This window comes from Rissa tridactyla, chromosome 3, assembly GCF_028500815.1.
Source record: "Rissa tridactyla isolate bRisTri1 chromosome 3, bRisTri1.patW.cur.20221130, whole genome shotgun sequence".
NCBI lineage: Eukaryota > Metazoa > Chordata > Aves > Charadriiformes > Laridae > Rissa > Rissa tridactyla.
In genome coordinates this window covers 120120580-120192668 of record NC_071468.1, presented here as the reverse complement: position 1 = coordinate 120192668, position 72089 = coordinate 120120580, and the positions used below count along the sequence as shown (strand labels likewise).

The 72089-nt window shown below is 42.0% G+C and overlaps 1 protein-coding gene across 1 annotated transcript; it reads left to right on the top strand.

Annotated features, from left to right (window-relative positions):
• Positions 1-40077: 40077 nt before the first annotated feature.
• Positions 40078-61050, top strand: OPN5 (opsin 5). Its single transcript, XM_054196366.1, is given in 7 exon segments — positions 40078-40210; positions 40213-40389; positions 47834-47953; positions 52175-52345; positions 56133-56467; positions 59451-59695; positions 60987-61050. Coding segments are annotated over 7 exon segments (1245 nt in total).
• The last annotated feature ends 11039 nt before the right edge of the window (positions 61051-72089 follow it).

Genomic DNA, 72089 nt, shown 5'->3' with positions numbered 1-72089 from the left:
AATCCTGACTGCTTGTGGTACGCGAGAGCAGAACTCGACTTGGGGTACCAGTCGCCTGTTTAAATCGCGTCAGATCCATCACACTGCGGTGCATCTCTCTGAGAGAGTTCTCTGCAGTAAAAGATTCACTGTTTATGGGTAATGACACTTACTCATGCAATCCTTTTTTTTTTTTTTTTTTTTGTGTCGTGCTGTAGCTGAAAATCTCCCACATTGCTTAGATGGTTGGCTCGGGAGCTGTGGGGCGACCTGGATTTCTTGCTTAGCTTCTGCATTATTGTAAATAGTTATCTTAATCTCTGTGCGCTGCGGAGCCCACGGTATTCATCTAGCCAGCTGGAGAGGCACGGCAGAAATCCTCTCGTTATCTCCTGGACTGCGAGCATAGGCATTGCTGGGCATAGCAAGAATAGAGCAGTAGAATAGAGGATTTTGACCTTTTTATCAATAAGCTGTAAAGCTACTCTAGAGCATAACGTGTGCCAGGATCTGCCAAAAGATCTACTGAAGACAAGACTTGAAGGGTGACTTTGAAACGTGCCGTTTAGTAGTAAAATTCCCACTGGCTCTAAAATGAACTCCCAAGAAACAAGTGTCTTGAAAATGTCTGCTTTTGGGAAAAAGTTCATTGATATTAATTTTTTAAGCTTTTCTTTTTTAGGCCAAAAGAAACTGTTGAGATTAACTAGAGCCTTCTGCTGTCAGATGCGATCAAACCACCTTTCATCCTTATTTTGGGCAAGCAAGATGGATTGACCTGTCTTTTTCCTTTCAGAAGAGGAGTTGTAGTATTGAATTTGTATTGATTTCCATTTTTGCTAGCTGACAGAAGAATTAATTTAGTACACAAAGGCATCCTTCGGGTCACAAGCTGGGTTAAACTAATAGGAATTTGGGTCTTCTTCCTGTAATGCACGTGTGTGAAAACCTGCAAGAAAAAAGGAGAGTCAAGACAAATTTTTTGGTTGCTGAGAAATTCATAAAACTGAGTGGTTGACATCTGAAACAGATACAAGACAACTCATTTCCAATGTTGTCAAAGAAAAAAAAGCTGCAAATCTTTAGGTTTTCTGACTAGCTCATGAGGGGCTTTGGCGTTCAGCAACTAGCCCTTGAAACCCCATTTGGGACCTGCTGTGACAGCCAGACTGCAGCTGGATGAAGGCATTTGGCCATCAGGCTGCTTCAAGAAAATATGCCCAGAAATCCAACCACATCCTGGGCTGCATCAAAAGCAGCGTGGCCAGCAGGGTGAGGAAGGGGATTCTGCCCCCCTGTTCCGCTCTGGTGAGACCCCACCTGAAGTACTGCATCCAGCTCTGGAGCCCTCAGCACAGGAAGGACATGGACCTGTTGGAGAGGGTCTAGAGGAGGGCCACGAAGATGATCCGAGGGCTGGAGCACCTCTGCTGTGAGGACAGGCTGAGAGAGTTGGGGTTTTTCAGCCTGGAGAAGAGAAGGCTCCGAGGAGACCTTATAGCGGCCTTCCAGTACCTGAAGGGGGCCTACAGGACAGATGGGGAGGGACTCTATCAGGGAGTGTAACTATAGGACGGAGGGGGTGACGGTTTTAAACTGAAAGAAGGTAGATTTAGATTAGATATCAGGAAGAAAATCTTTACGGTAAGGGTGGTGAGACACTGGAACGGGTTGCCCAGGGAAGTTGTGGCTGCCCTGTCCCTGGAAGTGTTCAAGGCCAGGCTGGATGGGGCTTTGAGCAGCCTGGTCTGGTGGGAGGTGTCCCTGCCCAGGGCAGGGGGGTTGGAACTGGATGATCTTTAGGGTCCCTTCCAACCCAAACCATTCTATGATTTAGGAGCAGCAGAAGGCAGCCTCTATGTAGGACGCTTTACTATGGAGAGTTTACAAGGAACGAGCATGCAAAATGGGATGCTCCTGATGAATGCGTGGCTGCTTCCTTCTAAAGGAATCCTTCCCTTTTGGCTGGTCACAATGCTAAATTACTTGAATTATAGAGCTGTATAATAGCTGGCACGTTGTTCCTCATCACTTGTGCTACTACAAGATTCTTAAAAATAAATGTGCTTTATGGAACTTAGAGCCAGAGGGGAGAAAGGACATGGGTGGAGTGAGAATCGCTGTGGTTGCTTCCAGCTTTTCTACGAACACTAGTTTGCAGAGAGCTGAAAAAACGTGAAGGAAAGCTGCATCAGTCAAATGAGCATGACTTTCAGCTGAAATATGCCTAAAATATAATTGTTCTGGTGATGGAATAGCTCCCTCTCTCCGGAGATTACCTGAACGGCTGTCACTCAGTCCCAATTTCTCCCAGCGTGTAAATTCTCTTGAGGAACCTCAAGAAGTGAATCCTCCTTTTCTAACATCAGTATGGATAATTGTATCCCAGAATAGCTGTAAGGCTGGCATCCTCCGTGGAGGAGATGTGTGGGGATAGTTTAACACTGGACATGTGGACATGGGCACCAACGTTGAAGCAGAAATGGTCACAGGTAGAGCTGCTGAAAACTCCATGTTTGCTCTTTGGAGAGGAAAAAAAACCCAGAAGTTTGCCATGGGGAAGATCCGATAATGGTTTGCAAGCCCAGTCCTGCTGTGTAGCTCCCTGGTCAGGATACAGTTGTTTAGAAAAGGAAAAATGTTTTACTGATTTTTGTGGTTGGACACATCAGGCTGACTGTAATTAGGACTGGGACAATCCACAGCTTGTACTAAACCCATCCAGAATCTCAATGCTTTAATCTGGCCTGTATCAGGAACAGCGTGGCCAGCAGGAGCAGGGAAGTGATGGTGCCTCTGTACTCGGCACTGGTGAGGCCTCACCTCGAGTGCTGTGTTCAGTTCTGGGCCCCTCTGTACAAGAGGGACATTGAAGTGCTGGAGCGTGTCCAGAGGAGAGCTACCAGGCTGGTGAGGGGTCTGGAGACCAGGGCATATGAGGAGAGGCTGAGGGAGCTGGGCATGTTTAGCTTGGAGAAGAGGAGGCTGAGGGGAGACCTCATTGCCCTCTACAACTCCCTGAAAGGAGGGTGGAGAGAGGTGGGTGTTGGCCTCTTCTCCCAGGTGAATAATGACAGGACCAGAGGAAATGGTCTGAAGCTGCAGCAGGGGAGGTTTAGGTTAGATATGAGGAAGAATGACTTTACTGCAAGAGTGGTCAGGCACTGGAACAGCCTGCCCAGGGAGGGGGTTGAGTCACCATCCCTGGAGGTGTTTAAGAAACGTCTAGATGTGGCACTTCAGGGCATGCTCTAGTGGCAGAGATTGTAGGTTGTTTGGTTGGACTCGATGATCTTAAGGGTCCTTTCCAACCATGAAGATTCTGTAATTAATACTTCCTGTAGCAAGGCATTAATACTTTCAAATGTAAGTCATAGAATGTGTTGGGTTGGAAGGGACCTTTAAAGGTCTTCAACTAGATCAGGTTGCTCAGAGCCTCATCAAGCCTGGCCTTGAATGTCTCCAGGGATGGGGCCTCCACCACCTCTCTGGGCAACCTGGGCCAGTGTCTCACCACCCTCAGTGTAAAGAACTTCTTCCTAATGTCCAATCTAAACCCGCTCTACTCTAGTTTAAAACCATTGTCCCTCGTCCTATCACTAAATGCCCTAGACGGATCTACCTAATGTTTTTTTACAGGAACTTACATATGAATGTATTTTTTAACCCTCCTTGTTTATTTTTTAACCCTGTTTATTTATTTATAACCCTGGAGTTTATTTCTTGAAGGTCTCCACACCGGAATCTGTTTTCTCTGACCTTGGTTAACTTCTCCCCTGGTAAAATGGGGTAACACAGATCTGAGCTGAGTACCAAATATGACTATTGAGGACATGACCTATTCTTCTGTGCTATTGTTGCACAGACCTCCTCCTGCTGGCATCCTGGACCACGGATCAAGATCCTACATGATGCCACAGCACAAGATAATAATAATAATAATAATAATAATAATAGTAATAATAATGAATAATAGTAATGCTAGTGACTCTGAAGGCTTCCTCTTGAATATTTTTCATTATGAATGTATTTCTGAAATTCCACTCTGAAAGGTGTTGGTAACAGGTAAAAGAAATATTTGCAAATACGCCCCTGCTAAACAAAAGTCATTGCCCTTAATTGTTAATTTTGCTGATACAAGGGGAAAAGGGTATTCTACAGATATTATGTCTGGAGTCATGTGTTTTTATGAAAGAAACTCTGTTAAAAATTATATTCTTTTCAACTGTTGAACCCTGGGCTTGAACTCTAGTTAGCTTGATGTGATTTGACATAGCTAAATCATTGTTTCCAGGAAATAAAAACAAGTCGTGTGGCTCAGAGACAGATCTTATGACAACATAAATAAAAGTATATAGTGTTGAATAAATTCTTGGATTATTTCTTCAGGGTAAACTCATGAGTTCCACAATGCTTTATTGCTGGTTTCAGACCAAAGTTATTTTATTGGTGCAGTAAAGATAAACCATGCAAAGAAGAAAAACAGAAAACTGATGTAATTCTTGTTCTCTTGTATAACAGTGCAATCATCTTCATAAGTACATAAAAACAGAAGGTTTGAAGGAGCAACTGGGGAAGTTGTTGAAAATTTTCTTTGCTCTGATGTAAAGAAGTCTGAAACTTGGGTTGTCTTGCTGTCAACAGACTCACTGAGCGCTGCTCTAAGTTTTTTCCCCCCAAAGAGTAACCCTAAATATGAAACTCTTAATGTTGGTTCAGGTTGCTGGTTCAGTAGCATCTTTCAGATGAAGTTTATGATTTTAGTTTCTCAAGTAACACAATTCTCAGTGCATTAACTTTTAAATTCTTTACTAAGATGCTCTAAATATAGGAAGTGGTAGATTTATTTGTGGATGAAAGATATTTCTATGGCTTTATCACCAGACTTAAAAGTGTGTGTATGCGTGTGCATGTATCAAAATACAGTCCATAACCTCTCAGTGTGCAGGAAAAAATAAATCTGTCTACTCGATATCAATAGAGGCTGTGCATGGAATAAATTCTTTTGTTTGTTAACACTTTATAGGGCTTTGGATATGTAGAGCTATTAAAAATAAACCACTAAATGACGTGAAATATCTCTGATAGGATTAAAATTTACCAATTTGTGTCCAGCAGCAAAGATGTGATATCTGTTAGAGCATCCATGGCTGGGGCTGCAGAGTAATGCGATTGTTTGTTGCCTGCACTCATCTAAGAGAAAGATGAGGAAAAACATAAATTAATTTCGTTGTTCTAATTTTTTTTATCATCAAAGATACAAACAGTAGCTTCTTGGAGAGGCCGAGGTGAAGACAAGAATTTTCCCCTGCCGGTTGACGGAAGGATTTTAAAAATGGAAACCATGTGGAAGAATGAAAATATGGAAACAGTATGGAAACAAAAACTCAAACAATTTGCTTACGAAATTCATAACTTTCGGTTAACAAACTGAATGGTTTAGAGCTTTGCTGTTTTATTAACAACAAAAGACCCAGTTTTCTGGGGGAGCAGAAGGCTCCTCCACCCGCTCTGAAATGGTTCAAGAAAAGAATTGAAAGCAACTTCATTCTGATAAAAAGTGAAAACAATTTCTATGTGTCCTTTGACAGTGTTGAATTTGGGATGAAAATCTGACTTTGAATCCTCATTCAATGTTGCCTGTGTCTGTAGTGTGAACCCAATAATGGCTTTTTTTACCCTTCTGCTTGCTGCTTTTGCTGCCTCAGGAGCTTTCTGATCGACTTTCAGATGGGCAGTGGTTTTAGTTTTTCTCAGTTCTCAGCTTGTTTACGCATGTGTGCTCGATACAGCCCTAACAACCATCTCTGAAACACCTTTTTCCTGACAGGTTGTGAGCCGAGCGCCTTTGGAAATGGCCGGTCTGTCTCTCCATCGCATTGAGAGCACGTTGCTAACGCCGTGTAAAGCCAGAGATGAGCCAAGGGCAGGGTGAGCATCCCCGTAGTGGAGGAATGCTGCCCAATTAAAAGTTTAGGCTGCTTGCGTGACCTTGATAAAAGCAGTTTTTAAAAGTCAAAGTCATCTTGCTCAGCACATTCACACTTTCTTTTTCCTGACCAGACAGCCACTGAAGGTGCAAATATAATGGAATCTGTCATTTTAATGTCAGAGATTTTCCCCCTCTTTCATCGGCGTTAGCACAGACCCGCGGGGAATTTGCAGTGTGAGCTCTGAGCTCTCCATCCTGTGAAGCACCTAATTTATCAGCCGGAGTCATCTGCACAAAGGAAATGCAAAAAAGTAATTTTTCTAAACCACAAAACCACATTTTTAAGGTATAATACCCATGAACACCCAAACTTGCCCTCTTTATTGACCAGCTCCTAAATCAAAATGCCAGGATTTCATCCCTGGGACCGAAGCATAACCATAACTCTTTTCTCCAGATATTAGCAGTTCTGGAGGTATTAGAGGTATTAGAGATCGACATAATCTCAGATCTTATCCAGGTTATTCCCATCAGTCATATAACCATGTAAGTCTGTAAGAAAAATACAGGTAATGTAAGTAAAACAATTCTCCATCTTGATAAACCCAACTCTTCGCAGAGAGAGTGTAGTGGAGCATGTGTGAGATTATTAAATATAGCCCATTTTCAATAATTTATTCTCATTATCTTGTCTGCCTGCATGCAGGCTAATCATCCGTGCTCACTGCTAGGCATCTCCTACGCTACCTGAATATACCAGGAATAACACTAACAAGCACCGTCCCCTTGCTCGGGACTTGTAGAGATGATTTAATGGCATCTTCAGCCCTTCTTGCCTTTACCATTGGGCAGAAAAAACTTCCCTTGGTGAGCCAAAAGGTGCAACCTGTCAACGTTAAGCTGCTTACCTTAAAATGGTCCGTTTATTTCACAGTATTTATCAAAGAGCTTGCATTGTACAAAAAGGCAACAAAGCCCAGCTGAGCTGGGGAGTTTGCAGGGTTTACAGACTCGACATCTTAAAATTGAATGATGGACCTTACATAAATATCAGTTCGGGTGATCATTTTTTATTTCATATACAGCATGGTACTGCTGGTATGAAATGCGTTGTAAATTTAGCTGTGTTTTACTAGGAACTCTCAGAAAACTCTGATATCTGCAATTGGCTTTTTATTTTTTGTAAATATTGACCTAATTGTTTAGAGAAAGAATGATGAGGTGAAGACTCCAAGACACATCTAGCTGAGGAAAATAACTTCACCTGGCCTCCAGCCTGCACTTTGCCATCCTCTTCCCTGGGACTCACGCATATCGCTTACTGCCTTTTCCCGAAGGGAAATTTGGAGTAAATTGAGAAAATTGAGAAACTTGCAAACGGAGGAATTTGCAGTTGAGTGCTTTCCTCTGCTTTTGTCAGGGGTCCTTCTGTCCCTTTCTCAGCTCTATGACTGATTGTGCAGCATTATAGGAGCAAAATGCGATTGCCTTGGGAAAAATACATGTCTGCCTGGTCCTGCTGCGGGGATGAGCCTGGTAATGCTCCAGGGCGTAATTGCATTTTTCTCTCATGGGCAGTCGTGTGCGCTATGTGTATCTGCTGGTACCGTGGGTGTGGGCCAGCTGATGGACAGGGAGAGGGAAGAGGAAGGAAAGTCCTGGATCATTGGCAGAAGAAGATATGTGACCAGTACATCTGGATTGGTTAATTATTTGGTGTGGATGTTGTCCAGTATGAGTCATGAGTCGTCTTTCTGTATCCTGACTGATGATTAAAATTTCAAAAAACGACAGAACGACGAGTTTGAATAAAACTGGAGCTCTATTCTGGATTTCACGTCACTGATCTTTTGTGTGAAAAGTTGGGGCTCTTTTCAATTCGTGAACATTTTTATGAAGGCTTATGAAAACAGTAAGTCTGTGGTCTCCCTGTGAAAGCATTTCTTTTCCAATTTACTCGATACCAAAACTGAACTTTCATACCTATGTTCTGCTGGCTCCTCGCTGATGTCAGTCAAGCTTCTCCCGATAAATGCCTGGAGACAATTTGGTAAATTTAGCAGTCCAGTTTTACCACAGGTTGTAATGTATCATAAATAAGCAACATCATCTCCAGTTCTGCTTCCTACATTCATTTCATGATGTTAATTATGAGCAGATGTTTTAGATGGCCGATTACTTGTCTCTTGCTCCATATTTTTCCTTGACATCTCCCCACATGGAGTCATTGATACCAATTTGGTACCTGTCTGACTGAAGGTTTAACTCAAATTTAGTCAAAGTGTGTCGAATGTGAAAAAAAGAAAATGCCCAACACACTTTCTAATTAATCTACAACCTTCCTCCCCTCCACGCTTGACACATTCTTCTCTTTTTCTTAATATCAAGGTATGATTTTTTGATTTGCCTCTGGCACTAAATATTCTCTCACAAAATCACCTTGTCTTAATTATTTTCCTAGATTTTCTGTGCTAGTTGGGATTTTATGAAATCCTCTTTCATTGAGGCTATCTGTTGTGGTATAAGATGTAATCACGTATTAGGGGGAAAAAAACGTTTAAAGAAATTCCTCAGGGAGAATAATGGCAACGTGTTTTTGTCTTGGCAAGTTAATGCATGATTTCACTTTTACATGTGTAAAATGGCTGCATAAAGTGAAACATCTTACGCTGTTGGTATTGCACAGCCATGTCACTTGTACCGAGGTATATTCAAAATGGTTTATTTCTTTTCATTAGAAATAGGAGGTGATGTGACTTTTCCCTATTATTATCTGATTTTTCTTTAGGGGAAAATGTCAGTGTGACTTGATTAAATTAACATTCTTGAGGCAGTATTTCTGACTGTGAACTTTCCTCAGAAAAATCACCCGTATGTGCTGATCATCTCGAGCTTTAGCATAAATTTGGCACGCGCTAATTTTTCTGGCAAATTGTTAATTAAGCAAACCTTAATCATGTTTAGCAAAGCCATGAAAAGCCAGTCACAAAGGTACAGGTAAGTAGCTCTCTCCTGAGTATTCTCTGTGATGACTTGGGAACGGTAATCTTGGAAACTTAGAAATCTTGTATTTCAGGGCTCCAAAAATCTCAGGGAGAGTGAATGGGAAGGAGGCACCTTGTAATTAAGTGGATGGTATAAAAGATATAGAAAATTATTAATTAAATAATTTAAAAATTAATTTGGGGTGTAAGGAGAAAGCGTTTATGTGCAATGTCTGTGAGCCTTTAATCAAATAGCACAGTTGTGTGAGAACAAGGAAGAAAAACTTACGTCTTTTCTGCTCTAGAGAGTTTAAGGGTCGTCTCTTCAGGTTTTCAATCTAAGGTAAGAAACAAGCCTTATAGTGTCCTAATAAGTGATTCAAAAGCAAACGAGACTGCACATCTCAAGCACATGTATCTGCCATCCTATAGATTTTAGCCAGAAGACCTTTCCGAGCTTAAACAACACTCATTTTACTGGTACTTTAGAGGACTGTAATGTGGTAATGGATCAAAATAAAATTATTATAAGGAATCTTTTCCATTGTGCATGAGAAGGCAGACGGACACGATTCCAGTGATGCGTTAGAGGCTGCGGCTTTCAGTGTGGGCAAATAACTGCCAGGGGGTGAGTTAAATGGTCTGCCCTGGTCGGGGTGGTTTAATGGCTGGACTGTATTTGTTTGTGACGGTGCGAAAGTAAATCCATTTTCTTTTCATGGCATAGAAGGACTAGGGACCCCATCAAAGCACAGATAAGAACAGTTCAGTGAAATACCTATAAATATTCATTGTTGCGTGAGTGCCTGCCTCCTAGATAATGAGTTTGTGACGCAGAAATTGCATTTGTGTGACAAGAGCAAAATATTGCCATATTTTGAATGGTTTGAATTCATTGCAAGTTTGTCCAAAAGTCCCCTCTGTAATAATACCTTATTTATGAACTTAAGGTTCTTGGGAGAAGCCCTCTCCATGGGGTATCTCTGTGTACTTCCATGCTGAGGTGGGATTGAACCTTGGTTTGGAGATATCTGTGTGTCACCCTTGTCTATGGAGCTTATGGACTACCCTGGACTGGATGCCTAATCTTAGACTGGACATTAGGAAAAAATTCTTCACAGAAAGAGTGGTGAGACACTGGAATAGGCTGCCCAGGGAGGTGGTGGAGTCGCCATCCCTGAATGTTTAAGAGTTGTTTAGATGTGGTGTTAGGGGATATGATGTAGGGGAGAACTTTGTAGAGTGGGGTTGATGGTTGGACTCTATGATCCCAAGGGTCTTTTCCAACCTAAATGATTCTATGACTTCTGGAGCACTAGATTTAAGGGAAAGGGATCCCACTGCCTTGCCCTTCACATGTTTTTGTGTACTATGGCACATGCTAATACACAGAGAGGGTGACGGAGGTCCCTCCCCATGAATTGCGTTTGCTTTTGCACGAGGCTGGACACCGCATTGTGCCAGGGAATTTTGTTGGCTATTCCCAAGCTGGCAGCTGAGGACCAAAGGGACATGTAGAGGTGTTGCGTGAAACGGGGCCAAGCGGTTTTGGCAGAAGATAAACCCCCTTGCGTTCTATCACTCCTCACCAAGGTGGGAGGCCAGGTGCGGCTAGGTTTAAATTCTGAGTGATGCCTAATTCGGCACTATCAGTCCAATCACGTTTAATATGTATTAAACTACTACGATTTGGATACACTAATAGTGGACTGCACCTTCAGTCTAGTCGTGCTCCTGAACTAGCACGGCCTCTCTCAAGTTTTGGTCGCGTTCAGTGAGAAAGCGAAACGACCAGCTACTTAAACAGTGCAGTTTATTTAAACAACAGCTATACAGGTTCTTTAGGATTGCCGGTGATAAATACACTGTATGCAAAGCACCTGCAAATAAAGATATTGCTAAGTATACAAACGCGCGACAAAATTATAAACGATAGAGCCTGGCTATAAATGTAGGGTAGAGATTCTCTAGAGAAATTTCTAAGTCCCAGAGAAAGCGCTCGGTGTAATCGAAGTCTTACCCAAAGGCGTCCCTATGGGGGGGAAGAGAGGCTCAGCCCGTCGACTGATCCCGGAAATCAGCGGTGGAATTCTTCGCGATGGTGTCTTCCCTGACATCCCCTCTCTCTTGGGCTATTTTTATATTATTTTTTTATCTTCAAAGTGGAGTTTGAGTGACTTTAGTCATACGTACTTTTATTATGATTAATGTATTCAAGGAGGAGTGTTCACACCTCGGGGGCGGATAGCCTCCGGGATGGAGGTGTGTTTTGGTACATTGTGGTGAGCAAAGTTCGCACAAAGGACAGTATTTCATCAACATTTGACGAAATGTTGGCTCGGGTAGCGTGTAGGCCGCCTATCAGTTCCGTAGTACCATCTCGTCCCCATATCTGCTATTCGTCACAAGGGAAGGCCACGGAACAAGCGCGTTCCGTTCCATCCCTCTTGTAGTTTCGCAAACAACCTTGTACAGGGAATCACAGATGTTGCATTCTTCGTGTGCTAGCTGCGGCTGTATTCTACCTCAGAAGCCTCTTGATTTTATGACTTTCCTTAATGTGTGAACAATGCTGTATTTTTGTATTCTTGGCCAATTTAGTAATTATTCCACAAGAGGAAATTATAATCTTTCTTAAAATGCAATGGCCATTTCTTCTGTTTTCCAAAATATGGCAGCTAATTCCCCCAAGAGCTAACAAGCATTAATGATTGCACTGAATTGAAGATATGGAAGACCCTGGCTCTCCCAGACAGCATCTGAATATCTCTTTCCCCTCCCTCGCAGCAGTATGGCATGAACACTCAATCCTGCTGTATACGTTTTGTGTGGGACCCTCATGCTGCTTAGCTTTCTCCTTGGCCACACTGCTTTGCATCCCTCCTCTGAACTGCAAAGTTGTGTTCATATTCTCCATCTCTATTCCTCAGGAGTGAAAGAAAATACTCTGCCTCCTGAATCCTAGAATTGCCTAGGTTGGATGGGACCTTTAATATCATCGGGTCCAACCATCAACCCAACACTGCCAAAACCACCACTAAACCACGTCCCTCAGCACCACATCTACCCATCTTTTAAATACCTCCAGGGATGGGGACTCCACCACTTCCCCGGGCAGCCTGTTCCAATGCTTGATGACCCTTTTGGTGAAGAAATTTTTCCTACTATCCAATCTAAACCTCCTCTGGCGCAACTTGAGGCCGTTTCCTCTTGTCTTGTCGCTTCACTTACACCTGTATTTGTGCCTCTCTTTACACAGTGGTTCTATGCTTCACTTCTGGTATAAGCACTTGGTAAAATTCTTGCTGGGTAGAACTGGAAAATCTTTCTGTTCTTGTTACTGAAAGAAATTGCCAATGTACCATTCTAGTCAGTTTGATCTGCATTTCCTGGTTTTGGTGGGTTTTATATAACAGAGGGAATTTATTCATGGTGTCTTTCTTTTTCACTCCAAACGAACATGAATGGCAAAACACTTTTTCTTAGAGAAGAGCTCGGTGACCTTGGAAATATGCACCACACCAGCTCCTACCAGCATATTTGCATGCAGATGTGCAGCGTATGTATGATTTATGTTGATGTGCTTGAAATAATTTAAGCAAATTCAGCAGTGGCTGGTTAGTATGTGATTCCCTGTCATGATATTCCTGAGTCTTTTTTTTTAAATCTCTTTACTTCAATAGGAAGATGTTAGCCATTTACCAGTTCTCAAGGGGTTGCTCTCAAAGTTGTGAAAACTCCAGCTAGCATTCCAGTAATTAACTTTTTTCCTTCTGTGTTTTCCAGAGAGCATTATGTTGAAATGTGCTGGAGCACCTCTGCTGTGAGGACAGGCTGAGAGAGTTGGGGTTGTTCAGCCTGGAGAGGAGAAGGCTCCAGGGAGACCTTAGAGCCCCTTCCAGTCCCTGAAGGGGGGACACAGGAAGGATTGGGAGGGACTCTTTATCAGGGAGTGTTATGATAGGACACGGGGTAATGGCCTCAAACTAAAAGAGATTTAGATTAGTTATCAGGAAGAAATTCTTTACTGTGGGGGTGGTGAGGCACTGGAACAGGTTGCCCAGAGAAGCTGTGGCTGCCCCATCCCTGGAGGGGTTCAAGGCCAGGCTGGATGGGGCTTTGAGCAGCCTGGTCTGGTGGGAGGTGTCCCTGCCCAGGGCAGGGGGGTGGAACTAGACGATCCTTAGGGCCCTTCCAACCCAAACCATTCTGTGATTCTGTGAAATGATGTGTTTACAATTACAGAGAACTTATTTGTTAAAGCATTTTCTGCTTCTTGGATAGATTTTATTTTCAAGTTCCAGTTAATATTATAAGGTCCAGCCCTCTGAGTGGGAGCTCCCAGTATCCCAGCAGAGATCGTAACATGCGTGTGTCACCATTTAGAGAGAGAGACTGTGAACAGCAGGGGATTTAAAATAAATAAATAGATCTCTTCTCCACACTTGGAATGGTTAAGGTGTAGGCTTACCCAACATCATGGCTTTGCCTGTTTTCAAATCTTTTATTCCTTTAGGAAGAAAGTGTTTTTAGAGGATAACACTTCAGGTTACACGTTTTTACTGGAACTTTACTCAGTTGCTATTAGGCTCCCACAGTGTGAAAACTGTAAAATTAACCCACTGAGTGCAGAGCTCGCTCATACTTACGCAGAAGTTTTCTCCATCCCTCTGGTAGTATGATTTATACTGCAGTAAGAATCTTATAAAAGAAGGGCTTACAAAAAAGAAAACTGGGTGTGTTTCTCATTGACTTTTGTGAGACTGAACCAGGGTTATGTGCTCACCATGGCCCTGAGTTCAGGTTATATCTTCACCTCTCCATGCTGCGGCCAGTCCGTGCCCTGCCTCTTCTTCGGTCTGTGTCTCTTAGTGAATATAATCTATTATGACTGTCTTAAATAGCTGCAATGCTTCATTCGATTTTATTCACCCTCTGATTTTGACTCTGTTCACTTTATCATTTCCCAGTTAATCTACTTTGGCGTCAGAACTTCAATCGTCTCGTTAAAAACGTGTGTATTATAGTAAGAGAATTTAAAAGCACATTGAACTTTCTTATGTTAGATATATGCTTATTATCTTACATATATTACAACATCAGAAAATAGATTCTCTGCTTCTATGCACCTTGAAGTAATTAAATCCCCACCATGAGCCATAGTTTGATTTATATAAAAGCTATTTCGATTTAATGATAGCTCACAGTTTGAGGACAATGATGGCATTATCTTTGCAATACTTGCTATAGTATGAAAAAAAGAATTAGTCATTAAAAGGAAATCCTTTTGTTTGTGGAGAAAAGGTACAATTAATACAGTGGCTGTTTCAAGAATCAGGCTACATTTTTTTTTGCTGTGGTTACCAGGACATACAGAATCATAGAATAATACACCTCACCTAGCGTGTAGTGTCTCACATAAAGATGGATAAACTAAAGCAGATCCTGAGAAGTGACTAACTCTGGTCTGAGAAAAGGGGAATCTCTCTTCATGAGGAAACTGGAGGTACTTTGTTTATTTGGATGGAAAAATGAAGGCTGAAATGATATTGGCTACTGTTGGACACTGGGGGAATAAATGCTGGAACAGGGAAACAGTTATCAGAGCTACAGGAGAGTTTCAACATAACAACAAATAGGTGTATGTTCAGGCTGGACATGAGAGAAAGGTCTCTAACCATCACTGAACGAAGGTTAGGAATAGGCCTACGGTAAAACCAAAAGGAACAAATAGCCAAGCGGAAGGGAAGGAAGGGAAGGGAAGGATCAGCATCAGCTTGCACAGGGGTTGTCTGCAGTGTTGGGTGATGAGATTTCATAGCTGCAAACATTCTTCCTAATGCTGTGTTCCCACTTTGCCTAGATATTTATATAGCTCTGTAAATCGCATATTAACTGCACTGAAAATAATCTCTGAATATGATCTCTATATATGTACTCATATATCTTTACATGTACGCTATATATATTTATATATGAGTTTAGAAAGAAGATATATTGTTCCAGCAGGGACTGGCAAGACCACAATGGAAAAATTGTCTTTGGGAGGTGCTGGTGTGTCCGTAGAAAGGGCTCGATGACCAGACACTTGAATTCTAGGTGAAGAGCCGCAGGTCAGACAAACTCTTCCATGGACAACTCATTTGTCCTTTTTTCAGACTTTTAAGATCACTGAGTCCAACTGTTAACCTAGCACTGCCAAGGCCGCCACTAAATGATGTCCCTCAGCACCACGTCTATGTGTCTTTTAAATACCTCCAGGGATGGTGATTCCACCACTGCCCTGGGCAGCCTGTTCCGATGCTTGACAACCCTTTTAGTGAAAGGAAGTTGTAGAAAGCGAGAAGGTCTCCCCTCAGCCTCCTCTTCTCCAGGCTGAACACCCCCACCTCCCTCAGCCGCTCCTCACAAGACCTGTGCTCCAGACCCCTCACCAGCTCCATTGCCCTTCTCTGGACCCCACTCCAGCACCTCAGTGTGTTTCTTGTGGTGAGGGGCCCAAAACTGGACACAATATTGAGTGCCAAGTATGGGGGGGCAATCACTGCCCTAGTCCTACTCACCACACTGTTCCTGATACAAGCCAGGATGCTATTGAATGTCTTACTGAATGCATTAGCAGGGGAAAATGATTAATTTATGTTCTTCAGCTGGTTTAGGACAGTAGCACTCTTTTTGTGGTAAACAAAAATATAGGTGAAATGGCAGGAAAACCCTCTGAAAGTCTTTGTTGCTATTTTCTGCTAGGTGGTTTTGCTGTGGTTGACACATGGGTGCAGAAACGCCATTGCCAGGATGGACCTCTGTTTCGTGCTTGTTACTGGTGATGGCCATCACCAGCTCTCGGACAGCCATCTAGCAAAGCTGACAATGTTGTCTTCGCGTTTTTCTCTCCTTCAGTGGCATGCCTAGACACAGCAGATGCTGTCAGGAGTTTGGGACAACATGCTTGTCTATAGGGCTGACTCCCATTTTATACAGATTTGACACCACTTTTGTAGCTGCAGAAGCAGTCAGACAGTCCTGGCACTCTGGAGACAGTCACCAGAACAGAGATGTCATCGAAGAAGCATCACCTCAGTGAGCCACTATGGCCATTGCATGTCGCACATTTTGCAAAGGTGTAAAACAGTAAGAGGTGGGTTTATTTTTGAGATGATAGGTATTTCCAGCCTGCTGTCTGTGCTGGGCCGCATACATGGAGAGACCTCTAACATCCATCCCTATGTATAAACACACGGTGCTTTGGATTTACGTTTAACAACCCCCAAGAAAGTCACAAAATTTGTCAGTGTACAAGAAAACAGAAGCTGATGCTGTAGCCCCATTAAAAGAAGATTTGTGCTCATCTTCCAAACCCGTGTGACGCAGACAGCTGCCTTTCGGTCTCAGAAATTAGCGATAGGATGATGGGGCGATAGGACGAGGGGCAATGGTTTTAAGCTAGAGCAACGTAGGTTTAGATTAGACATTAGGAAGAAGTTCTTTACACTGAGGGTGGTGAAACACTGGCACAGGTTGCCCAGAGAGGTGGTGGAGGCCCCATCCCTGGAGACAGAATCACAGAATCTTAGTGGTTGGAAGGGACCTCTGAGATCATCGAGTCCAACCACAAAAAAAAAAAAAAAAAAAAAAAACCAACCAAAAAAAACCCCCAAAAACCAACACCCACCTACTAAACTCCACACCCACAACCCCACATATAACACCCCACCACAAATAATAATCTCTGTCACTAGAGCATGCCCTGAAGAGCCATGTCTACACGTTTCTTAAATACCTCCAGGGATGGTGACTCCACCACCTCCCTGGGCAGGCTGTTCCAGTGCCTGACCACTCTTTCAGTAAAGTAATTCTTCCTAATATCTAATCTAAATCTCCCTTGCCGCAGCTTCAGACCATTTCCCCTGGTCCTGTCGTTATTCCCTTGGGAGAAGAGGCCAACCCCTGCCTCTCTACAGTTTCCTTTCAGGGAGTTGTAGAGGGCAATGAGGTCTCCCCTCAGCCTCCTCTTCTCCAAACTAAACATGCCCAGCTCCCTCAGCCTCTCCTCATAGGACTTGTTCTCCAGACCCCTCACCAGCTTGGTGGCTCTCCTCTGGACATGCTCCAGCACTTCAATGTCTTTCCTGTAGTGAGGGGCCCAAAACTGAACACAGTACTCAAGGTGAGGCCTCACCAGTGCCGAGTACAGAGGCACGATGACTTCCCTACTCCTGCTGGCCACGCTATTCCTGATACAAGCCGGGATGCCATTGGCCCTCTTGGCCACCTGGGCACACTGCTGGCTCATGTTAAGCCGGCTGTCCACTAACACTCCCAGGTCCTTTTCTGCCGGGCAGCTTTCCAGCCACTCTGCCCCAAGCCTGTAGCGTTGCTTGGGGTTGTTGTGACCAAAATGCAGGACCCGGCACTTGGCCTTATTAAACCTCATCCCATTGGCCTTGGCCCATTGATCCAACCTGTCCAGGTCCCTCTGTAGAGCCTTCCTACCCTCAAGCAGATCAACACTCCCACCTAGTTTGGTGTCATCCACAAACATTCAAGGCCAGGCTTGATGAGTTATGTCAAACTCAAACTTTGTTGGCTTTTGCTCTCAACTGTTTGCAAGTGTTATTTGCCCTTTTCTCTTCTCCTGTGGTCCTCACTTTAGTCATTGTTAAGTCCAATTTTCTGTATAAGTGCCCGATCCTCGAGGTATTTCCAAGGTGTCTTCTCCCCGCTGGGAAGGTTTTCCTGTTCTGTGTTGTTTTGTTTTGTTTATGTCTTGTCTCAAGTGATGCAAAATGGGTGAGTACTGGTATATTGATAAAAAAATAACTGGTTGAAGTTTTGGATGCCTGTTTAAAATATAAAGTGTGATTTGTCCATCTGTATTTGAAGTTTGTGAAAAGGCCACGAAAGATTTGATGTTAAACCTGCATCTACCACAAACACATTCAAATGGACAAAATGGAGCACTTCCTCTGTACTATTTTTCCACAAAAAAATCATTAATTTGCTCAAGTAAGTCTTGTGCTGTGACTCTTTTTTTTATTTAATTTTTAATTAATTCACCAGAAATGAATCAATGACAAAAGCTCCCCAAGCTAATATTTCACATCTCCAAACACTATTTCTGTTATTTTACCACCTTCTGGGTTACTTGGGAAATTTATCATTTTTCTGACTGCCACCTCCTGTTGCATTGAAGGTAACGCTATTTAAGGGTGGGGTTTTGGTAGTATAAAAGTGTTAATTTGATGGTAGAGCCTGCTTACCACTCTGATGCATGCAGAGACTTTCCTGCTGCCGTGCCTGCTCTTACACAGCTGGTACAATCCATGTTGGCAAGGCACAATGAACATAATCCAGACCAGGAGCAGCAGTTTCCAAAACACCTCATGGCTACTTGTTTTTCTTTCTCTGGAAGTAAATAGAGCATAGAAAATAGACTCCAGCCTGACACTTGTGGGACTGGGATGATGCGGAGACTGTGGTCCAAGGACTAAAATGTGTGACATGCACAGGGAGGCAACGGTGCCTGGGAAGGGAGTGGGAAGAGGGGAAAAAAAGGCAAGTGGTAAACAAGGCTGAGCAGGGGGCTGAGGGGGATCATCACACGGGGAGGTGAAAAGGGAGGATATCCCTACCCTGAAACATTAAAGGGGATGTTGGGGTTGGCCGAACCATAGATGATGTAGGTTAAATGAATGACAACTTATTTTCAGAAACTCTTCCACTTTCTTTTTTTCCTTTGAGCCTTTTTAATCTTCTGACCCATTGTCCTTCAAGACTTTTCTCTTTTGCTTTTTACTGTTTTGAATACCCTTCTTTTTTTTGCCCACCTGCTACTGCTGTTTCTGCCCATTCTTCTTTTCTTATCCTTTTCCTCTCTTTGCATCCACTCTTTCTGTTGTTTTCAAGAGATTCTACTTTATAGGACACAGTTTGTGTTTTTGCTTCTTTTCTGTGCCCAAAGAACACCCAGAGAAAAGAAAGACTTGAAAATATCATTTATGCATATAGTTGCCATTGGACAATTCAGCTGGTGGCGTCAGCTGGGTCGTGTTTGCATCAAACTGGCTGATCTGATGGTTACGGTTCCTTGATCACTGCACGTTGTTGGAGATCATGCACGTTACACAATCAAGATCCTTCCACTGTGGTGAATAAACCAATGACTCCAGTGAAGACTTGTGTGTGATCCTGGGGTTGAAGTTCATAACAAATAGTCCCCTTTCTCTGTGGCTGCACAAAACTTTGCTTTTGCATGAACCCTTGTGTCAGGATACAGCTGTGGGTACCTTTTTTTTGTGGCAATGGTAAGTTTGATGAATACTTATTCTTGCTCTGTGTCACACAACTGCTCGTAGGGCTGTGTGATAGGGGATAAATCAACTGAAGTGGATAAAAAATATTCCCCCTGTCCCTTTCTCCTCTTTCTCCCAGGAGCGTGGACTTGAGGAAAGCCTGGACCTGTGAGTGAAGACACAACAGCGTTGCTTCAAAGTATATGGGGCTCCATCAATAACTTCAACTTATCAATCCTTCTCTAGCTATTGACTCAACAGGAGGTAGTCATACGTGTAGGCAAACATAGACCAACCAGCAGGCTGCCAGGGTGTTCAAAAACTAACCAAACAACAGCCGAAATTAGAACCACAAAGTTAAAGTGTTATTGTCTCTAACGGATGGTGTTAGAGCGGTGGTAACCGCACAAGCGGAGACTTATTTCTCTGATACGTTGTGTGACATCTTATCAAAACCACTCACTAAAACCACCAGTGTAAGTTAATTAGTTCAACAAGACTTATACAGGGAAGTTTGTAGCTGAAGTAATGGCAGGTACGAACCCAAGTACACATCTCCAGCTAAAGAAACACAGGAAAGTGATTTGCTGTCACAGAAGGATGCTGCTCCAAACTGGAAATTTGGAGATTCCCTTTGCAGGGGAGACACTGAGTGTTTTGGAGAGAAGGCAGGGAGAGGATTTTTGTGACGCAAGGTGGTAAAAAGCTTGGGAACTGAGAATAAGGACCTTTTTTTTTTTAATCCTGTTTTATTCTGTGTGTGTAGGAAGTAAGATTCATGTTCCTTGTGTTTAAAACTTTGTTCAAGACACACCTGACTATCAACTTCTCTTTGCTGTGGAGCACTGCTCTTGGGAAAGGAGGCCAAGCGGTTGCTGTTGGTCATTTTGTAGCGGATTGATCAGGCTGTGTAGCTTTCAGAGCACAGTAATTGTCTGTTTTGTTAGTGTCTGTTTCTCCTTTTATTTTTTTTAGAATCACAGAATTGCCGAGGTTGGGAGGGACCTTTCAGATCATCTAGTCCAACCATCAGCCTAACTCCGACAAAAACCATCACTAAACCATATCTCTGAGCACTATGTCTACCCGTCTTTTAAATACCTCCAGGGATGGTGCCTCAGCCACTTCCTTGGGCAGCCTGTTCCAATGCTTGATAACCCTTTCAGTGTAAAAATTTGTCCTGATATCCAATCTAAACCTCCCCTGATTAATTAGCAGCTCCGTGCCCTGTTATGAGCCATGCGAAGTCACACATTCGTGAAGGACCTTGGAGCAGGGAAGTGTGAGCGTGTGTGTGTGCGCGCACAAGCAAACAAGAAGAATCTTTTTGGGTTTAACATGATTGTGAACTGATCAGGGTTGGATCAGCTGAGCTATTCTAAAATGGATCAAAAAAACCTACTGAGACAATACATCCGCAACACAATGGCAGCAAAATATAAAAATTCTCTATGGGGAAAAATCACTTTTGGTCTTTAGTCCTGGTTTCAGCTCTCCATGGAAGAGATTCTGTTTCTTTTCCACAAATGCCAAAGTGATCCATAACCCTGCATAAGCCAAAGCATCCTTATCTCTATCAGCCATTAAGCTATATTATTACCCTTAGAAAGACTCTGACCATCTCAATCAGATATTAGTTCTTCTAATGCTATTCTAAAAATCAGTACCTCAGCTTAGGGTTAATTGTCTTAACTAAATAGTGTTACCTCAGTATTGCCTGAGCTGCTTCAATAATAAAATAAATATGGAGTGTTTTAAACATTATTAAGTTTTATCGTCTCCTTTAAATGGAGAGAAACAGACAGAAATTGAGAAGCCGAAGCTTGTCTACCATACCGGAAAATTAAAAAAATAGTGTCCTGTGTCCTTTTTTCATTTGCAATGAAGACAGCGAGAGTCTGTGTGAGGAAATGATGGATCCGGAGTGACTTGTGATTTCCCCCTTCCTCAGACTGCCACCAGTGTGTTTAATGGTTAGATGGAGGCAGCATTAGGTGCTTGGACTGCATTTTTTTATATCTAGGGAAATGAAATATAGTGAAAAGTTGCTACACTTTCTAGCAATGAAAAGGCAAAATCATTGCTGAGGTTGCTGGAGGGTCCTTGGTTTCAAATTCAGAAGAAAACCTTCCATCAAAGGAAATATTTAAAGGGGAGATTTTATTACAATTTTTTGCAAAGTGGAGAGTCCAAATGAAGTGTGAACTATCAAAGCAGTCGAGGTTCAAACAGGCAGTTCCTTATTTCAAACCCAGGGAGAATTGCCTTTGGGTCTAACGTCATTAGTGTACAACCCCACAAGGTTAATCTCTATCAACAAATGTGTGTGATTTCTTTGTTGAACCGACAGTGTGAAGTAGAGAAATGTACGATGCAAATAGAAACAGATCAATCAAATACTGTTTCATACTCAAACTTCATTATTTAATGCATTTCAGTACCTGTTACCTCATTTTGATATGTAAAATCGTTTTTTTTTGTGCTGGTTTCATCAATATTTACTTGGCATGTGGATATTTTCATAAATGGTATAGTTACATTATATAGACTCAAAACAAGAGGAATGGGGAATCTGAGAAGTTGTTTAGTCCTTCTCTCTTCCCCTAACTTTTCGGGAACCATTTCTGCTAGATGACAGTCCAAGCTTTTTGGGTTTTTTTTGCAATGTCTAGTGTGAATCCCTTTTGTTGAAATGTTAGTCCCGTCCCCATCTTGGCCTTTCTAACATAGGTAGGAAGCAAATTTATTCACTCTTCTAAACATTTTTACACTGTTAAGGGGTCTCTCTTGAATAGTTTCCATTTCAGATTAAATGATTTTTTTTGTAATATATATATCTTTTATTGTGGGTTTTTTCCTTCTTTTTTTTTATTTCTGCAGTTTTGATTATTCTGTTGCCTTTTTTTTCAAGGATAAAGAAATTAAAAATGATTATTTAGGAAGTATTTAACTTCAGAAATTTTAGTTTAAAATTTTTAAGAGAACTGCATTTTCCCGTTTTTCTTTATTTCCTCTTTTGAATGATCGATGAAAATGTTGTTTTCTGTTCATTTCTCATGCTTAAAGATAAAAGGCATATAGATATTAAAATTTTGATAACGTCAGCTAATGTTAGGTGAGATGAATCTTAGCCTGCATGTATAATTATATTCATAGCTCATGGAATTAAATCTAGAAGCCTGCTCACCTGTACATGATGGGCTGTTGCGCTTTATTTGGCTGCCTCTTTGCTTTATACCTTTCATGTTCCTCCTCTTGGGAGACTGAGAGGCCAAAACCAGAAGATCCCAAGGTGTCGTCATTGCCTGAGACAGGACTGTTTTGAAGTGAGACATACCCAGATGGCCTGAGTGAACTGTCAGCAGGTGGCCTAATTTAAGCTTGTCTTTGGCAAGTTCTGCAGACCCAGGGGACAGAATTAGTGGCTTGATTGATCTTATGCCTTAGTAAGAGAAAAAAATATTCCTACATGCATGCATGTTAAAGGAGATATTGCTTACGTTTGCAGTGAAGGTTGGTACAAGTTGTTTTGGAGGGTGTGTATAGGACAAGTTAGAATTAGGACTAATTTTAGACCTAGTTCTCTAGTCCTAGAAAACCTGTTTTTTTTAGAGAGAAATTCACTTTACTACTCTCGGCTATGCTTTTTATAGCGAGGTGAAATGGCCTCTGGCGATAGCGAGACCCAAACTATCTGTTTCTCTGCAGTAACTGATATGAGCCTAATGCAGAAGGATCCCATCCCATGGCATCTCAATGTGACTGAGGGATTTTTGGACAAGACATCTGAGAAATGTTGTGTAAGTACAAGGAAGAAAGAAATTAGGAGTCAAGAAATCAGGAAGGGCTTAGAGCAAGAGAAAAGGTTGAGGAGGGTTATCTGTAACAGGATAAGGACAAAGACAGGCAGAATACAGAAGAGAGGGGCCTTGAGGAATTCTCCATAGCTAGATATGGTGGAACATGTGGCTCTGAAGGTCCAGTTACTGGTGGAGCGGTGGAGATAGATAGTCACTTTGCACAAGGTATGAGAAACTCATATATCCATACAGGGATTTCTTTTCAAGTAGAATCATCGAATGTGTTGGGTTGGAAGGGACCTTTAAAGGTCATCTAGTGCAACCCCCCTGCAGTAAGCAGGGACATTTTCAACTAGATCAGGTTGCTCAGAGCCTCATCAAGCCTGGCCTTGAATGTCTCCAGGGATGGGGCCTCCACCACCTCTCTGGGCAACCTGGGCCAGTGTCTCACCACCCTCATTGTAAAGAACTTCTTCCTAATGTCTAATCTAAACCCACCCTGCTCTAGTTTAAAACCATTGCCCCTCGTCCTATCACTACATGCCCTTGCAAACAGCCCCTCCCCATCCTTCCTGTAGGTCCCCTTCAGGGACTGGAAGGCTGCTATAAGGTCTCCCCGGAGCCTTCTCTTCTCCAGGCTGAACAACCCCAACTCTCTCAGCCTGTCCTCACAGCAGAAGTGCTCCAGCCCTCTGATCATCATGGCCCTCTGCTGGACAGGCTCCAACAGGTCCATGTCCTTCTTGTGCTGAGGGTTCCAGAGCTGGACACAGTACTCCAGGTGGGGAAAATATTGTGTTTCTCTTGAGGATTACATGCTAAGAAGAATGAGGTTTTTTTCTTGAGGGGGAAGAAGGAAAGGGAAATATTTTACTTTCCTACCCAGCTCAGGTTATCTGTCCAAAAGGAATGGTACTGCAAGCAGCTACCGACAATGTGTAGAGAGAGAAAGCTGTGTTTTGATGAACAAAACACACTGGAGTTTTCATGCTTCCAGTTGCCTTGTTACTTCTCCAGAACTTACAGGTAACCAATTCATAACATGCCAACAGGAAAGGCCTGGGCATGTGCACAATGGCTCCACTTGGCAAATCCTGTGCAAACATTAATGTTTAAAATATCATCCCAATGGTGCTAGTAGATTTAGGATAGTCAATGACTCCGTTAACATGTTTTGGCAGCTAGAAGATGAGGCCACAAGAGGGGTTGGCACCCACCACCACTGAGCTCTTCTGCGCCTTAAGCTTCACACTGGCATTGTATTAATTTGCTCTGTCACATGTCGTGGTGTATGTCTTGGAGTTTCACACAGCCTTTCCCTCTAATAAGCCCTGACATCTATTTCTTAATGAGAGAGTGCGAGTGCCATAGGAGTAATTTGGGTGGACACATCCTGATGTGTCTTGTGATCTTGCACTCGAATTTCCCTCTTTCAAGGGAAAGACATTTGAATGTGTAGCCAGGCTGAAACTGCATAAGCAGAGCAGAGGGTTACTTAAGTTTTATCTCATCTGATCAGTGTGACATTAAGCATCAAGCCGTGAATTTTTTTTTATAACCATGTGAATGAACATGCTGAACATTTCAGACAACCTGCGGTTAGCCCGTGACCACGTTTGCTTTGGACGGATGTTCTACCTGCTGCACCGAGAATACTGCACAGTGGTGTAAATGATGCAGGTAATATGGGGCTTCCCTGTGCTTCATGTTGTTTGTCAAAAAGATATGTTACAGTGCTGTCGTGTACCAGTAACTGAAGTACAGTCATTCTGATCATCGTCGTCTTTTTTTTTTTTTTTGGCTTTTGTATTAAATAAATAATTTGTTATAAGGCTGCTTTAGAAATAGAAAAAAATCTATGAATGAACTGGTAGGATGAAGGGTTTTTTCCCCCCTCTACTATTTTTTTATCCTAAAAAACCACCCCAATTAAATATTCCTTTTTGTGTTCTTGCAAGCATGTTCACTGTTGGCTTTCATTTCTCTATTTATGACGCTCTTGGCATGGAAGGTACTTACCACCTGAATTCTTCCAAGCTTGTGAAGAGCAGCAGCTTCTTGGTTCTCTTCAGCCACTGGAACTATCTGATTCCTCATTTTCCAAGCTATGGGAATTTTTTTCCCCTAGGTTCCTGAATATATGTTCCACAACTTGAATCTTTTTAGTCTCACATCTTCACTAAGCCCCACGTGCCTGAACTATTTCATCAAACAGTTCACAGCATTTGCATTGGTACCACATTCTAAGCCTGACCTGGTGCAGTCCTAATCTTGTACACACATACAAGAATTGGTTGCTAGCCAAGTTAAAATAAGGCAAAAGCTGCTACTGGTCCAATTAAAATGACACCCATGCATCAATAATTCAAATAAAAGGTGTGACATTACTAATGTAATTAATAGCAATATCCTGGCTACGCTGGTCTCTTGCTGTCCCTCTTCTCCAAGCTACTTTCCCACCCTTGAGGTTGCCCGTGATCTCCTGTGGGTGCTGGCCAAGGGCTGTCACGGCAACATGTCAGTGCCCCAAGCTGTCAGCGTTGCTGTTGATGGCAATAGTTTCTTCTTCTGGCACTCTTCAGTTTTGTGGTTTGCTTGGGGGTATTTTTATACTGTTGTTTGTTAGTGAGCTTCTTTCCCAATGATCCATGGTCCTACACTATGCTAGGATTTTCACTCACATGTGGTTCTGTGCTGGGCTTTTGCCATATTTGACATGACTAAACCTTACTAAATATGAACCAGTCCAAGTTTTAAAGCTACTGAACAAGGACTGTAGTTAAAAAAATAACCATCTGACCATTTCCTTTTACTATTAAGGGTTTAGTCACCTGACTACTTTGCTGCTAGAGCAAGCAAATCAAGTCAAGACTAGTTAAGATGAGAGCTAAGAGGAGGACTTGAGGTTAGTGGTCTGTTACTAACAATGACAGCATGACATCACCAACACCACCTGCAATAAACTGAGGAATAAACTCAATTTTCTTCCACTGCTGCCTTTCATGAGTTGTTTTCCATGATTTCTGCAACTAGGGAAAGCAAACTCTTTGCTGAAAATAAGTGACATGCCCCAGAAGGACTTCAATTTATACTTTACATCTACTGGTGTTTGACTCCATAGCAAATATCAAAATCTTCTTTAAAAAATTATGTTATAGGTCAGAAGTATCGGTGAGAGCCCCGAAAGTCCAGTGCTTTGGAAGAGAACCATTGTCCTGTTGTCTCCTACAGCCAAAGGCTCTCGATGATGTTACAAATTACACTCATCTTTCCCTTTTCCTCCACTTCATCCATTCTCCTTTGGCCTTTCCAAGTCCTGACCCTCTTATGTTATACCACACTCTTTAATCCTCAATAGAAGCGGTTGTTTACCGCTGTTCTCCATGTTGATGTGAAAAAAGTGGAGGTGAGGAGGGACACCATGTAGCATCTGTTTTCAGGAGCCGCCACTTGCCTTCCCATGAAAGCAGGGCAGAGGCAATTTTGGAGGGGCTGGAGCTTCTGGATCTTCGCATCTCAAGAGCTTTCCTGATGTCTACAACTGTTTTGGCACACACTGACAGTTTGGAAGACTGACAATCTTACCTAGAGTGAATTTTTTCCGTTTGGAAAACCGTGTGCTTTTCATCTTTCTCTGCCCTGATTCCTCACCCTGTAAATAAAACATGGCGTTAACGATGAGCATTTTTTGCAAAGCCGCTTCAAGTCAATTGAGCATAAAGCACCGTTTTCCTGTTAATTCTGTAGTGAACTGTCCTGAAGTCACTTGCCACGCAAGGTTTTTGATGGTGTAGCCTGGATTTTGGGTCAGTTAGAAAGTTGCTCTCTCGTGAGTTGCATGATTCCTCCCTCCGTATGCTGTGCTTACGGCTGAAGGGTCTGCCCGTGCGCCAAGGAGGGCAGCAGCCTAGGTGAACTAACTGGGGCCAGCCTGTAACCGAAAACTGGGCTATTCCCAATCTCTTCATTAGGAAAAGAATACACGTTGGTTTTTTATTTTTTATGTAACCGACAGAGAGTGATATCCAGCCTTACTGTAAGACTCTGCCTTGGCTCAGAAGAATCTCCATCATTCTGGAAATCATTTGCTTCCTCTTATCTTCTTTTACCATTGTAGGATACAATCCTTTTTTCTCTTTCACTTGTCAGATACAATCCTTTCACCTCTCGGCAAGCATAGAAAGACACCGATGAAATTGGCGATGATCTTTTTTAAAACAAAGGAAAAAAAAATGTCATAGTCTCTACTGACCTTTGGTATTAAAATGTCATGTGAAGTTGTTATTTATTAAAACCTGTCAGCGACTTCTGCAGCCTCTTAATTCCTAGCCCCTGGCAGAAAGGTGACAGCGTTAGTCTCTGGTTACAGAGCAGCTAAAATGTTCCCTGCAATATTCTTTCCATATCCAGGATTGGATTCGTTTTGCGGGGTTACCCAGCAAAGTACTTCTTGAGCAGGCAGCTGACGCCAGCACAGTGGTTCTGTGGGGCAGAGCTGTACCGACTCAGAAATCTGCCTCAGTGAGGAAAAATCTGGGACTGATTCTTCCATTTCCTATTGGTAAACTTCTTTTGCCGGCTTTAAATTTTATTTCACAGCACTGGGAATTGAAAGTCAGGTCTTCAGTTAACGTAAAAATTTTTTGAATTCAGGGTAGTGATGGTGATTTACATGCATGTCTTCTTACTACCCAGCCCAGTTTTGTAAGTGACTGGTGATGTTGGTGAACATGAATAAAATCCAAAGCTAAAAGATGCCATTATTAACTCCGTGAAAGCACCTTTTAGGACTGCAGATTTTTTTTTTTCCTTTCCTCACAGAAAGTAAGAATCACTTGATGAAAAAAAGCATGTAAACCTTCAAGTTTAAAAGCACCCCGTTTTGTGGCTTGAGCAATAAACAGGATTACAGCCGTGCTGGCAGGAGGGATCAGGCAGCATGTGACATGTGGCTGGGCAGAATTTGGCCGGCTCCGGCTTACGCCCCTTCCTCTGCCAGTGGTACCCTCCCGGGGTGTCCTCCGAGGGGTCACTGATTCTTTGGGAAGCCGATCGGCACGGAGGCAGGGGCAGGATGCTCCGGAGAGTGATTTTCATGGGGTAAAGTGGATGATCGACAGCAGCCCCGCTGGGAAGAGGGAGAGAGGAGGAACAGCACAGCATCCAGAGGCTGTGAGCCCTAGTCGGGAAGCGGAGGGAAGGGGAGAGGTTGCCTGTTACCGAGGAAAGGCTTGAATTTCCCCCTCTCCCTCTTGAATCCTAAAACTTCAGACGCCAGGAGCGCTGTGGATTTATGCTTTTGCAGATCGCTCTGGTCCGGACATTGAAATAAAAGCAGCTGTGGAGCTCTAGGGGGGATGCTCTATACGGAGTTCATGAATAAGGTACGTCCTGTTTCTCCTCCTGTTCTTGTAAGATCCTGAAAGTGTGGGTGCGTACGTGCAAAATGCAGGTGCAAAATTGCACAGATACGTGCACATCTAGTTGCTTACGCTATGTATTTTCACTGTATTCTTAATTTAGGTCCATCTTCATATTAACTTCACTGATACTTAGTTTCACAGAGAATCCTCTTGATTGCCATTCTACTTTTCTTGTCCTTCTTGAGGAACTACATGTTTCGTCATAGGAATAAAGATTTTAGGGTGTAGCCTTCTGAAAGGTATCTGAGGAAGTCAGAAAAATTTTCTCAAAGTTTTGATATGTAGTGGTTGCAGGGTGTTCTTTATTTCTTTCTCTCCTCCGCTCCTTCTGATGGCATTAGGGTCTCTGGGCGTGTGTGATATAACCAGGAATAATTTAATGATGTAACTTGCCTGGGCAGCATAATGGCGCTTTGATAAATACTGTCCTTTTTGGACAGTAGTTTTCCTTTAGTCTTTTTGGAGATCTATACAGATCTGGCATTATGTTTATTACAGAATGAATTTGGTAGAGAACTGATGGTTTGTGTCTTTGGGCAATACCAGGAGCATAAAGTATTGATGGGTTTGATTTGATGCTGATTATTGGTGGATTTCAAAGTAAGAGATTAAAACGAAGGTCCCAAAATGTTCTCTTACAACAAGAGAGAATTTGCAGAAACTGTTCATGTCCCTTCCTCACAGCTCTGCTTTTTCCTAGAGAGGAGGCCATTGCCTGGAGGTGTAAAACCGTAAGCACAGTGTCCTGATGGCACTTTACAACAAAGAAAAAACAGCGCTTTGCATTTGGCAGAACTCTAAACCGCATTTAATTGCAAATTAGCACTGAAGCTAATAATTAGCATCGGAGAGGCGGGCATCAGCTAATCCTGGTGTTTGCCGGCAGTTGGAGGGTGTTTCTTTGCTGAGCCGGATGGGATGCAGGCACCCTCTCTGTGGGCTCACCGGAGTTCGCAATGCCGAACAGGCAGCGAAAGGACAGTTTTAATATCAGTCTCAGCCTGTAATAGGAGAGAAACCCAGCAGAGAGAGTGAGAGAAGGCAAATCTGCATTTCCAAGTTACATTCCCAGCCTCTGACTCGCTGTATGACTCTACGCAAATCACTAAGCAACTCCAATTAGGTTTATGAGCTGGAAAATAGTTATGCATGTATTTACTCCAGGCCTTACATGAGAAAGGAACGGACGAGATTTCATAAACTGGTCTGCCAGGAACCCACTTGTTTCTCCTCGGGAGAGGATCAGGCTCTTGTGTGTCTCCAGGACACTTGTTCAATGGACAGAAGGACAGCGATGCGGAAGCGCAGGAATAGCGTTACCTCCGCAGTAGGAAAACTCCACCTAAAAGTGTTCCAGGACCCACAACCAAAATTGCAGGTGCTGTGTCTTGTGAGTTGGCATTGCCTTTCTATTCTTCTTTACCTGGTCTTGTTTTCATAGCTTTTCCTTGTTGCTTATTCTCCTGTGGTGCTACTATTAGGGTACTGTTTTCCTGGTTAAAATTGTACTTTCTGGGTTACTGAGCCCCGTTTTTGTCCTCTCTGAATGATGGCTTAACTGTGACTACTTCTGCTTTTCTTCCAGACAGTCTCTGCTGGTTACGTAGCTCCCATATTTGAGTGGCAAATGCTTTTTTTAACAAGTCAGCCTCAGGAAAGCAGGAGTATGAAACCTGCTTTATCCCTGCCGTGCTGCAGGCACCATAGAAATATGGTACTTATTCAATAAGTACTCTTTTCTCTTACTCAATAAAACCTTTGCAGCCTCTTCGGATCTTGAGAAACGTCTGCTCACTTTTCTTTTGCTTTGTTTTGGCTCAAGTCTGTAGATCACGCTAATTCCCTCTGCAGGATTCGGAGGGGGGTAGAGCCGGACATTTGGCACGTGTAAGTCAGCGTTGCTCCGCTGCAGCAGGTTCGCACCACTGAAGATCTGCTCGCCGCCAGGATTCCCAGGAAAACTATTGCAAGAAAACATAGTGCTGTCTACCCCAGCCAAGAGCCCTGAAATTTGTAAGCAGGGTGAACTCAAACATGGATGTGAGGAAATTCTGGTGTGCCAGAGGGCTCCCTGGGGCTGCAGTGGGAATACGGATCCTTTCACCCTAATACATTGTCTCTCGAAGCAGAAGAACTTTGCAATGAGGGCTCCAAGCTGGAGATGAATTTTTTTTAATCCAAGCAGGGTCCCCGGTATGATGTGTTCTTCTTGGGCAAGCTGTGAGTGCATTTTGGGTGCCGATTTCCCGCGTCCCTCGGCGAGGGCACTGGGAATGTCCCCTGCTGCGAGCACTGGCTCAGGCGCACGGTGCTGCGTGGTGCGTTGTTGCGGTGCTGGTGTGTACGATGCTTTGCAGTTTGGTTGATTTTATGAACTAAAACCTAAGTAGAAAGGAATCTGTATGGTTGTTTATCAGATGTTCACATGGCTCTTCATTTTAATTTTTGTTCCCAAATCAAGTTTCTCTTAATGTTTCTTAGTCACCCTCTACCCTCCAGATAAAAATGAAGTTTGAATTCAGTTTCTTCCAAATTCCTTAATGCTTTATTCTTTCCTTCCGGCATCTGCATCACTTGCAATTCATTTATATTTTATGTTATAATATCATGGACACGTTCAATTTTTTTGGAGTCCCTAAAAAGCACTGTTGATGCCTATTTCTTGCCAAAGTAAGTGATGACACTTCTCACTGCACAAGTGCACTTCTCCATATGTGTGTTACCTCTTCAGGGCACTTGAGTTGTCCTTCCTTGTGTACAACCCCGCTCATAATCTGTTTTGCATTAACAAGTCTTTTATCAAGTGTGAATTCAGCAAATTATTGAATCTAAACTAATTACACTCCTAAAATAGCCAAATTAACCCCTAATATTATTCCTCTCCAAAAGGATCTGCCTATATCAGATATTAAGGATACTGGGGGAAAATGAGTCTCTCTGACCTAACAATGTGAGTTGTTTAAGAAGTCAATGGTCTCAAGTTTCTCTCTTTTAGAATTCTAATTAACCTCAGGAAAGAAATTACCTACAGAGGCTGTGAAATTTCCATCGTTAAGAGTAGGCTGGACAATCACCTTTAACAACGTAAACAGAATTTATCCTGCCTTGAAATCGGGTAAGGAGGGTTTGCTTGATGCCCTCTCCAGCCTGTTTTTGAGTCATAAGGGTTGTAAAGATCATATGCCATATGTAAAGATCAGTGTCTGCCTTCTTCAGGGTGTAAAGCCCTGGTCACCACTCGGTTGGGTCTCTCGGAAATACCATCCAGTCTTCCAGGATTGTCATTGAGCATCGTAGCTCTGGCTTCTTGGAAACCACACGCAGAGGGTTTTATGAGCAGCCAGAGTGAATAGCTAAGAGATTTATCTTCCTAATCAGAGGTGACTGTTGTGAAGGCTGCTGGTCTACCCATCTTGCTCAAATACACTGCTGTTTTCAGAAGCAGGAGATTTTCCATGATCTGCATGCCCTTCAGATTCTGCTCCTGGACACAAGCATCGTTGGGGATATTAGCAGGCAATCCCCCACATGCTGTTGGGGATATTAGCAGGCATTACACCACAGAGAGCATTATTTGTTGTTTTGTTGAGATAAAGGAAAACAAACCCACAAATAAATTATAGAATTCAGGTGGCTTCAGGCTTGTGGATGTTGTTATGTGGCCTTTGGATACTGAAGAATAATTGTATAAATGCAGCACTTTTTGAAAACATAATGCTTGTGATTTTTCACATCAAAAATTGAAAACATAACAGGCTGCTGAGGTGAATCTGAAATTTCAGTTTTGATCTCCTTATTTTAAATAAATCAGTTGTCTTCCAAACATGCTATTCTCGGGGAAAAAAAGCTTCAAGTCTCCGAGTATGACATCACCTGCAAAATCATAGTCTGTTGTTACTGGAGCTATTAAGTTCATTCCTACTTCATAAAAGCATTGCATGCCTTTACATCTCTTAGGAGAGCTTGTGGTTTATAATAATTTTCCACACACATTATTCTTGCTCATATCACTGACTTGAGAGCCATTACACCAGCACACATTGGCCTGTGTCTGCAGTAGGTACAAATTCACTCTCCTTTCCTTCTGGGGGAAGAGGTTTAGCAGTTTGCTGAAAATTGCCCATCGAGTAGAAGAAGGGACAAGACTCTGCAGGACTCAGAGGGTTGGTCTGTGCTTGGTCCTCCAGACCTTTCTGCCCCCTCAGGAGTATAGGGGACTGTAAGAACCTCCTTCAGAAGATGGGAAGACAGATGGACTAGGATGAAAAAGAAGGACAGTGTCGAAGATTTGGAGCACAAGTCTTACGAGGAGCAGCTGAGGGAACTTGGGTTGTTCATCCTGGAGAAAAGGAGGCTGAGGGAAGACCTTCTCGCTGTCTCAACTACTGAAAGGAGGGTGTGGAGAGGTGGGGGTCGGTCTCTTCTCCCAAGTACCAAAAGTTAGAACAAGAGAAAATGGCATCAAGTTGTGCCAGGGGAGGTTTAGATTGGACATTAGGATAAATTTTTACACTGCAAGGTTATCAAGCGTTGGAACAGGCTGCCGAGGGAAGTGGTTCAGTCGCCATCCCTAGAGGTATTTAAAATACAGGTAGACATAGTGCTTAGAGATATGGTTTAGTGATGGTTTTTGTTGGAGTTAGGCTGATGGTTGGACTAGATGATTTGAAAGGTCCCTTCCAACACAGGCGATTCTATGATTCTATGAAAGTCATGGTGTGTGATGAAATATAAATGGACAAAACTGCAGCCTGGACAGATTGTGTCAGTGGTTTGCAGTTGCTGAGGTAGCAGTTGCCATGAAGCTCCTGTCTTCCCCAGATGGTGTTGTAGCGGCAGATGTGACCTTAAGCTCACAGGCCGGAGTTCACTCGAGACATGGAAAGTCTTGTGCTCTGTTTGCAGTGTGCCAGCCACCGAGGGGCATACAAAACCCTGAAGCCAAACATCAGTGCCCGATAAATGACAGGTAACGGTCAGGTCCATTCTGGTTGCTGTCATTCACCTGCTGCGAAATGTTGTGAAGGTGAAAATTCCCTGGATGTGTCCAAACCTTAGGAAAAACATCAGGAGGTCAGTGCTCTGCAGAAACAACTGAGATTTTTCTTCCCCCTCCTTTGGTGCCCTCCTTATAGGAGGAAGGGACCGGGAAGATTTCTGCTATTCTGTGGTCTGCTCCTTTCCTGGGAGAGGTGAGGATGGCATGTCCTTGCCTTCCTCAGGGTACGGAGAGCCTGGCCAAGCCACAAAGGACATGGTGAAACACCCCAGTGGGAGATGAGGAGAGAGCGGGGAGCAAAACTGATATAGGGCTGGCAAAATGGCATTGGTTAAACCAAACAAAAAGCCTCAAATCACTTTTTTATTTTTCCAGTCTTAGAAGTTTTCAGGCTTGATATTGCCTTTTTATGGTGTCTGAGTCAGGATTTTGGATCTCCTGAGGTTGGCTATAGTGGAACAGTTCCATTTTAAAGAATATATTATTTAGAAGCAGAATTATTTATATTAATTAAATATGAATGTCTGCAGCACAGGAATAAGCATGAGTCCATTTCTATTAGGAAGCAGCAGATCGGTTTCTTTTGTTAGGGTTTTAAATCTCTTTTCACAGGCACTGGGGGCCTTTCAGCATGGGATGGGCTGAAAAGATGGCCCATAGATGAGCTGGATGGTAGGTTGTGGTGTGGTGTTCTCTGCTCCCACACTTTGGTCATTGGAGACCTACTGGTTTTAATCTATGCTTATTAATCAGAATCAAGGATTCAATTAGCCTTATCATTCGCTTTTTTGTTATTTTCATATATTTTCCTTTTTTTTTGTTTGTTTGGTTTGGTTTGGTTTGTTTTTTTGAGCACTGGTGCTTGGAAAAATGAAAGTCCTCAGCAGGACCTCAGCAGCAACCGTTTTGCTCTACAGATCCACTCCTGTAGGTCTGTACTGCTTACTAATGTCAAAGCAGAGAACACTCACGCAACCACCTGTGAATTTATTGTTGTCACGTTTTTTGTAATTATTGCATTGTTTCAAAACTCATTAATAGGTCTTACTGCCTACTTTTAAGACTGAAAGGAAATAGGAGCACCTAACCAGGGTTTTAATCAAAACTTTAGGTTTCACCTCTCAGCAGGGTGTTTAGCCTGAGATGGGGGCCATATAAATCAGAGTGTAGCTTTTCTCCTAGCCATGCCATCCCAGTGTCGCGATGTGATGTTGCATTATGTGAGTTGGGCATATCTTCTGTGATAGGTAGGCATAAAGTATTTTCCTAGTGTCAACATCCCAAAAGCTGATGTTCCAAAGGCTCTCTGATTCTCTCTTGTAGGAGGAATATGAGACATTGCAATTTTACTGATTTCTGTTGCGATTAGCACAAAGTCAGCAGTCTGGTGTGATGAAGCACTGTGCGCACCTGAAGTGTAGGAAACGTTAGTTTAAACTTTTAACTTAGTGAATTCAAATGATGATTCCTCTTCAACAGGTGCAAGAGAATCTACCCTAAAATAACCATCATCGTGGTGGTTAAACAAGTCTACTAAGGAGAAAAGACAGATTCCCAGTCCATAGCTTAAGTCTTCAGGCTTTTTCCCTAAACAGCTTAAATCAAGACCTTCTTTCTTCAGGAAATCTCTTCTACTACATTAGGAGGTCAAAAAAAAAAAAAAAAAAAGAAAAGGGTGGTGCTCTGTGGTTGTTTTGAGATAATTTTTTCTGGTCACTGTTATTTACATTCCTAAATAAAGCAGCTAGTTGGACTGCTGGGAAACGCTTGGCTAAGGATGTGCGTTTTGACACTTATCATCAGATGGGAGAAAAATGAGTACAGGGAAGGAGGTATTTGAAGGGTGAAGCAGTGTTTGCCACCGGGTGTGTTGGACTCGTGGTCCGTGTTATCAGCATAGCAGCCAGGGTGGGCGTAGGAGGACGAGACGATGTCTGCTGAGGACCTTTGCCTGTGCTTTCCACAGCCCATGCTTGCGAGATGGGCTCTGCGAAACACACAGGGGAAGACTAGAATAAGAATGACAATTGACAGAACGAATTGGGCTCCAGCAGGCACTGAGAGCTGACTAACTTTGCTATGGAGACTCTGTGAAATAGATGTCATCGGACAAATTAAAGAAAAAGACCATTCCCTTTTTTTCTCTTAGAAAGACAATAATACCCTCTGGCACTAATGTATCCTTTTAGTTTTTGTGTTTTACTGACTCAGATAAGATTATTCCTAGTTCTATTGTTTTTAACATACCATGAGAGGGCAGAAAGTTATTTTCTTAATTAACACAATTGATAATGTTATCATTTTAGCTGTGTTAATTCTTCCAAAATGAGCCCTACTAATTCTCTCCATGAGGTGGCACTGGGTCCGTGGACGCCTTCTGTTTCACTCCACCATTTATCCCTTGGTAAATTCATCTGCTTCTACAAAGGATTGCAGCACTTATATGTGGTCCATGTCTTTGAATATAATATTTCATTCTTTGTGCTCTCTTTTCAAGCACATCAAAGTACTGCTGCCACAGCAACTTTCACAGAGGAATCTCTTTGCAGCATCTGGTTGTAGCTCAGTTTCTGTGATTCCTATGGCACATACTACGTACCGCTCTTTTGTCTCCGAGCTACAACACGCTTTTAGTTTTTTCAGGTTTTTTTTTTTTTTTTCTTTTGGAAAATGGTTGGTATTAAGATTTCCTTCATTTGCCTGCAAAGTTACAAAAATACTTTCCCCACTTCATACCAGTTTGGCTGTTTTCCATAAACTGAATGCATCCATTTTTGGCAGGCTAACACAATGATTCCTTTCTTACTAATTTAGATTAGGGCCTTCAATTTTGCCAATCTATGCCAATATTTAGCTGGACCACATGGAAGAAGGCATAATTTAAGTCTGGGTTAGTACAGCCCACCTCTCTTCAGCTTCCCAATATGTTTTAGGAGTTCACAGGAACTTGAAAGGAAATAAGATCGGTACAAGTATGGATCAGTTATACCGCCGAAGTTTATATTATAATAACATTTTATAGTCCCTGCCCGTCTCATTAACTTTTAGGGCCTGTGGATCAAAACTTTTATGACCTTTATCAAGCGTTCAACACTGTGATATCTTAAAAAGCCCACATATAAGCAAACCCAACAGAGTTAGCAGTTCAAATGCTAAATTCCTGGGAATTGCACATTCCCTAATTTCCTAGGCTTTACCTAATAGTTTAGCTGTTAACCCTCTCCTTACCTTTTTACTCAACATTTAGGCACTAGATGCTGATCAGAATTATGTGTTTTTTTGATTTGGAATTATGAAAGAAATAATTATTCTGCCTCGTTAATTAGAATCATAGAATTGTTGGGGTTGGAAGGGACCTTAAAGATCATCTAGTTCCAACCCGCCTGCCATGGGCAGGGACACCTCCCACTAGATCATTACAACCCTTTCTGTTTTTTTTCACTCTAGGAGTGAGATTTGATTATTGAATAGAGAAGCATTTGGTAAGCACAATTAATTTTTGCCTAATCAGGATAATGAAAATCTTTTAAAGTCATCATCTGTTATTAAAATCCTGTATTATATCTCACAGGAACATATTTTGTGTAAATCAAGCAAAGTTGGTTTTCATCTTTTTATATATGAAACTTCTTTTATTCTTAATTTGCCAGACATGATCTAAAGTAAAGAGGAAAGTTTGTGTGTCTTTTTGGAAGTTAGATAATAATCTCCCTTTTCTTTTAGTTTAAAATTTTCAAGAAATAATGTGCTCTCTCTGCTTAAAGCAAACTTAAGGATTTTTCTTCTTTTTCAGCAACCAGATAGGACTAGTGTGTCATAACTTTAAGATTTGCAAGCAGGTGAACAATTTATATTGAGTGAAGCAGCAAAATCTGCCATGTTGTAGCAGTCCAGTTTGATCAAAGAAGGCTTCTTCCTGCCCCATGGCTGTCATTTGTTTGGGAAACCTGCCCCTTTCCTTCTAAAGCAGTTAAAAATCTGAGTGACTGGGCTTCTGTCTGGGCTTAATGTATTGTCATGGTTTGGGCCAAATTGGACAGTGGCTGGTGACAGATGCTCCTCCCTCACCTCTCACACACAGAGAGGAGGAGGAGAGATAAAGAGAGATTTGTGAGTTTAGAAGAAACTAAACTACTTTAATGAAATATTCATAATAATAATAGAAAAATAATAAAATTGATACAGTATGTACAAAACCATATCAAGCTCCCAGGATGACGTCACCAGCAGGCACTGGGGAAGTCCCAGACTGGACTCAGCAATGGGTGGGAACTGGATTCCACAGCTGGAGTCAGGAACACATGGATAGGGATCAAAGGCAGGTGAACAGACAGGGTCCCCCTCGGACACTGGCCATTGAAAAAAAGAACCTGACCCTTTGATCCCTCAGCTTTTATACTGAGCATGGGGCAGATGGGATGGAATACCCCTGTTGGTCAATTTTGGGTCACCTGTCCTGTCTGCTCCTCCCTGCAGGTGGGACCCCTCTACGCTTTTCCGCTTCCGACCCTCCAATGGAGCAAATAATGAAATTGTCTGACCTCAGTTGTTATAACAATAAGCAAGAGCCTCTCTGCATACCATTCCTTGGCACAAACTGTAGACATTGGTCTTACCACTCTGAGAACAAACCGTTTTCGGCACAACATGCTGTTAACGTCAGAGAGTTAGAAGAGGCCTAGCTAAGAAGTAAAATTACCAAACAGAAAGTTGCTTCTCTTTCACCTCAAACCAGGACATGTATACAGCAGCTGTAATTTCCTCTTTAATTCTACCTTTGTTTTGTGTGTGCTTGTAAGTTGGACAATGTTGTTCCCTTGAGCCACCTAATATTGACTTGAGTGGGAGATTTTAGTGTGGCTCAGGAAAGGAACATGCCCTTAAACGCTCTGATACTTATTTACATCAAATCCAAATTGTGCTGACAGGTCCCAGTTGTGCTTTTCCACTTGCATCACTTCAGCCACCCACATGGTCCAAGTGCTGCAGTGATATGGGAGCTGTGGGAGCATGCAAGCTGGGGGACAGAAAAGCACCAGGATCCTTTTAAAGGCCGGGTGGAATCTGGATCAGGACCTGTGGCTATGACTGGATGGAGAGGATGATCAGTCTGATTATTTTGTTGCCCAGATTCGTGCCTTAGTCCACCCTTTTGTACAAGGAGGTCTCTTTAGACCGTATCCAGGCTGCTGTACCATGGTACCTAATCCAAACCTAAAGGGTTGCTCTGCCATCTGGAGCAGAGATTAATTCGGAGTGTGTGTTCTCCATGGGTGTGAAAGGAGAAAACCGTTCATGAAGTCACCTAAGTTTTGTTGGGTTTTATTGTTGTTGTTGTTGTTGTTTTAAATTAATCAGCACTTGCTTATTTTTGCCTTTATTGTGAAAAAAAACAAACAAAACAAAACAACAGTGAAGCTGCTGAACTGTAAAGACTTAGCACTACTTGGAGCTATATGCCTGAGACACCTTTTGGCTTCTCCCATGTCTAGAGTGGCAATGTGCCCCCATGACCTGATTCCCTTAAATGAGGTCTTTTTTTCAAAGCTAGAGGGGCAGCAGGGAGGGGGTTGTGGGTCCTTTAGGTGTAGGTAGGTGTCATCTACTATGTTTCTGGTCATACCGTGCTGTTATTGAGAAGACTGTCTGTCTTCAAGGTGTGGAAGAGATAGCAAATGGGTAAAATAATGAAACATTTTCTCTCCTTGCTTAGTCTCCCTGCAATTTTGGACTTTTGAGGGGTGAAATTTAGAGTTTCACAACTTGTCCCAAGTCCCACAGCAAGAAATGTGGAAGCCCTGGGAGTCAGGTGCTATGTGCTTGCATGCCACTCCTGCCCCACCAAGCACTGGCAAGAAGAATTGGGATGACTGAATGTCCTAAACAGCTCTTGTCTGGGTGGTTTCAGGCGTTGCAGAAATGTTTTTGTCTTTTGCTACAGTTCCTCACTTTACTTCTTCAGTTGTCCTGGAGGGGTAGGCTTCATGGATGTCTGCCATATTCTAGTTTTCCCATATCGGGATTTGCTTTATTGATCTTAGCACATTTGACCTCAATAGCCCATTTCCACGCAAAAGGAAATGGTAAGAAAATTCAACAAGCTTGCCCAGATGGCTCTATTATTTAATACCCCTGCTGCTTCTTCATAACTGAAATAGCCACTAACTTGTTATAACCATAACCGTGTAAAGTTATTTACATATAGAACCCACCACCTAAATAACTATAAGGAGAATTTATGGGAGTAACTTTTCACTCAACTATAAAATTTGCAGAGCTACTGTCTGTAGACACAGTGCCCCTCAGGATACGAAGAAATTGCTGGGACTGTCTTACTGATAATTCCCGGTTTCTTGGAATTACGAGAACAGTGTGTATCGATAAAGACAACAAGTTCAGTATGCATTAAACACATTGAGCAACGAAGCTATTCAGACACAAGCAATTGCCCCAGTTGGTTTTCCCGTATTGTCGGCCTTGGGTCATTCTTACACCCAGCTGGAAACATGAAACTCCTTCAGGTATTCAGGGAAGGTGCTTCAGAGGCCCTGGCTTGAATGCCGCGACACACTGATTCCTAGAGACTGCTCAGATGGATTACCGTGATGAGTGCTGTATGAATAATGACATTCTGGGACAAAGTAAGTCATGAAATAAATCATGGCAGGATGCTTTATGCAATTTCGAATTGGATCCTGAAATGCCCTGGGAGGTGGCAGAGCAGAAATGAAGACAAGAGGATGCATCTTGCATATGAACAAAAATATCTTTGCGTTTTCTGCTGGCAGATGCGACCCATTGCGAACTCTGTTTCTTTTCTTTTTCAGAAGCTGAACCGGACATGAATGGGATGGCGTCAGATCACAACACTTCCTCCCAGGAAGAATACCTCCCTCACTATCTCCAGAAGGAAGACCCCTTTGCATCGAAGCTTTCTAGAGAAGCTGACATCGTAGCTGGGTTTTATTTGACAGTAATTGGTAATGATTTTTTATTTTGCCTTTGAAACAGGACTATGTCACTGCATCCTTGCGGGCACTCACAAAGAAGGCAGAAGCTGCTGTGCATTAGATGTGTAATTAAATATTTCTTCATACTAGAAAGAAAAATGTAGGAGAGGAGAGAATGTGTTAGAAATACGGTGTCAACGGTGTCAACTGTTAGTGACAACAGACAATGCTGCTCCAGGTAGCCAAAAGTGACTAGCAGTGTATCTTCCATCAAAAAGTGAAGAAATACTCAATTTTTTTCTACTGACCGGTTACTAGCTTGCAGTTTAATCAGTCCCACCCCTAACTGGCTTTTGCCCTTAGGCCATGTGGGTTTTATGGCCAGTTTTCAAAGCCTCTCTCGTGTCCCTACACAGCAAAGGGAACATTCTCAGACGTGCTCATTTGAATCTTGCTCAGCGTCAGCTGTCCTCTGTTACATGTTGTATTGAATAATATTTTCTGCCTAATGCCCTCCCCTCCCTTTTGTTTTGGAGTCTTCTACCATGTGCAGAGTGGCTTTGCAAGCGGAATAAATGCAATTATTTACTGGTTAGTGCACGCAGAGGGTAGCTGGGATGGATTTCTGCCCTAAGTGTTCATATGCGGAGTTGTCGTTCAGCTGGGAAGTACTGGTCTCTGTTGCTTCTAGGAATAAACTGGTCCTTAGTTTTGATGAGTTACCATCTTTGCTTTGGGGACGGGGGCAAGGTTATATCTTTTTGTGTCAGTATCTTTGCTCTCAAGTACTCGGGCTTCTAACTGTTGCCTCAACACTTACAGCTCTTTCTGTGGTTTAGGTTTCCTTATGTTTTGTGGCTTTAGTTTACGCAGTTTCAGCAGCTATTTTCTTAGTAAAGCTGAGCCAAGGTCATGAAACTGTGCTACACAGAGCTGGGCTCTGGGTGTCAAAAGGCCGAATACTGGGCTGAATGCAGTGCATTCCTTGACATTTATTTTGGTTTTGATTCATTCTCTAGTTCTATCAGTTCTGCACAAAACACAAAGCTCTTTCACTCCTACCATCATGTTTCTCATTGACTATTTTACATCCCTCCTTCCTACTCTTATTGCCTTTTCTCCGACCGCTCTAAGTAATCTAATCTTTTCTGCAGTGGAGGTCTCACAAAGGCTTGAATAACGTTTATTTCTCATTTGTCTTCTGCTGCTGATGTCTTTATTGAAAAAGGAGTTCAGAGCAGCAGAGATGGCACGTGAAGCTGTATCTCTGTGCCGTTCTCAGTATTCATGCAGCCTTTTGTATGTATCCTGGCTTTCCATGTATATCTATTTTTCCTACTGCTATGCAAACAGATGTCTTCACTGAACTGTCCAAAACAACCCCCCTCGGTTCTTTTTTTCCACTCGGTTAAGCAAACTTAGTTTTAATCTCAGGAAATATGTCTGAGTAGTTGAAACGAATCCTTCCAATGTACACTGTGTTGCCTTGTTATATCGGCTGTATTTAGTGTAGGTTTATTCAGTTCCAAAGAAATACCCCTGCCAGGTTTGAAACGTCTTGGAAAACCATAGATATAATCAAATTAAGGCAAGGAACGGAAATCATGAATTTCCAGTGAAAAACCAAAAGCTAACCATGAAGGCACAGACTTACACGGGCAGTGTGAGGAGACTGAAATTATAGTTTAAAAAATATAGTTTAAAAAAAAATATAGTTTAAAAAGATAATTGCTCTGATATTGGACTTACCAGTAAGACTCCTACCTTCCCAGTGTTGTGGACCCGACATTAAACAGCCTGTGGTGGAATCATTGCGTCCAGTGGCCCAAGCCAGGAAAGGTCAAGCCATAGCTCAGTATACATATACACAGCTGTATATATGTGTAACTCCGCTTTAGACATCGTATCCTACATTTTGCTCTGGGTTTAACTTATTTTTTCATGTGCTTGTTTTGCATTGAATTTTACTTGGTTAGTTACCTTATGGTCATTACACACTCCAGCCGAGCTTTCATTACAGTCAAGTACACTTTTCACATACACCTGTAAATACCATATTTGCATCCTCCTTGGACTTGCATCTATAGCATAAGATACCACTGGTATCTTGCACAGATATTTTTAATTCCTTTTCGCAATCATTGCAATGATTTTAAGCAGTCATTGCTTATCTGCTGGTCAGTTGTGCCACTTCAGCAACTGGTTTCATGTTTTCTAGACCAGCAAAGCAGTGTTTTAGGCAGAAGTACAGAAAACCCCCTTTTACAGGGGTTTGTGTGAAGAAGGAGAGTGTGATGCTTTTCACCAGTAAAGCTGAATTATGCATCCGAGCTTGGAAAATAAGAGAGGGAATAAAATAAAACTGGTGGAAGGAGCAATGCCAGGTGCTGTGCCTCTGAATAGATCGGGTAAAGTAGTCTTTAAACGCATTTTTCTTACCAAGAAAAAAAAAAAAAAGGCTTTGCTTGGGCTAATGCTTCACATGTGAGTCACACCTTACAAGATCGATTTAGCTTAGAGCCTTGGGGACGCCACCATTAGCTCCTGTTGATGTGCAGATCTGTATTTTATCACCCATTCATGTCTAGGTGGATGGCAACATTTTCATAAAACCTTGGACCTACAAAAATATGAGAACTTGGAAGTTAGTCTTTGTTTTTCCCAGGTAGATTTCAGAGTGGCTTGTTTTACTTCCTGCAGACAAAATTAATCCTAAATTTCCTTTTCCACTAAGGTGATTTCTGACAGTTCAAAGCATCCACATTTCTGTTGGGACATGAAGCGCTGCTGTCTAGAGAATTTCGGTGGTGGATACTGGATCTTGAGGTAGTGGAGAAGGAAGTCCAGCTCTGTGAAACTACTCACTGACACCAAATTCCACACCAAAGGCTTGCTGAGGCTGTGAATTTGCTTTGATTGACAGCTTTATAGTTGATCGCAGCTCCCAAAAATCCAAAATAGTAAGCAAAGACTGTGTGCTTAAATAGCTCTTGTGCATAATTGTGTCTTGCTGTAACTCTGCAGTAATGCAGATTTACTTCATAAACTGGGTAAGCTGCAGAAAAGAGAAAACCAAGCCACAGCATTCAGCTCCCATCCCCAGTGAGGCTATTTCTATGGGTTTTTTTATTGTAACTTGTGGTTCAGGGTCAACCTGTCCGTTGTCACCTTCTGCCACTGAACCATGTCCCCTATTCCTTTGCAGATCCCTTCCAAGACATGGTGGTCCTTCCTGAGGATGTCCTGTGTGGACATCCTGGTCACAGAGAGAGGGACGAGCTGTGGAAAAGTGGGAAGCCAGGAGGTGGGGGTTACTACTGGGCATCTTTTTATGATTGAGGCATGGAAGGTGCAAATGAGTTTAAAATTTATTTCAAAAATGAGAAGCAGATGAACAATGAGTGAACAAGGCTGGGATCCTATCAGGAAACTCGTCAGAGCTTTTAGGGTCAGGCTGGTTGTACAAATGAAGTATTGCAGTTCAAAAATATAAAAATATGTTTTTTTTCCTCTAAAGAAAATCAGGGGTCTTGACCAATTTGTGATAATTTCTCTGTGAATCTTTTGTCCTAGCTAGTTCATTTCCACGTGTAATTTTTTTAATTGTCTGGAAAAAAACCCCAACAATGGTACATGTGGTTGTAAGAATCCAATTCTTTTCACTTTGTCACTTCCCCTGCTACCTTTTTCATCACTGACTTGATTGATTTACTGTACGGCTGGGTAGGGTGACTAACGACTGAGGGGAGACCTGCTGGCTGTCAGCTCCTTCGAAAGCCCGTGGCAAGTAACTATTGATTTGCAAACTGTAGCCGAGCGCTTCCTCGGCGTGTTATGAAACAGCTTAATTGAAAAGAAAATCCTGAACTACTATTTTTTTTTTTCTTTTCACTCTGATGGTTTAGCACTGCTGTCAGATTGCAGAAAAGGAGTCTTGTTTCTTCAGATTGCTGCTTTTGTACACTTTCACCTTTCGCTGCAGGTTGGCTCTTTCTCTGTAGGTGTCACTTGTTTAGTTATGGCACCCTTGGCTCATTGTGTGTATAATGTAATAGTGTTACGGTGCCATGGACAGCTGTGCCCTGAACTGTTTGCTTCTGGAAAATAGCCTTTATTTTATATCTGAAAAGTCCTTTTTCCTCCGTTTCCAACCCCAGGGTCTGCCCAAGCACACAGCCTGCCAGCGTCTACCAGAGCTGGGAGTCTGCACCCTCAAGGACTTCCAGTTCTGGGCTCCCTGGTTCAAGAAGGACAGGGAACTGCTGGAGAGGGTGCAGCAAAGGGCTACCAAGATGACGAGGGGACTGGAACACCTCTCTTATGAAGAAAGACTGAGGGATTTGGGTCTCTTCAGTCTGGAAAAAAGACGACTGAGGGGGGACCTTATCAACTAAATACTTAAAGGGTGGGTGTCAGGAGGATGGGGCCAGGATCTTTTCAGTGGTTCCTGGGGACAGGGCAAGCAGTAATGGGCACAAACTTGAGCATAGGAAGTTCCACCTAAACATGAGGAGGAACTTCTTTCCTTTGAGGGTGGCAGAGCCCTGGCACAGGCTGCCCAGAGAGGTGGTGGAGTCTCCGACTCTGGAGACATTCCAAACCCACCTGGACGCGTTCCTGTGCCACCTGCTCTGGGTGACCTTGCTCTGGCAGGGGGTTGGACGAGATGATCTCCAGAGGTCCCTTCCAACCCCTACCTTTCTGTAATTCTGTGATTCAGCTAGCTGTTAGGAAAATCTTTTTAATAGGAAAAATGAAGGATTAGGTGCCTTTAAGGAGATTATAAAGTTTCTACCACCAATAAGTTAAAAAATGATTCAGATAGATAGGCAACTGTCAGATGCAGGTATAGACAAAAGGCAACTTAAATTATCACTGGACGCCTTCCAGCCATAGGATTAGGTCAGTGGGCTGAGGTTCTATCAAACATTGTTATTAATAACGAGCAGTTTCTTCAGAGACTTGTCTGATGAAGACATCTCTCCAGGCTATCAGTCAGCTGAAGAAGATCTGGGGAAAGTTGACAGGCTGAGAGAGTTGGGGTTGTTTAGCCTGGAGAGGAGAAGGCTCCAGGGAGACCTTCTAGCAGCCTTCCAGTACCTAAAGGGGGCCTAGAGGAAGGATGGGGAGGGACTCTTTATCAGGGAGTGGAGCAATAGGACATGGGGTAACAGCCTCAGACTGAAACAGGGGAGATTTAGATTAGATATCAGGAAGAAATTTTTTATTGTCAGGGTGGTGAGACACTGGAACAGGTTGCCCAGAGAAGTTGTGGCTGCCCCATCCCTGGAGGTGTTCAAGGCCAGGCTGGATGGTGCTTTGAGCAGCCTGGTCTAGTGGGACGTGTCCCTGCCCAGGGCAGGGGGGTGGAACTGTATGATCTTTAAGGTCCCTTCTAACCTGAACCATTCTGTGATTCTGTGGTTCTGTGAAAACACCAGGTGTTTTCGAAAGGTATTTTGAAGTGAATGCTGGCACACTAGATATTCTAAATATCACTAGAGAGAAATTGGCATTAAGAGAGAAAAGGATTAAGATATATGAAAAATACTCAGCAGCACTGAGATTCATTCACTTAGCTGCAAGGAAGAAAATAATTCATAGGAATACCAGTATCTACTTATAATTCAGATGAAATTTTCAGAGCTATAAAAGTATAAGATGTCCTTTAAATTTCATTCCCCAAGGATAAATCAAATTAGCTGAGAAAACCTAAGATTCAATGATAAGCCAGCTTCTGTCCTGTTTATTTTTAAAAATAACACAGAAAGCATACTGTCAGTATAAACATAAGAATTGTTTCCAATTAGAGTGTTGCATTTGTTACTGAAACATTTGAAATCAAAGTATTTTTTTCCTGGGTTTGGTAAAAGTTTTTTCCGCAGTTACTCAATTTCTTGAGAAATTGTCTGGTTTTAGCCCCTGGAAACATTTTTCTCTCTGCCTCATGTATGTCCCCAGGTTGGGTTTCTTGGTTCTCTGAGGACATGGCACCCTTGCAAGGGCATCATTCCGTTGACAGGCCAGAGGAAATACCCATTTAATTCCTGAGGTTTAATTCCTGAGGTCTGGCCTCCCAGCAGACTCTGATGAAAATTATTTGGTGTTCAAAGGTGCAATATTTGGAGAGGGCGGCATTGCTGGGCGGATGGGGGGCTGCTGGGATCTTGAAACATGGAATATGGCAGAGTTTGCACCACCAGAGCCATGTGTAGGAAGGCACCATGAAGAGTGACTTTCCTGCCTCATCAACAGAGGAAAGTTGGGTTATTTATGACGTTTTTATAGTAGTGCGGAGGGTTGGCCTTGGCCAGCAGCCAAGCACCCAGGGCAGCCGCCTGCTTACAGTGGGACAGGGAGGAAACAGGAAGAGCAAAAGCAGTGGAGATAATGACAGGATGGAGGTAAAGATGGAGAGATCATTCACCAGCTAATGTTGTGGGCAAAACACTCATTGTGGGGAATTTAACTTAACTTCACTCCAACGTCTATCCTTCTCCCTCATTGCCATTGTAGGTCCCTTTGGTGAGTCAACAGCCGCAGAGAAAGTTGGAGTCTCTGCCACTTTGCTCTTCACTCTTTTCTTCTGCATCTCCTCCTTCTTACTTGTCTCCTCTCCCCCTGCGTGAGGCCTTCATGGGCCGTGGTCCCTGCGGGGTGTTCACCGTTGAGGGTGACTCTTGCTTCCTGAGAGGGATGTCGTGTGCTATCCTGTGTTTCCACTGCAAAACGCTCACTCCAGGCTCAAACTCTTTCAGACTTGAGTTCTTTAAGGAAACTGGAAACCCTGCCATTTTTGGTGATTGCCTCCATGGCTGATTAACCACTTGCAGAGGTGGTCGCTGTGGGTCCTTGGGTGGAGATATGGCAAAAAAGATGTCAGCCGACATGAACAGGGTGCCTCCTCATGCACTGAATTCCACCTGGAAGTTAAAATCGGATCCACTTTATAATTTTTCTTTCTCATGGTATAAATCAATTTCAATTGTACAATTTAAGATGTGATATTAATATCTTAATTTACATTATTTTAGAAACTTATCCCTCAACCTCTAATTATAGTATTTAGTAAAATTAAGGTTGGTCAGAGGTTTGGGGTCCTTGTGATTACAGACAACTGAATTTCATTCTTGTGGCTGTATAAAGGTTTGTGAGAAAAATGGAGTTGGTGAGAACGGAGGAATTATGGGATTTCTATTATGCGCATTCAGTCAATAGTTGTGCAGGCTCAGGTGGTGAAGGCAATGCCCTGCTGCAGAGGAGAAAATAGCATTTGTTGTGGGAGGGAGATGTCTGCAGTAGATGTCTCTATGAGCTGCATAATGAGGATGAGATGATCGTGTTTCAGAGTAAAGTGTCTAGCCTTGGGACCACAGGTTCAGGCTGAAAATATCAGAGAATTTAACAAGGAAGATGGGATATTGTTTTTGAGGTGAATTCTAATTTTATTGTCTTTCTTTGTTTATTTTTAAAGGTATTCTTTCAACTCTGGGGAATGGGTATGTTATTTTTATGTCCTCAAAGCGAAAAAAGAAGTTGAGACCTGCTGAGATAATGACTGTTAATTTAGCAGTGTGTGATCTGGGAATTTCAGGTAATTTCATGTCTTATTTTCACTCATTTTTACTATCCCACCATTCTTTCTGGCAGCAGCAAGAGACAGCTCTCTGGAACTCGTGGGGAGCCAAAAATGCCTTTTTCTCTATTATTTGCATGTAAATAAGAGACAGGGGTAGAAAGCAACATTCCTAAACAATTTGATGGAAAGAAATGAAAAATACAGAGGAAAAATTAGGGTTGGATTTATCAGTCAGGCAAAACTCCTGTTCACCCCAGCGCTGGGCAGGCTTTCAAAGACGGCTCCCACGTGCATCCTGGCACATTAACCACAAAAGAGCTCAGTATTGTGGTTCAAGAAAATTGTATTTTCTTGCTGTAGGGTGAAACAGGAGGGATCCAGGTACTTCAAAAATAAATGTTTATTCAAATATGACTGGTGAAGGGCATGAGGGGAAAGAATTGGAAAATCCTAGTGGCCATTAGCCTATCAAAGCTAGTAATTTTCTCTCTAGGGACTGTCCTCTTTTATCTTTGGGTCAGGAAAATACGCATTTGTGTCAACCTATAGAGTAAGAGCAACATCAGCCAACTGGAGGGATTTTTATTTCATCCCCACAGCCTGGATGCCCTGGCATGAGAAGTGGGAGCTTTGGAAAGGTTTACACAAAGTTGCAGAGTGAAAAGCCTTTGGAGATCATTCCTTTGGCTCTTGACATGAGTCTCATTCAGCCACTTACGGCTACATGCAAATGGAGGGGGAGGACTGCACGTCCTTTAGAAAAGAATATTTTGGATGGCAGACAATCCAATGGGTATAAAGCCCTGATGTGACCCAGCTGACCATGGGATCTCCCTGGTGCAATATAAACGACAGTATGTTCCCATGCTCCCAAAGCCGTCTGTCTCCTGTGTGTCACACATACCGGGACCCCTGCCCCCAGCTCCAGTGCACCCTTTTCCTCCCCTCGTCTCTGCCAAATGCTTTTGCCTTCATCCAAATGCCTAAAATAGCACGGAACAACATAAAATGATGGCTCCTAGCCTCATAAATCCGAAGCTCGTTGGGCTCTCACTGCGCACATCCAAGGAGCCTCTCACTCCCTCAAATTCCAGTAGCTGTGATGCCTCTTGGCGCTCAGTAAACATGGTTTTCTGAAGGAGATACTTATGAATTCAGCAGAAGAAAGGTGTTACCTTAAATATCTCTGCTCTGCTACCGCAAAAAGAAATCCTAATGATTTCTTTGGCATACCTGCCATGGAGACACTATTTACATCTTGCAGCACTTTGAGGTGAAGAAAAAAAAAAAAGACCATTTTTTGCCTCTTCCATGGTTCTCGCAATTCCTTTGTGTCCTAAGAGCCTGTCCTATTTTATAAGGCTCATATCTGACTCCACTGACAGTCACTCCAATGAGACAAAGTGTTTGAGGAGAATTTCCCTAGCTCTATATGGAATACAAAGCCATACCTATATAGCTATCTACATTTGGAATGTAAACAGATACCTCCCAACTGTATCAGCTGTATGTCCCAGCCATACAAATTACAGCTTGTTTGGGAGCCCTCTTAGCGTGAGGGCTGCTAGTTTCTCTGTTAAGATCTGTCACCAACATACTGCTTGGTCACCTTTTCTTCCATAGGGATCTTAATCTATCTGCGTGTTTAAGTTTTGTAATTAAAAATAGTTGTGATTGGCACAGCTATGTGTGCTTTTTCTCCCTTCTCTTTCCTTTTTCTTTTTTGTTAACGGAAGATGTTGACTCGAGAAACGTGATGTATTCTGTCTGCTGGACTGATTGGAGTGAAAATGGGACTTTTTCCAAAAATCTTCATATTTCACACTTGCCTTGGCACCTTGTTCAAGAAACGGGTTCTACAATGGCTTCCTGCAGATTTCCACAGGGTGGCACCAGCCACTTGTTCAAAACTGCATCAGGCTCATTTTGAACTGATAAAGTGCTCTGAGTCCTGTGCCGCTGAAGAGAAATTTGATTTTGTGCAAATAAATGTGTTGGCCTTTAGAGCTGGCAATGATTTACATGAGTCAAGTTGCTGACTCTTAGCATATACCCGAGACATTGCCATATTTCATGTTTTTCTTGAAATCTTAATCACTGGGGGCAGCTTTTGCTTGAAAAATTAAGGTACATTTATTCTGCTCGGAGGAAAGCACATAATATATTGACCTGAGCACAACCTTCAGGCTTGGGCAGAATTTCCCTTACAGGCTCAGGCTACAGGGAAAGAGTCCCGCAATACCCTGTTTATATAAGTTTTATTTTGAAGGGTTTTCAATCATGATGCTTTTGGCATAGAAAACAAAGCAAAGGCCATTTACTGCAAGATTTTGTTGTGGTAGAAATGTTTTAATTTTCTGTTAAGAATGAGAACAGAATGTTTAGTTTTGCGTCAGTTTGATTTGAAATGGAATATTTTTGGGAACAATCCAAAATATTTTTCTACAGATCACTTCAACAAAATTGAGACTTTTGTCTTGACTTCTATAAATAGGTTATCTTGTGGGAATTACAGTTTGCAACACCATTTTTGCCTTCTTTATAAACCAATTCACTGATCTACCATGGCATTACAGACGGTGGGGTTCAGCCAGGGAAATTAGCTCAGGGCAACTGAGATGCTTTCAACTCCTTGAGGTGCTCTGTGACCTCCTGTGCAGGAGTAGTCACAGGAAGGTGGAGTTAAATATTTAATGTTGTTTGAATGTTGCAGTTGGACTGTTCAGGCCTTGGAGCATTTCAGATCAGTCTGGTAGGTAGAAAAGAAGGATTTGGAAAACTTGTTGATATTCCTAGATGGTGAATTTTTGAGTTTTCTGTTCCATCAAAGTTGATTTTTTTGTTTGTCTAGTTTGAGACAAAAAAAATTAAATAAATCAGGAAGTGGAGATTTCCAACTAGAAAATTACAATTTCCAACTTTCTCATTTTCATGATACTTAAAAAGAATATGAATAAATGTTAATCTGTTTTAGGGTGAGAATGGAACAACATGTGACCTAACTTCCCTTCTTCCATAATGCACCATCCACTTTTACAAATGGAGAAATGAGCTAAGGCGCTGCTAGGACAGGGTCTCCAAAATAGTTAAATATTTCCCTTCTGCTTGTGGATGCTTAAAACTTCCTAATGTCTGTGGCCAGGTGTCTTGCTGAGAGTTGCTAACGAAGAGTGTGGTATTGACAGGAGCTGAAACCACATCTGAAGTCTGTGCGGAGACCATCCCACCATGTTCCTTTCTAACCTAACACTTTACCACAGTCTGCATCCTACTGTTGGGCCTTGGTTGGTTTGCAGAAGTCCTTTTTGAAGGCAAATTTCTTTATCCTGCATTTGAAGACACTCAACTGATTATAGGGAATTAGCCTAACTAGATCAGTGCCTGTTTCAAACCCAGACTCACCCATCACCCATACTGTTTACATGTGTTTGCATGTGGACTTCACACATACTCTGAAGTTTTCATAATGGGAAGAGCTTGCACATGCTCAGTACCACAGTATGGGTTTAATTCTGGTTCACGTGGTTGGCGGGAAAGCACTTGTTTCCATTCTGCAGACTTGTCTCATCCTACCACATCGTGGATGCTACAGGATCTATCTACAGCTGTCTCGGGCTCAGTCATAGAATCATAGAATCGCCTGGGTTGGAAGGGACATTTCAGATCATCAAGTCCAACCATCAACCTAACTCTGACAAAAACCATCACTAACCCATATCTCTAAGCACTATGTCTACCCGTCTTTTAAACACCTCCAGGGATGGTGCCTCAACCACTTCCCTGGGCAGCCTGTTCCAATGCTTGATAACCCTTTCAGTGTAAAAATTTTTCCTAATATCTAATCTAAACCTCCCCTGGCACAACTTGAGGGTTTTTCCTCTTGTCCTATCACCTGTTACCGATCCCCACCTCTCTACACCCTCCTTTCAAGTAGTTGTAGAGAGTGAGGTCTCCCCTCAGCCTCCATTTCTCTAAGCTAAACAACCCCAGCTCCCTCAGTCGCTCCTCATAGGACTTACTCTCAAGACCCCTCACCAGCTTCATTGCCCCGAGTCCTGTGGATGGAGGGCACTCAAGTCATCACATCTGTTGTGCCTGAAGCCCACTCTCCACCTTGCAGAGCATTTTTACTGGTATTAGCTTTGGACAAAGGGGAAGGTTTGCTTTTCTGAAAAAGGGTGGTTTTATCAGTGATGGATTTTATCAGTCAACTGACATTCTTTTCTCCTTTTGCAGTTGTAGGAAAGCCCTTTAGTATCATTTCCTTCTTTTCTCACCGCTGGGTGTTTGGATGGATGGGCTGCCGCTGGTATGGATGGGCCGGTTTCTTCTTCGGCTGTGGGAGCCTTATTACCATGACAGCTGTCAGCTTGGATAGGTACCTAAAAATCTGCCACTTGTCTTATGGTAAGAAAGAAAACTATATTAACTGGCTATAGAAAAATTAGATTAAGTGATAGAGTTTTCTAGACTGCAATCATACTTAAGCTCTTCAGAATGTAAACGTAGAGGAGAATACACAGATAAGAGAAACTTATTTGCATGATCCAAATAATCCCAGCTAAATTTGTATTGCTGGATGTATCACCTTTGTTGTCGTCTCTCTGCTGTCTACTTAAGCCATGAGTTTTAGTAATCGCTCATAGATAAATCTCTTTGTGTCTATCAAGACCTATTAACATTAACAGATGCAGGTATTGCACATATTGAAAGGTTTTATGGACCAACAGACAAAAGTATTCCTTATTAGAGGCCTAAATTGCTTTAAGATATGTGGCAAGCTATTGTTATTGCTAAAAGATCTGGATATGCAATAGGTCATAATGTGGTATCATCTCTCTAATATGGAGATGGAACCCGAGAGGATGAAATGAATTTGGCAATGAAAGCTGTTATCACCATATCCATCAATATCTTATATCTCTTGAATATGATGTGTTATATGCTTCATTCTTTCCAGTTAAAAGATGTTGTCACAGTTCAGAAAAGATGTTTTTCTTGCGTTGAAAGCCACTGGCTCCCCAACAAAATACAGGGAATACTCAAGGTGACTTTACATATATAACAAACACCTTGTCCTTGTGACTTGAGAGACATACAACAGTTTTCATTATAATGACATATGATATCAATCATGTAATGTTAAGCTATAGGAAATGTTTGCAGCTAGAAAGTGTAACTATGCTGGTCTGTCCAATAGCTGAGTGTGCTGTCAAGTAAAAGCTGTCGTACTGCGCTAAGATCTGCTATCATAGATCCTGGCATATCATAGAATCATAGAACGTGTTGGGTTGTAAGGAACCTTTAAAGGTCATCTAGTCCAACCCCCCTGCAGTCAGCAGGGACATCTTCAACTAGATCCGGTTACTCAGAGCCTCATCAAGCCTGGCCCTGAATGTCTCCAGGGATGGGGCCTCCACCACCTCTCTGGGCAACCTGGGCCAGTGTCTCACCACCCTTGTTGTAAAGAACCTTTTCCTAATGTCTAATCTAAACCTGCCCTGCTCTAGTTTGAAACCATTGCCCCTCGTCCTATTGCTACATGCCCTTGCATACCTTTTTCCTTAAATGTGAATGCAGGGAAGGTCTAGTTCTTCTAGTTCTAAATACACTATTCACATTAAGCAGGATTTCAGTTCTTTCTATAAAAGTCTTCTCAAAATAATTCAGTGGCAACCCAAATCATAGACAATTTTTCACAGACTTGGTGAGCTGAAGTAAATATTTCATGGCCGGCTGCATTCGTGTTGTGAGCTCTGGTATTTAGTATGACATCTTAGTTCAAGAGAGACATAACACTTCAATACCATTTTTCTCAGGGGATATCTGATCATGGCTGTCCATGCAACATGACGGAGAGCAATAAACAAATTTAGCATGTTCAGTCTAGGTGGTTAACTTAGCCATTTTCTGTATAATGCCTAAATCAGTCTTCAGGAACCAGAGCACCTAATATATCCTACACCTTCATTTTGCTCCAAAAGCAGCAACGGTTTATTTGGGTTTGGGTTTGTTTGGGTTTTTTTTGTTTTTTTTTTTTTTTGTAATAGGTTGCTATGGTTTGACAATAGCAGTGAAAATAATGTTGCTCTTTCAGTGCTCCCACTATTGTTGCTTTGTTTTTCCATGACTAAACACAACAAACCACCTTTCTGTATCTCAGCCATTGTGCTTGAATACATCATTTGTCAGTCAGTGCTCATTTTCCTTCTTCCAGTGATCTTCCCAGCTGGGGAAGGGGCACTGGACACATCCAAATTACAGTTATTTCTTTCCTTTGGTTTTGTTTTAAGTCATTCTCAAAACCTGAAGAAAGTTCCTCAATGTCAGTGGACGGGAAGTGAAAACAGATTCAAGGTGGAAGGAGCTGTTATAATACCAGAGTCTGAGTTTCTGCATAAATCATAGGTTTTAACTTGTTAGTCCTGTATGAATCCAACATGTTGAACATATGTGATGGTGGAAGGCTTGTAAACTGAAGCTTTTTCTAGATGAATTACAGTTGTATTCAAGATAAGCAGACAGACAACATTCCACTCTGCAGCTCCAGGCATGCCATTAGCATTTAATAAAAAAAAAATAAGCAAGGATACATGAAAACCCCTATTACAAATACTTCTGACAATACACACATGGTGATTTACTGTATTGGAAAAGAATGACAAGGTAAAGATAAATCTTGGATATGTTATTTCCTCTGTAAAACCTTGCTTTTCAGTCACTTGGGTTAATAATTTATGTTGAGAAGTGTCCTGAGATACAACTTTAGCCAGTTAATATATGACAGGAGGATTAGGGAAAAATGTAAGTTACATTATACAGTTGCAGGTAGTGAGCCTTCATACTGAGTAACAAAACGTTGAGTTAAACACTTAGTTATAGAATCATAGACTCATAAAATGGTTTAGGTTGGAAGGCACCTTAAAGATCATCTCGTTCCAACCCCCCTGCTATGGGCAGGGACACCTCCCACTAGACCAGGCTGCTCAAAGCCCCATCCAGCCTGGCCTTGAACACCTCCAGGGATGGGGCATCTACAGCTTCTCTGGGCAACCTGGGCCAGTGTCTCACCATCCCAACAGTAAAAAATTTCTTCCTGATATCTAATCTAAATCTCCCCTGTTTCAGTCTGAGGCTGTTACCCCATGTCTTATCGCTCCACTCCCTGATAAAGAGTCCCTCCCCATCCTTCCTCTAGGCCCCCTTTAGGTACTGGAAGGCTGCTAGAAGGTCTCCCTGGAGCCTTCTCCTCTCCAGGCTAAACAACCCCAACTCTCTCAGCCTGTCAACTTTCCCCAGATCTTCTTCAGCTGACTGATAGTCTGGAGAGATGTCTTCATCAGACAAGTCTCTGAAGAAACTGCTCATTATTAATAACAATGTTGGATAGAACCTCAGCCCACTGACCTAATCCTATGGCTGGAAGGCGTCCAGTGATAATTTACGTTGCCTTTTGTCTATACCTGCATCTGACAGTTGCCTATCTATCTGAATCATTTTTTAACTTATTGGTGGTAGAAACATTGTAATCCCCTTAGAGGCACCTAATCCTTCATTTTTCCTACTATTAAAAAGATTTTCCTAACAGCTAGCTGAATCACAGAATGACAGAAAGGTAGGGGTTGGAAGGGACCTCTGGAGATCATCTCGTCCAACCCCCTGCCAGAGCAGGGTCACCCAGAGCAGGTGGCACAGGAACGCGTCCGGGCGGGTTTGGAATGTCTCCAGAGTCGGAGACTCCACCACCTCTCTGGGCAGCCTGTGCCAGGGCTCTGCCACCCTTAAAGGAAAGAAGTTCCTCCTCATGTTTAGGTGGAACTTCCTATGTTCAAGTTTGTGCCCGTTAACCTAATTTAAATCTACCCTTTCTCAGTTTAAAACCATTTCCCCTCATCCTATCACTCCACTCCCTGATAATGAGTCCCTCCCCATCTTTCCTGTAGCCCTCCTTCAGGTACTGGAAGGCTGCTCTAAGGTCTCCCTGGAGCCTTGTCTTCTCCAGGCTGAACAACCCCAACTCTCTCAGCCTGTCCTCACAGCAGAGGTGCTCCAAGGCTCCAGCACTCTGAATGATGGACCCTACAGAGCTGTTGTTAAACAGCTAAGCGAACCCCTGCTGCATGTGTAGATGAACATGTTCTATTGTGCCAAACACATGTGGACCTGAGGTTGTAACTCTTGAATTTTCTTCCAGGTACCTGGCTTAAGAGACATCATGCATTTATCTGTCTGGCAATAATCTGGGCCTATGCTACGTTCTGGGCTACGGTGCCTTTTGCTGGTGTGGGGAGCTATGCCCCTGAGCCATTTGGGACCTCCTGCACTCTGGACTGGTGGTTGGCACAGGCTTCGGTGGCTGGACAGGCTTTTATTCTCAGTATTCTGTTCTTCTGCCTCCTGTTCCCAACGGCGGTGATTGTGTTTTCCTACGTCAAAATCATTTTAAAAGTCAAATCATCCACCAAAGAGGTTGCTCACTATGACACCAGGATTCAGAACAGCCACATACTTGAAATGAAGCTGACCAAGGTAGGTAGGAAGATTTAACTCAGTTTGCTTTGTTGGGTTGTGAAAGCAGGCTTGGAGAACTTCAACCATATGCTCTCCTATGCTAAGCAATAGTGCAATGCTCTGAAGGCGGTTCTTTTAGCTTTCTCCTCTATTGCTATCATGGTACGAGAAGACAGGGGTTGAAACATAATTTTCTGATTAGGGCACTCAAGTCCCCGAGACTGTGATTCAGGGTGACCTTATACAAGTCACACCATCTCCCTGTGGCCCTGCTCCCCATTATAAAACTCCCTTTGCTTTCAGAAGCGGTTGTGAAGAATTATGTTAAGGAGTTCAAGGTGCCCAGGAATTATAACAGAAAAACAGACAAAAAGCAGATTATTGAAGCAGGGAAATAAAACTTTCAGACAGCTTACATTCCTCTGTTAATGAAGATATAAACCAAAGTCACTCCTGTGACATTGCAATTGTTTTTATGCAAATAATTTATCATTTAGGTTCAGCCATGAGCTGCTGATAAAAACGCACTGAAGTGATAAAATTAATTTTCCATCTCAGACTGTACCCCGTTTTCCCTTTCTGATTGAATCTGTTTTCTACTTGGCAATGGTGACAGTCATGATCTTTTCTCATACTGGTTATTGTGCCAGGAAATCTCTCAAAATAAAAACTTGTATCGAACAAAACCAGATTCCTTAGCTGTAAAAGATTCACCAGCCTCTGTAAGCCAAGCCAAGAGGGAGACGAGCAGCATCCTTTGCTTGGCTGATCAAATTTTATTTACAGTTTTGGGGAGTTGAACTGAAAGTTATATAATACACAGCAATAAGTGACATTATTTCTAAGCATATCGGAGAATCTCAGCTAGCTACCTGTATGGTCAGTGCTGCCAATACAGCTGGGAAAACTGTAATTGCTTTTAAAAAGGGTTGCTTCAGTGCAGTACTCTTTTGCGGTTATTCAGCACCTTTCGTTTGAAGAACAATGAAAACTTTTGATTTAAGGTTGCATATTTATTTTTGCCACATTGGAGGGATCAAGTAAAACTTTAATGTGATTTGAATCGAAACAGAAGTTGTCCCTTCTGTCTGAGATATACAGTGGAGAACATAACGTTGGGGTAGATATAAATACGGAAAATGAGTCTCCATCATAACCCATTTAACTTCACAGCGCAATTTATAACAAACAGGCTGTGTTTGAGATCCTTGGCTCACGTGCACTCTTTCTTCACTGACAGACAACAAAAAAAAGCACGGAAGAATGACGTTTTCTTGAAAATAATATTACTATCAAAGATGTGGAACAAAAGGCTCCACAAAGGGTTATGCAATATCCAAAATCCTTGTGATTTCTGATGATTTTTTGTTGTAATCCTAATGGTAATCATTATTCCCAATGACTGCACATGTACTACTATCAATAATAATGTGCCAATGGCAGCAGTATAATGGCATATGTTCTCCAGTATGTGCTATTGCATGAGATCATGTGAAGCTATATCAGGCTGTGAATGAGTGCAGTTACACTGGTTCACGTAAAGTACATAAATCACAAATCTTGGCACCAAACAGTTTAATATTTATACTAAACTTTCCTATGGCTACATTTCCGCGTGTTATAAGGCAGCTCTGTTCTAATTTGCCAGGAATGCAACCTAAATGTTTGGTAAAAAGTTGCTTTTTAGAGCACCTACAGATTCTAATGGAGTACAAATGCATGCTATAGGTTAGGAGGAAGGAAACTAGACATTGTACTAGCATTCTCGCTCTCAAATAAATTCCCAATTGTTTCAATTCCATCTTACCTGGGTAAATACAGTCATTTTTTAATTTGCTGCAGTGGGCATACTCAGAGACTTGACAGCTCATGCCTTATCGAATGACTTTATACTCACTTTTTCCATACTTGTTTTGAAAGGGTTTCCAAAGGTTGGCTTTTTTTTCCAGTGGAAGACATAACCCCTCCGAGGTGCAGGCAGAAGATAGACCTAACTTATCAAAACTCTTCTCCTTCCTCCTGTTGCCAGCGGCCATCCTCATGGCAGGTTATTGGTCCCACTGGGTTTTGACACCTTCTTTTGACACAGCCTTCAAGACAGGAAGCAGCACTGCATTAGATCTTTTTTCTTCTCTTCTTTTCCTAATTTCTGTTGCTTTTGCCTCAGTTACTGATACTGAGTGATTCGGAAAAAGGAGCTACAGTAGACATAGACAGGAATGTGCCCTCCTAAACAAACTCACCTACAGAGCCACTCAGGGTCCCCCACCATAAGGACCTAAGTCAGTCCTGAAAACTTCTTCAATGACTTTGATTTTATGATCTTTGGAATCTGATTTCAAAGGACCCAGATTCTGGAAGACTTGCGCTTAGTAACTTTTTTTGGTTTTGTTTTCACAGTGCATGCTTGTTTCACTCTGGAATGGAAAAAAGACTGAGTTTCTTTTTGACAAACTGAGGAATATTTGGTTGGAAGAGACTATAGAAGTGAGAGACTCCTTAAATAAACAAAAAAAAAAAAGAAAAAAAACAACCCATGGAGAAACCCTGTAGGAAATGTTTCAAGTTTAACCTATGTTCATTTCAAAGATCTTGCTAAAATTTTCAAAAACTTTCACAGCTCTATGTTATATATTATCCTAAAAAAGAGAGGCTGTATGTTTTGAAAGGACTTTCCTCCTTAAAAAATTTAAATTTAATGTCAAAGAATTATTATTTTCTGCGATCTCATTTACTTTCCTCAGGTTTAGCCAGACCTTATAGCATTTTTAAAGGTCTGTGATACCAGACTCATTAACTGCTCTGTGTCAGGTGAAAGAAAAACAGGTGCCAGATAAAGTGTGACAGCTTTTGTTCATGTTGTATATTTATCTGAAGCAGGTTATCATTTTCCTTTTCCATTCTGTGGCCCATTCCCTTGCATTCTGCCTAGCTCTGTGCTGTGCTGTCAGTGTCATAATGGCTAGAATAATCTCTTCCTTTTCTCTTTTCCTCTCACAAGGTGGCAATGTTGATCTGTGCAGGGTTCCTCATTGCCTGGATCCCTTACGCTGTGGTCTCTGTGTGGTCAGCCTTTGGACAGCCGGATTCAGTTCCCATTCAGTTTTCAGTGGTACCAACTTTGCTTGCCAAGTCAGCCGCCATGTACAACCCAATTATTTACCAGGTCATTGATTGTAAGTTTGCCTGCTGCCGGTCAGGTGGTTTGAAGACACTGCAGAAGAAGAGCTCTCTGAAGAAATCAAGGTAATTTCTTCTTTCAGAAGTCAGACATCTTCAAGTACACGGTGTTCCCAAAATGTACCAAAATAAGATCTGCCAAGAGTCATAGCTCTTCGAATCTTATTTCTTGTTTTTGACCATGACCTATTCAGGGTCTTTCTTGCCGTGGAAATTTGTAAAGTGATTCTAGGTGTAAAAAGAGAAGCACGGAGATGGTTTTTGCTTTTAGATACAGCTGCAACTCCATTGATATAGTCGGAAAAAGTCCCGTTGATTTTAGTGGTTTTTGGATCAGTCCTGTCCTCCTGTTCCTTTTGTTTCATGTCATCATATGGGTCACCTCTGGAAGGTGTTGATGACCTCAATTTCCAGTGAAGTAAATGGGAGAGAATTGTGTTAATTCCTTGCATGATTAACCTGTTAATACTATGCCTTTCAGCCCCAGAATTAGCAGGGACAGACAATATTTCTTTAATCACCCTGTAGGTACCACTCACACACAAAAAAATCCCCCAAAACAAACAAATCAAAGTGTAATAAGGCCTCATAAAAAGGCCTGTGTTGTATTTGCAACTTTCTGGCAAAATCTGTGCTGACCACAGGTGGAGTTCCTGGAAACACTAATTGGAGGAAAAATGCTTCTAGTTCTGTTTTATGCCAGACAAGTCTCTTACTTCTGGGATTGAATAATAATGAGATAATGATGGGTGTTAATCTGACAGTGTAGACTGACACCAAGGCCAAAAATGCCCTACCCCATATAAGGATAGGATTCCACTAGAGTAATTTGCTTCTAAAGCCTAGCACATACGTGCCTTGGTATGTACTTATTAGAGGCATGTAGGCCCATTTCATTATTCATATTATTACTTTACCAATTCCAGCATTTTTTGATGTATTGTTCAGGGAGTGAGTCAGTATCTCGAGCTTCCACAGCTTCCCTTAGCAGATTATTCCATAATCTTACACTCAGATTTATCTCATCTGCAGAACATACAGAGTTGATGTATGTTGTAAGTGGTTGAGGTGATGAATTTATAGCTTATCAAAAGTCCATCTGCAGTTTAGGCAAATGGGTGATAAATCCGAAGTAGCCTTCAATGAATCTTTGGAGGCTGGATTTGTGTTTAACCTCCATGTTATCACTTTGAAAGAGGAAAGAGGTTTCATCTAGTCCCTCATGCTGAACGCAAGTTGGCTTTCCTAGGCCTGTGCAGTGAAGAAAATGATCTGGAAAAATCACCTCCCTGAATGAGAAACTTAATTGTCAGCTTGGTACAAACAAAACGATTGTTGTGCTTTCTCCTTCCCGCAGGATGTATACCATATCTGCACACAGAGACTCGACGGCGATGAACGAAACCCAACTGGAAGTATGAAGGCTCATTTCACATACAGCAGATGAAAACCTGATGACAAACAATCACGCTGTTTCCAGTTCCTCTTTCTGTAAATAAATGAAAGCATGGTGACAGTTTTATTTTACTCCCTAGTCCTATGTACAATGCAGTTCTTTCCATCCCAACCAAAACAGTGCGATTTGAGCTGGGCAAATACTTTAAGTACTCAGAGGAAGAAGGAACAGAGAAGATTCATAAGTATATAAAATTTTTATTCATTTCAGAGCCATACTTTTTTTTTTTTTTTTTTAGGACTAACAGAAGCGATAGTTTGGACAATATTTTCCTTCATGGAAAGGAAACTATTCACGAAGGCCAGTTTTAGTTTGCTAAAGCTAATCTCCCTGTATTCCTACTGCAGTCACTGGAGAACTGGAGCACGAGAGAAAGGATTCCTTAGAGGAAAAAACAGAGTCAGAGCTTCACTTATGAGGGCTCCAAATCACCCATTGGAGAAACATTAGCCTACTGATTATCTCCAACTCACGTGGCTACAAGCTGTATTAAAACCACTTTGACTTCAGTCCTTCAATATTCAGAAATATTTTGCTTTCAGTCAAGGCAAGGTGAGAAGTGCCACACGTACCCCACAGATGGGCAGTATTTGTGAACGGGAGGGGAAAGGTCTCTTGGTCAAATGCAAGTTTCATTTAAGCAATTTGGAATCATGAATGGCTTGCAATAAAAAAAGCAGAACCTAAATCAAGTCAGCCCCATGGAAGGCAAACGGAGCAAACTGATAGTTTGCACATCCTTTTACCATTCTCTGGCCAAAATTACAATGAAATGTGATGGCAATAAGCAGACAGGTTTGACTTCTTGAATGGTAGCTGGCTTTTTTCACCTTGTATTGTATTTTTCACTGTTCCTTATGAGATCATTTTTAAAAATAAAATGACAAATCCTTCCTCAATCCTAAGCACAAAACCAGAGTCAAAACTAGTGAATCAATGAGAAAGGTTATGGCATAGGTAGCAGAGAAGTCTTTTTCAGGTGCAGTTGATTCCAATTTTTAAACACTAAGTCCTGGAAGGATGAGGATTAGAAAAGATTTAGGAGAACAACAATCCTACTAAAACAAAGCTTGTAAGTTCCTAATACACTCAAATAGAAAAACAATGTGCCTTGAAAAGACCTGCAGAGTAAGGCAGCCAAAATAGTTGCATTGGATCTGAACCACAATTATTCCCATTCTCTTCTTTTTTTTTTTTTCGGATTTACCTTAAGGTAGTGGCATCACTACAGACCAAAAATTAGCCTTTGAGTATAAGCAGATTATCAGTGCTTAAAATAATGGTTTTGATGTTTGTATGTAATTTCTTTGGGAAGAATATGATACTATAAAAATAAGTGAATTGTAAATCAAAGATTCTTCCCTGATGATTTGTGCTGTTTATTTAAAAAAAAAAGTTACAGGGGTTAAAGTTTTCTTTTAAATTGGTCCTTTAAGGAAAAAAAAAAAACATTTATGAAAGAGTTTCAGTTGTTTTCCTTTTTAACATCTAATGGTATTTTTTATCATACTGTTATCTCACAATTGTGTTTAATCTGTATTCCCTGCCATACTGAACTGAACTTCTTTTGTAGCTGATCTGTAGTGATGTTAATCTCATTTTATACAATAACATCATAAAGGTTTAAAGTAATCTGGTGTTTACTGGCGTGTCCCAGCACTCCCATTCTGCAGTGCAAATAGTTGCTAGTTTCTCAAATGATATTCAGAGAGTGTAGCAAAAGTTGAATTTTGTTGAATTTCCTAAACTGAGAGATGAAAGTCTTGTTTCCTCCTCTGCAATGTGTTAGCAAAAGAGGTTTGAATAAACACTAGGAGAACTCACAGAGGTACAAGGAGCTACTGTGTCACCTATACAATATTTTATGCTAAATTTTTCCACGAAATTGGGTTCTTTCACCTCTATAGACCTCTCTAGAAATTTATTTCCTGACTATGGTTGCAAGTTGTGCCCAACAATTGATCCAGAGCAAAAGGCATCCTTCACAGTATTTCCAGATGTGGTTATGAAGCCATTACCAATCTTCCCTCCATTTTCCTGCAGCTTTGTTCCTTTCTTTATCCAGGCAAATTTGGGGCAAATTTTGGTCAATATCTATGCGTTGTAAGTAAGGTCTGATGTAAGACAGACATACCGTGGCCCTATAAGTGCAGATTAGCTGGAGCAGAGCCACTGGGGAGACTGAAGGAGACACGCACTAGTCTGGCCAGATTTCAGGGTAGATCAATTCACAGTTGGTGCATGAACCCTTCCTGCAGTTTCAACTGGGGAAGCTTTTCTCTTTACCTTTTAAAATTATGTACTCTCCTCAGAATTGCTGCTGCACCGTCCCAGAAATTGATACATACTTGTGTTTGGGCTGAATTTTATATTCTTAAAGACTGTAAAGTATTTTTAGATTCCGCTATAGGGAATATACTAGATACATGTGCTATCTAAATAATGTCAGAGGTTTAGTAAACTCAAAATATGAACTTCTGGAATCATGTTAAACATGTTTCATATGATTTATTTAAATATATTTATTTTTTATTCAGTGCCATAATTATATTTGTTTGAAGACACAGTTTTACCGCTGCTGGATAGTATCTTGCTCTGTAAGAAACGCTAGGATTCCAATTTGACCAGCAGTTAGACACATGTTTATACTGAGCACGTGTTCAAGTGAAAGATCTTTTTCTGAATCAAGCAAGACATAAACATTCAAGCATGCAGTACTGCAATTTAAATGCAGAATCTGAACCTAAGAGCTCATGGATCCCATCCGATTCAATGATAAAAGAGAAATGGAGTTCCTTCTTTGTATAGACAGATGATACAATGAGTTCCATTTGGGGCCACAGTGGAAGAGAAATAAGGGGCCTCATTATGGATTCAAATTTTCAAGGTCAGCTTTGAATCGAATTGAAGGCTGTAGCCTGATGGTTCAAAAGGTTATCATTTGCCATTGATGCTCAGGACACAGTTTTGGCCTCTCTGTGTGTTGAGTCTGAGAATTGATGATTATATAAAACTGAGACGTGTAACCTTGGTCTAAGGTCATCAAAAGGCAGTTAAACTCTCACTTTCTGTTCAAGAAATGTTCTAAATGTTTTGCAAGATTCAAACTTACGTTGTTGTTTTGTGACTTGAGCTTAGTCAAAGCACCAACAAAATAAAACCTACTCAGTGTGATGATTGAATAAGGAATACGACTCTGAAGGAAGAATTCTTTATTGCATTTTCAATATTTCAACCCCCTTGTTATATTAAGAAAGTTCCTTGTTTTATGCATTAACATTAAAATAAATGTTTTTCAATGAAAACAGTGCCATCAAGAATAATAGCTATGAATGAGAATCTTTTGTATGTATCCTATGTGCGCATTCAGACTGAGCTACCAAGAAGCAAAATGTTATCTGAATTCACTGTCAGTGGCTTGAAGGAAACAATTGACACAGGTTAAGACTCAATTTAGATAATGACCTGACCTCGACACTAAGATTGTCCCAGTGAGATTAAGCCACTACTCTGTATTTCAAGGTTACAGACAGTGAAATTATGCGAAGCATGTGGATACGGAGACTTTTAATTTGGTCCTTTTCAGTCATAGATGAAGAATGCTTATAAACCTTCTTCTACGGACCTGGAAATCTGTTGGCAATGTAGAACTATCAAGATTTACAGTGCTTGAAGAGACACATGAAATAGGGGAATTAAACAAACTTTTATGGCAGAAAAAGTTGAAAAAAGTTAAGCACTAAAAATGAAAGTTACAGTTGTGAGCTTTTGGAAGGTAGTTGAGAGTGTTTGTCCAGAAGATAAATGCTGTTGTAGCAAAATTTATTTCTACACCTGTAACAATAATGAAAAAAACCCAAACCAACAAGTGGTTTGTTAAAAATATTTATGGCTTATGTGCAAGATCCCAGCCAGAAGATATTTTTTGTGGCATCGGGAGGGAAAGAAAATTGATGTGTCTTCGTATGAAGAGTGTATGACTAGTGAATTGACAGGTACAATGCTAGTGAATTGGATTCTTTAGTGGAACTTTTCTCTTGGATGACTGTGTACGGACAATGGCTTTTGGAGGATGACCTACCTTCAGCAAGCAGGGTGGTCTTGTTCACAAAAATAAACCTGAATTGCTTTTAACTGACCAGGCACTTAGTTCTTCTGTAATTCTACATTGTTCATTTTATGATTGTGTCAATACCTCTTCTTCCCACTAGGGAACTTTCAGACACATCAATCTGCATCCCTCAGGAAAGCTCTTTTGTCATCTTTTTAGTTACATTTCCCAGCTCATGATGCTCCCAGATGAGTCTTGCCCTGGGTAAGAAGCTCTTAATAATGTCCACTGCAACACCCATTTCTCTCCCTCCCCTCTCCCAAGACAGATGGATAATTGGCTGGTTTCCTCCACTTCTGCATCTTTCAAAGTTCTCCAGCCCCAAGGAAGATCATTTAGCCACCTGAAACTAGATTTTCTGGAGAGCTGTTGCTGAGCTTGGAGCGTTACAGTGAAGGGGAGAGGCCTTTATTATCATCACCATGTTTACGTATGTTCTTGAGCATCCCATACTGACCTTTCTCTCATTTACATGCTTTGCTTTTCAGGATGACTTGTATTCCCTTTTACTTGACACACGGTGCATATAACGATAGGGCTATTTTTGTAATTGCCCGGCGTTGTCTTCACTTCCCCAGTTATGCCTCTGTCTCACTTTCTAGCTGGTGGAGCGGGTCTTGGACCTATAGGTCAGAACAAAATCTTTCGAAATGCAAAGCTAAATTACAGGTTTTTCATGCTTTCTTTACTTCTGAACTTAAAGGATTCTTCACTGATTATGTATAATGAGCCTTTATCACTCACTGACTGTAGTTTAGTGTCTCAAGTGGGTAGAGAAGAAAACCCTAGAAAATTGCCACCTAGTTTGTTATAGATGTATTCTAAGAGAGACATCAGTATCAAATCAGGTAACTGCAACATCTGGACGAAAGACACTAATAAATAGCAAATAGAAAATAGATATGAAAATAGAGATGTGAAGGTCTTCTCAGTTTGCCAAAGGGGCAACACAAAGGCTGGTGTGAAAGTTTTGCTTTTTCTGCACCAATCTTGCAAAACATTTCAAGAAAGGGATCTTACCTTAGGGTTTTGCGTGCGTGGAGGCAATTTGCAACACCTAAAAGTGTTCCTCTGAACATCTGACCATCCTTTATCCTGAATTACAAGCCATTACCTTAGATTGATCAGTGTGTGAAGTTGCGGCAGGGGAGATTTAGGTTAGATATCAGGAAGAATTCCTTTACTGCAAGAGTGGTCAGGCACTGGAACAGCCTGCCCAGGGGGGTGGTTGAGTCACCATCCCTAGAGGTGTTTAAGAAACATCTAGATGTGGCACTTCAGGGCATGCTCTAGTGGCAGAGATTGTAGGTGGTTTATGTGTTGTTGGTTTTTTTTGGTGTGAGTATGGTTGGACTCAATGATCTCAAAGGTCCTTTCCGACCATGAAGATTCTATGTGGAGAACCTGCCTGTCTACCTGTGGTTCTGGTCCTCAAAGCTGAGGAAATCTTTAGAGAAACTAAAGGGAAAATGTAACAGGAAAGAAAAAAAAGTGATCATGTATAAGAAATGGAAGCTAAAAGGAGAAGATGACAGGGTTAAGTTAAGTAGCCTAGAAGCGGAAAGGTCTGAGAGTAAATTATATCAGTCTATAAATAGTTTTAAGGCAATAATAATGTAAATGAAGGAAGGGAATTATTCACAGTCTCAGAAGGTGATAGAATTAGAAATCAAAGCTGGAAGCTAAGGCAGGAAAAGCTGAGATGAGACATTCTGAACTAGAGGAACAATCAAGTTTTAGAAGAGATGTCAAGGGGAGAACTTAGGGCATGGTTTATCAGATATTCAAGAACATATTAGCTAATCCTTTAGCAGAAATTATTTACAACTGGAAATACTTCTAAATGGTCATTTTTAGTCCCGATATCTGTTTTTCTGAAAAATCTCCCTGTTTAAACATTGGTAGCATCTAACCTTAGGAGCTATTGTTATTGCTGGGGAAATGAGTGCTGACCTTGCTGTATGGACAGCTAGACTGTATACACTGAAACCTGCTTCAAAAGATGTGTCATACAGTGAAACTCCACCTCTAATGAAGTTGTTTTAAAATCCAAAGTTGGTGCAATGCAGTGGCATGTCTAGACGCCAAGTTAAACTTTGTTATGGAAGAAGTAGCTTTGCTTTCTCAGTTATTAGATGAGCTTGTCAGGGAGGTATCGTTTTGCAGTTCAAGCTGAAATAAAGTTCTGTAATTTCTGCATAGACAATTTCTTGGAATAAAATATTTTCAGTTATGCTATCGAGCTCTTGAGAGTACCATAATAAATCTGGAATCTCAAAGTGATTAAATTAAAATATACCAAATAACCACAGGGAAATTACATGAGAAAATTACCTTTAGAAAAATATTTGTTAGTTATTTGTGATCTATATTTTCATTCTATATTTCATTCATTATATTTCTAACAGACTTAAATTTACAAAGATATCAATAGATTTTTAGTGATACTGACCCAAAATAACCGAAATATGATTGTCATCTCAAACCTTAGGTGTATTCATCGTATAGAAAGGCATTCCTACTGCTGAAGGTGTGTCCTATGAAGAGATTATTTCAAGTGTTATTTTTAGTATGTATGCTATATTTATTGTTTCAGTTTGTTGGCAGTAGAATTGTATTCACATTTAATGTCCTGATACTGATCTATGCTTAGTATTGTAGAGCAATTAATCACAGGCACATATTAGCTGGCTTTCTCCTTCTTTGTTTAGGGGATCAGATTCCTTCCTGCTGAAAATAGGTACGCACCTCCTTAGAAGTCCATGGTTTACATCTATTTCCAGTTTCTAATGTAAAAAAGAATCTTGCATTTCCTGTTTGTCTTGCACGTTTTCCACCACAGCAGCCTTACCAGCCTCGCTGGAGTTGCACCTGATTTACAACACCTACAATAGAGGGTCCGGGTCCACAAGCACAAGGGAAAGTAAGTAGGGGCTGGGTTTCTCTCAATTAGAGATGGGATAAATCAGGAGCAAGCTCACTGGAATCAAAGGAATGGCCATGCTCTGAAATGATGATAGAAATAAAAGGAGAAAGTGTCTTTTCAGCTTTATGGGAACATGCCAGACACAAGAAATGCCAGATATATTGAGCACTTTCTAGGAGCAAGTTCTCCAGCTCTGACTTAGACAACTAGACCTTGAGCTGAGGGTTTCCCTCTGTCTGGGAGGAGGTACTGACTGCAGTAAGGATTTAATTTGGCCAGTAGCATAAAGCCAACGAAGGCTGAAGGCCACTTTGTTCCTGTTGATGAGTGACTTCAGCTTCTTTCATGTTCTGCTTCTTTTTAAAACGCACTTAACCTTCCCAGTGGCCTATTGGACTACACAGCTGAAGTGTCAGTAATAGTGCGTTGGTGTTGCAAGCAACATTCAAAGCTGTATACAGCTGTAAGAAATTCAGACAGAATTTTCTAGAATACTTATTAGTGTGTTTTTCTGGTATACTGGAGCTCAAAGTGCCATGGAAGATCTGAATATGGTTATTAATGAACCTCAGAGGTCAGAGTGGTAGGAGGATTCATAAACTGCTAGAGACTTGTAACTCATGGTACATGGTACAACTACAGTTGTTAGTGTCCATAAATATTTCCAACGCATTGTGTGTCAGTGCAACGATCTGGAACTGAATCAACAATGTAAGAGAAAATTTATGGAGTGAACCTGTAAATAACTGTGTAAGTTCTCAAGTGGTGTTGCTGAGTTAATATGTCGTTAATATATAACACTGTGTTATGAAGAGTAAACCAAAACCCAACGTACTGGCTGCACTTAACACCAGGGGACACTTTGCTGTCACTGTATGTGAACAATAGATCGGTTATATTCATTTTTCTCTGCCCTTTTTTGTTCCTCTAAACACACAAACAGACTGACGGCATCATGGGCAGACTTCAGTTTCCGCACTTTGTTATCTGAGTGTGCTTTCAAATAAAGGAAGAGAATGGATCGATGCTGTTACCTGTTGTTTTGTCTTTGAGTTTTGATTACAAAGCTGTATGTTTTCACAACACGTCTGCTTTTGCATTTCAGTGCAAGCCACAACCTGCACATGTCTGTAATCCAGCGCTTTGCTGTGACTTGAGTGGGATGAGCAGCAAGTGCGTGAAGCCAGGGAGCAGCGGGCGGGCAGGCTGCTGCTGCCGCCCCCTCCATGCACGCAGCACATCACAGAATCATAGAATCGTAGAATAATAGAATTATAGAATGTGTTGGGTTGGAAGGGATCATCTAGTCCAACCCCCCTGCAGTCAGCAGGGACATCTTCAACTAGATCATGTTGCTCAGAGCCTCATCCAGCCTGGCCTTGAATGTCTCCAGGGATGGGGCCTCCACCCCCTCTCTGGGCAACCTGGGCCAGTGTCTCACCACCCTCAGTGTAAAGAACTTCTTCCTAATGTCTAATCTAAACCTACCATGCTCTAGTTTAAAACCACTGCCCCTTGTCCTATCCTACGTCGCTCCTGGGTGCTGTGCGGGGAGTAGTGGTTGCAAGCGAGAGCCCAGAAACTCTGCCTGGAGTTGGTCGTCCTGCTCTGTGCTCTGCAGTTGGGCTGTCCTGCCTCAAGGACAATGTCCCCAACGTTGTCTCGCAGGGTTTTTCAGGAGGGTGGCTCAGTCTCCACGTGAAAGGACAGTATGAGGAGAGACAGAGGAGGGTTTGTGCTACAGGAGGTGGACCAAAGGGTGTTGGTTCATACACTGCTCTGATCAGCAGTCTTGCTGCTGCCTTGGCCAGAGGGTGGGAAATGATCTGGGGCCTCTCTGGAGCAACAACAGCGCTGAGGCTGGATTCTCGTGGCTTGGAGGAGTTGGTGGGCTGCACATGTGGGCAGTCCAGCTGTGGAGAGCAAGGGAAGTAGTCAGCACTCTACTTCTCCCTTTTTCTTTTCATCTGACAAAAGATGCACAGTGGAAAACCTTGGCAGGCTGTGCTGGCAGCAGGTAAAGTCATATGGGCAGGCGGAGGCTGCAGAGCCCTCAGGAGCTTCTCCTCCCAGACTCATCCTCCCCCCTTCAGCAGTAATCTCTCCATAGATCTGACTAGCCAAGGCTCAGAAACTGCAGGAGACTACACCAGCGCAAAGCCGAATTTTTATTTCATTTCATATTCAGCTGAATACCACCCAGGTATTCACTGGACATGGCCACGTTTCAATCTCATTTTGCTCTGTCCTCACAGGGAGTTCAGCTACAGTCAAAAACGCAATGGGAGGAACAGTAAACGATGGGATTGAGACGGAAAATAGTGCCAGGCTGCTGCCTGCACCCCTGGCATGCCACATCTGCACCGTACATGCACAGCTCCAACACTCCGACTCAGAGGAAATAGCTGAAGAGGGAAAGATCTGGTGAAAGGCAGCAAAACCCTGTCACGAGACATGGACCAGCTGCTGTACAACAACAGGTTAAATGGACTCACCTCGGAAGAGGGAGAAGTCTGATGGGATACGATGCGGATCACAGAAAGCACGAAAAGGGTGAAAGGAGCTGATTTACAATTTTTTCACAATGCATAAGTTGGAAGGCATGAAACTAAACGTCCCGGTGTAAAGCAGCAGGCTTGGGGCAAGTGAAAGGACGTGAGTTGTCCTGGCAGCGCATCATTAAGTGGCAGGGGGGCACTCGTCCTCCAGCAGAATTTGGGCCGCCGGCCGACTGCGCAGAGGCACTCCATGGTCATACAAAGGCAAAGGTACAAAGTGACTTTTCTGTAGGAGCCACAGGAGCTCTTCCTGGCAGGGCCTGGTCCCACAGAGCTGACATAAAGCACGTTACCTGACAAAGCGTTCAAGGATGCTTGAAAAGAGTTCCTTTAATGGCCCTGGAGAGGGGTGCTCCTCCCCACATCGCATGGGTCCACCGAAACGGAGAGTGCTGCGCTTTGATTTCATTGATGCAGGCTTAGATCCAACGACAAGTATTTCAAGGCACTGAAGAAGGTGTTTTGTCTTTCTTTGAAGGTCATGCCTATAAATGGCATAAAAATAGTTCTTTGACTGAATCAGGGGTTATTTCTATTAGCTTTCTTCAAAGCCAGAATAAAAGAACAGACTTCTTTTTTTTTTGCCTTTATTTCATAGCCGTTACTCTGATACACTGAAAAAGAAACAACAGGTTTTGTAAAAAAATTATGAACAAAAAGATTATTTTTAGATCGCTAGGAAAACTATAAGATCAGAGAGAGCGCCACAACAGATGTGCTTTCCATGGAGATTTGGAGATTAGTGAGGAGCTTTCTGCTTATGCTAAGCTTTTTCTGTAGTGGAAGCTGAAAATAAAAGAAGAATTTAATCAGGATTTTAAAACAGAAGAGGTTCTGGTGCATGTAAAACCTATGTGTGGATGTTAAAACAACCAGGGCTTGCGGCTAGCAATCAAACAGGGGTTTGAATCTTCATGTAAAAGGTTGGTTTCACTGTCGTATTAAACTAAGGCTCCCTCTTTATCTGAGGGATGTGGCTGTGGCCCCTGAGGGGTTCAGGGCTGCGGTACGTGGGAATCTGGTCAGGCCAGAAACGGGATCCTGAAATTGTTGTGAAACAGGAAAACTAGTTTGCATGAACCCATCTTTAGTTTTACTGTAATTTCCTCAAGGGTTCAGTAGGTAGAAAGGATGGTGGAATGATAAAGGCACTTTTAGGGATCCAGTGTTCAAAAGAGACGGATACTCACTTCTTGGAAGGCGGTCCCCTTCTAGGATATTTCAGGATGGTCACCGCAATTTAAGGTTTGATTTAGATATTTTCCCCAAATTCCTTCTATTTACTTTAACTGTTAAATAGAACAGCATAACTCAATTGGACAAAATTTGAAGTGGGTTGCTCACTGATCTCATTCATTTAGAATATTATTTTTTATAATTTGACTCTTTTCTAACTTTGATTTTGTGAT